This window comes from Lathyrus oleraceus, chromosome 4, assembly GCF_024323335.1.
Source record: "Lathyrus oleraceus cultivar Zhongwan6 chromosome 4, CAAS_Psat_ZW6_1.0, whole genome shotgun sequence".
Taxonomy (NCBI): domain Eukaryota; kingdom Viridiplantae; phylum Streptophyta; class Magnoliopsida; order Fabales; family Fabaceae; genus Lathyrus; species Lathyrus oleraceus.
Window position 1 is genome coordinate 131,290,573 of NC_066582.1, and position 72,089 is coordinate 131,362,661.

The window sequence follows — 72,089 nt, forward strand, 5'->3', positions numbered from 1 at the left end:
TATGTTGAAAGGAAAACATTTATCCCAAGAATTATGGGGAGAAGTTGTGTCGACAACAACATATATTTTGAACAAATGTCCGACGAATAAGCTAGAAGGAATTACGTTAAAAGAATGTTAGTCTGGTGTCAAGCATATCTTAAGTCATCTGAAGGTATTTGGATCTATAGCACATAGACGTGCGCCAGATCAGTTGAGAAGAAAACTTGACGAAAAGTCGAGTTAGATGATCCTAATAGGATATCATTCGATTGGAGGTTACAAGTTGTTCGACCCAGTGAAGAAGCAAGTATTGATCAACAGAGACGTGATCATAGATGAGCTTAAGGAATGGGATTGGAGTGAAAATGTAAAGAAGAATTCAGTTAGAATCTTATGTGAAGAACCGATAATTGAAGTCGAAAGAGAAGTTTGACAGGAAGAAGTCAGAGGTCAAACAAGCACAAACAAATCTCAAAGAACAAGACACATGCCTGCAAGGTTGCAAGAATGTGTGATTACATTAGATGATATGGTCGATGATGAAGGTGAGCTGGTACACTATGATTTATATGCAGATGTCGAACCACTTAATGCAGCTGAGTCATTAAAGGATTCAAAGTAGGTGAAAGCAATAAATGAGGATCTGGAGTCCATTGAAGTCAACAACACCTGGTCACTTGTCGAATTGCCTCAAGGCAAGAAGGTAGTCAATGTGAAGTGGGTATACAAGGTGAAGTTGAATCCAAAAAGTGAAGTAACTCGACACAAGGCAAGACTTGTGGCGAAAGGATTTCTTCAGAAGGAAGGAATCAACTTCGATTAAGTTTTTGCACCTGTTGCTAGGATCGAAATAATCAGGTTGGTTGTTGGTATATAAAACATGAACAATTGGCACACATGTAAGATGGGTGTGAGATGTGCATTCCTGAATGGCTCCTTAGATGAAGAATTTTATGTTGCACAACCAGTTGGGTTTGTGAACACAAGGTGAAGAAAGAAAGGTATACATGCTGCATAAAGCCTTGTATGGACTTAATCAAGCTCTAAGAGCTTGGAATAAGAATATAGATAGCTTTCTAAGGGAAAAAGAATTTGTGAAGTGCATAACTGAGCATGGAGTATATGTAAGAAGAAGCAATAGTAAATTGCTTATACTATGTCTATATGTCGATGACCTATTGATAACGAGAAATTACAAGGATGAGATCGAAGATTTTAAACATGACCTAAGTGAGGAGTTTGAAATGCCAGACTTTGGAAATCTCTCATATTTCATTGGTATTGAATTCAAAAAGAGTGGTAGATGTTTGATGATGAACCAAAGAAGATATGCAAGAGGAATGCTCAAGAAATTTAAGATGCAAGATTGCAACCCAACTTCGACTCCAGTTGATCCCAAATTGCAACTGTCGAAAGAAATGGATGAAGATGATGTCGATCCAATGCAGTACAGAAAACTCATTGGATCACTTCGATATATTTGTCACACAAGGCATGATCTAGCATACATTGTGGGTATGGTGAGCAGATTCATGCAGAAGCCAAAGGTATCACACCTAGCAGCGGTGGAGAGGATACTAAGGTATCTGAAAGAAACTCTCTACTATGGAATTTTATTTCATATAGTTGATGAAGGAAAATAATACAAGCTAGTGGGATACATCGACTAAAGTTGGTATAGTGATGATGATGATAGAAAATCCACAGCTGGCTATATGTTTATGCTAGATGGTGCACCGGTTTCTTAGAGTTCAAGAATGGAAACAGTGGTAGCACTATCGTCATGTGAAGAAGAGTACATATATGCTTTTATCTATGCATGTCAAACAACGTGGATGGTGAATCTGATCGAAGATATTACAGGGAAGAATCATGGAGCAATTACCATGAAGACCGAAGACATGTCCACTATCAATCTAGCGAAGAATTCGATAGCACATGGACGAAGCAAGCACATCAAAATAAGGTTCCACTATCTTCAATAACGGGTAGCAGAAGCGAAACTGAACTTGGAACACTGCAGAACTGAGAATCAGATTGTAGATATCATGATGAATGGAGTGCAGGTCGAAGTGTTTAAGAAGTTAAGATTTTTGATGAATGTAGATAGCTTAGATATAATGAATTAGGTGGTGTTTTGAATTATAATTCCTTGTGTCGAAGCAGGTAGTGATCAATAGAAACAAGGATGTGTCGAAACATGTAGTATGCGTCGAGTTGTATTAGATGTTGAAGTGTCAAAGCAGGTCGCTTGACACAAGATTTCGACTTAGACCAAAATAGGTATTTTAGGCCTTTGTAATTTTTTGTGCTTTAGATCAGGGAGTAAGCTAGCTCAATTATAAATAGAGGGAGTAACACATATTTTCATAGCAATCTTGTAATCATTTGCAGTTGCAAAATTAACGAGATTTTCTACAGACTGTGGGCAGAGAGACTTTGCATAAATCATCTTCTTCCCCAATTTCCGCCAAACCCTAATCTTCTTTCTTATTCAATTTTCTTTCTTGTTTTCATCACCATTGTGCAGGGATACAATCTTGCAACTAAGGTTGGTTGATTCACTCGAGTGAAAATTGATCGGCTGATTGAATCTTGTTCATCAAGATTGACTTAGAATTACTCAAAGTTTTGGGTTTAATTCCAACATTGTTCATAATTATTCCAACATAATAAATACTCCTAGTTTTAGACATAATATCATGAATCTTAAAGCCCCTAAAACATGTCATCCTAGCCGCCATAGACTTAACTACCGACTTGGAATTTGATGAGTTACTATTCAATACCCTAACACACGTGTGAGTACTAAACTATCTCTTCATTCTATATGTGTGCTTATTCTCAACTTTACTTACAAGTGCCAAAAACTCACAATTTCCCTTGCAAATTACCCTTACTCTAATTTTGTCATCTCTCTCTCTCTCTCTCTCTCTCTCTCTCTCTTTCTCTCTCTCTCCCATTCCAAACTTACCATTCAATAATTGCTTCTTTAAATTTATCAAGTTATGCAAACTCCAATCCCACTTTAAACTTATAATTCTTGTCCAGCTCATTCACCCTAAACTTATCATACTTTCGTCCTTTCTCATTATCTGAAGCATCAGGGTTACTGCTACCAAGCTCATCACTAGCATAGTTAATATCCATCTTATTATATATACAACTAGATGAACCTAGATTATCAACAACATTCACAAATTTCTTTGGAGTGTGTTTGCGCTTCACACATTTTACCTTATCTTTTTTTCCATTGTCATCAACTTATTTATCATTTATGCCAAATCCATCATCCCACCCAAGAGCCCTCTTTTTCTCATTATCACCAAATGTTATACCACTAGCTTCATAATCACTATCATCACTTTGTTCACCTTCTTCCATATTAATTTCACAATCACATTGTTCATCTTTTTTCACATTAACTACACCATCATCTTATTCATCTTTTTCAACATTAACCATCGCCATCTTGTTCATATTCTTCAACATTAATTCCACAATCACCTTGTTCATCTTCTTCAATATTAATTCCACCATCACCTTGTTCGTCTTCTTCCACATTATTTATACTATCACCTTGTTCGTCTTCTTCAACATTTATTCCAACTATGCCTTTAACAGAATGATCAACATATTAGTGCACTACATATTTCATTTCAACGGCATATTCATAAACCTCATCAACATCTTTATCATTGACCATTCTCTTGTATTTATCTTCATCATTTTTATACCACCATAACCTATATTTTGAATGATCAAGATCACTAATCTCTTTCAATAGAAACTCCACTTATCAGGATCAATGTCATTTACTGCATGTTCATGTCCCCCTTTGTAATAAAATGCACAATCCCTAACAATTCTACCCCCATAATGAAAATTCAAACTAAAACTCATCCTTGGAAATTTCATATGTGATTTTCAAGAACAAACAAGGAACCAATTTTATCCAATCACAAGCTCCTTTCGTCTACCACTATCGAATGAATGTCGCGCGTTAGTAATTGATGAAGTATGTGATCCTTTCGTCTTCCTCAATCGAATGACGCCTTATTCTACATCGATCACAAACTCCATTTATTTAGGTTCTTCAGGGAAATTTGAGAATTTTTTAAAGGAACAATAGAATAAAGATACATCAGCAATTAAAAAAAATAAAGTTTCATGGACATCATTTCACGTCTTTTTTAAAGATTTACATCGGAAACGAAAACTAAATATATAAACATTTAAAAGTTATATTAAAAAAATTATGAACCAAAAACAAAAAGAAGAAATGATCATATACATATGCCTTAAATAATTTACAATTGAGTAAGTAATTACAATTTTTAAACTAAATTAAAGAAGAAAACAAAAAGTATTAAGCTTCAGCCATCCGGAAATTCATCACTTCTTTGTTTCCAAATCTGCAGCGGATGAAGAAAGTCACAGCAATTGCGTCCATTTTCCTCTTCTCAATACTTCGTCTTCAACAATTCCTACACGTTTCTTCATCGCCTCTCTTATACGAAAACCAGGTATCGCCTTGTATAATGATTATTCATTTTGGGAAAACATATCATGATTTTTTAGATTTCTAATTGAAGTTTTAGATTATAAATTTAGGTTTTTTGATTAAAAAAATTATTAACATTTGAGTTTGATTTCTATTGCCAAAAGAATTTACCAAGTTAATTTTTGCTTTCTTCCATCTTTCTTATGAAATGTTTGCTCCAGGTTCACAACGAATCTTCTGGTGAAAGGTATTGAAATCGATTCACAATTTCTTCATTTTTTTTATTATAATCAACACTTTAGATTATTTATAATCAATTTTAGTCGAGAATGTTCAAATATGTCAAAATCAATTTTAAGCTGCTGAAATCAATTTCGAATCCTTCAAAATGAAACCAACATACACTTAGCTTTTAAGCTAGTTTACTGTTTTTGCTTCCGGTGTGATCTTATCCTTTATTAGTGCTTCACATGATTCAGTCTCATGTCTTACTTGGCTCTCTTTTTTATAGTAGAAATTTTGAACAGGAGCAGGAGGATGCTCCTGAAGTGCGCTGCTCCAGAGATAGAAGTAGGGCTGCGTGGAAAGTTATAGACCAGGTATGGGAAATTCCTTTTACAATCGTTATCGTAGCTTTATGACATTTGGGTATGGTGTAAAATTTGAATCACATTGAAAACTGATTATTTTAGTGTCTTGAATTGGGATAAATCATAAATGTCTAGGTTTAATATATCATGTAGCTATATTAATTAGGAATTATTCAATATTGAGTTTGGGCTGTATTCTGAAAGGAATGATTTTCATCATACGCTGCTACTTCTACTACCTGTCTCTCTGAACTGGTACGTTTCCTGCATATGTTTTTGTAGTATTTAACACCGTTTGTGGAGAAAGAAAACTATCAGCTTTCGAAAAAGTGCAGACTTCTCCCTGAGAATGATATGTTTAGGGATCAAGAAGAGCATAAAATTTACTTAGACAGAAATGAATGGCGGTGTGGATATTGCAAGAAAAGCTTCCGCGAAGAAAAGTTTATTGATCAGCATTTTGATAAGAGGCACTACAATCTTCTGGATCTAGTATGTGAATTTTCATTTACTCAGTATCCCTATTCTTATTTTTCTTTTGGCTAGCATGCTCGATATTACTTCATGGGTATTACTGTTTTCCATGTCAAATCTGGATATGATGACGCCTATTATTTTTCATTTCTGTTGTATCAGAATGTGATTCTATACTCTTAAGATTTAAGTAAGCGCATCTTTTTCTTGTTATATTTGATACCCTGTTTCTATTAACTTAAAGCTGATTAGGCCAATATCCAAAATATAGACTGCCAAAAGCATGTGAAGCTATCTGATTTTGCATAGTTCACTATGTTTCCTGACTCTTTTGATGGTTTAGAGAAGTAGGACTGGTACCGAGAATCCCCCACCCTAAAATGTTTCTTCTAAATTTTCTTGCAACATAGATATAATTTTATATTTGACTTCTCATAAAATGTGCAACTCTTCTTTCCTTACGTCATTACGTGGGAACAAGCAATTGGTTTTATTGAATATTTCTTACTGCAATCATCATTTTGGTAATTATAACATTGGATGTGGAATTAATAAACTCAAAACAGACTTGTTGGCAGTTTGAGTTGAGTTTGACTTTTAGCTTGGGGGGTTATTTTAAATGCAGGGTCATGGAAAATATTTTTTAATTTAATCAGAAAATACTTTTTCCACAATTCCTTACCTCGGGGGGTTAATTTAAATACTACAGACTCATGGAAAATGCTTGGCTGATTTATGTGGGGCATTACACTGTGATGCTGCGATGAATTCCAAGTCCTCTAGAAGCAAGTGTAATCCAGAAGCTGCTGCAAGAAATCGTCACCTATGTGAGGTTGCTTTCATTTTTTTTTCATTTACTTTTATGTTCATCGTAGATAAAATTTTCTACCTAATCCATATGCATTATTTATCAGAGTCTTGCTGACAGTTGTTTTCCTATAAGCGAGGGTCCATCAGCAAGCCGCCTTCATGGTATACTTATACTTTTTTTTTTTTTAACTCTAATCTTCCTCCATGATGTCACTGGTCACTCCTTTATTTCTTTCTTCCAACGTCTTCGGAGTTTTTATATCCGACTCTTTGAGGATTAATTTCTTATGTTGATTTTCTGGTGCATTGGTAGAGTTGTTTCTGCACCAGTTTTGTGAAGCTCACTCCTGCTCGGGGAAACATAAACCCTTCTCTAGAGGAGGCAAGGTAAGGCCTGATTATCTCACCACGGAATATTTTTTTATCATTATCCCTTTTATTACATATCAAATATGGGATTGCTAACTCCAGTAATACAAGGATATTTGATATTTATACTTCCACTCGTAGAGTATCTGTGTTGAGAGGTTTAAGGCCCTGTGCTATTCACAAAGTCAATAATAAAAAGCTTATTGACATGAATGGTTGCCTTTTGGCAAGCTTAAATCATCATCTGAGGCCAAAGATGCTCTCACGGGGGCTTTCCTTTTCTATCAGAAAGCTTTTCTATTAGGCTTTAGAATATTGTCTTTTCAATAATCAATACATTATGCGGTGCCACAGCTCTGAAGATTTTGGGTTCTCTGTAACTAATCTATTCTCAAAGTGAACACATATCAGTAAGCTATTTATCAATCATGATACCTTGCTTCTTCAGGATCAAGGAAGTTTCTTTCGCCTGGCTGTTGGAGCATTGGTCTTGGTGCTACTTCCTGTGTTCTATCTCTTTCTGTATTTGATACAAAGGTGTCATTTAAATTTTTTTTAATTCTCTTTAACCAACCAAGATTTTTCACCAGTATTTCATAATTCTAATGGGCAAGTTGCAGTGATATGAAGGGTCGGACTCAAGAGCTTCGTCGCATCTCTAAATCCGGATGGAAAGCAAAGTCAGCATGATTGCTGATTGGTAATGTTTATCATTCATCAATACTTAGTTCTACTGAAACTCTTTCCTTTCTCTCCTCTCAGAAGTCCTAATCCCTTCTCTCTCAAAATTATGCTGCAACTAATGACTTTTTTTCCACTCAAGCAAAACCTCTTATCATGTGGAACTCTTTTACTGCTGCAGGTTAGACTGTAGCAGTCATTGACTATGATGAATGAGTCAACCAAAATGGGAAATATAATGTGTACTTTTGATTTTGGCATTTCCCCCAAGTAGACTCTTTTTGCATGTCTGTGTCAATGAAAGGAATTGAGGAGAATTATTAAGAGTGCGTGAAGAAAATCAAACTTTGCATTAATCCAAAGTCTAAAGCTCACATTCCCTGAGGCCGTGAAGGGTAGGAAAACATTGTTTCAGGATCATATATCTTTTGTCCGTTGAGCCAAGAAAAAGGTTATTTAGCTGAGCAATTTTGCTAATCCATTTTTTATGTTTTGCTCAAAGTTTGTGTAATCACTCACCTTCTATACTCTTAAAAATCTCAATAGACTGAGCAGATGATAAAGCCAGAGAAAGGATTATTACTATATTAGGTGTATCACTGAGTTTGGTTAAAAAATAGCTAAAAATATGTTTGCACCATTAAACACACTTACAGTAGCTGGTGTTATTTGTTTGGCCTTTCTTTAGAAATTCCATGCACACGCATTCATACAAATTAGAATTACATTGGTTTATGTATGCTGTACTTGCCAATATTCAAGTTTAATGTGAGCCATAATATCCATATTAAAGACTCATTTAATTTGCAATATCACTCTTCCAGGGGAAAAAAAGCTATATCAAATGTTTTAACAAGTTTTTTTTTATGTATGTACTGTAGTTTTTTAAGGGTGTATGTATACAAAAGATGTGAAAATTACATTTTATGTTAGAGCGATTCATTAAATTTGAGATATGATTACCTCACATGACACAATATCTTATATTAGGTTCAAGTGTTTGTCTATTTTATAAAAAATTTATGGAGCCTCTCTAAAAAAGGTTCTATCAAGCTTTAACAATTGTTATTTATATCATAGAAACAATTGTATTTGAAATATCATGTCAATTGTATTTGAAATATCATGTCACATCACGCGTACCAGGTGCCTAAGTATAATTGGTGCACTATTTGAGATATTTTCACTGGATTTTTTAATGCATTCCATATATTTCTTATGCATCATAAGAAATTTTAAAAATGTCTTCAAATTTCGAAGATGCATATCGGGAAACACTAAAAGGTCAGTTAATGCATCTCCGAAACATTTTGGAGGTTAAGTCGCGTTAGACTCTTTTTCTATCTCATTTTACATTACTCAACTCAACTTCAACCTTTCTTAAATTTCTTCTCTATACCAAGTCAAATTTCATTAAACAAGACTCAAGAGAACTTAAGGAAACATCAATTTTCATCTATAACATCATCCATCTTCATCAAAAACATCAATTTTTTGTATGTTTTTCGAGTTTTTGATAAATATTTGAGTTTTTGTGTAAATGAGTAGAAATCAATGATTAAGGTTAGAAATGAGTAGAAATCACATTTAAGATAGTTTAGGCATAGTGTATTAGTTATTTGTTGGCTGAAATTGATGATCAAAATAATTTTTTTTGAGCTTACGATGTGTACATTACGGCATTGACGCGACCTCTGAGTTGCAGAAAATTTCGGAGATGCATCTCTGGAATTTTTCAGCGGTTTAGTTTCCCATTAATCAGAGATGCATCTCCGGAAATTTCTTAGTCTTTTTATTTTATTTTCTTATTTGTGTTGTTTTCCGCACTAATGGTTTGTCTTACTTTAACTTACATGCATAATGACTGATAGACATGATAGATTGAGGCATGGCAGGATTGCTCAGCATGCATCCGTTCGGCTGGAGAATAGTTAGTAGGTTTCGAAGGCTCCTGGTCCCTCTGGTCAGACAGAGCTGTCTACTTCTAGGGCTCGTGCTTCTCCTCATGCCACTTCATTTTCTTCTTCCCGTAGGAGAAGAGATTCACCATCTGACGCATCACTCCCTCCATCCTCCCGCAGGCGTCAGGTTTCACCAGTGTCACTTCCTACCAATGATGTCGTTGATCCAGTCCCATCTCCTACTGATGATGTTGTTGATCTAGTGCTACCTCCGGAGGGTGAGGCTACTGCGGATCCTGAGCCAAAGGCTTTTGGAGGTGGTCCAGTTGGTTTTCCTTACTGCTTCTGTATCCAGACTATATTGTTAGACATATCTAGGACGGAGAGGTAACATTAGTTGGATTCTTTATTTATTTTTACATTAATTTTAATTTTTGACATTGATTATTTCTGACAAATTTCAAGAGCGTGATCCGCAAAAGTTTCTTAACCATGTGAGAAAGATTGTTGCATTGCCTCAGCCGAATGAGGAATGGTTTCGGTCGATTTTGTCCTTATTTTGCCTGAAGGACTTGTGCATGACTGGTTATACTACGATTAACCAAGATATGCTTAATGCATTCGTGGAGAGATGACGGAGACCTCGTTGTTTCATCTCCCGCACGGTGAGATGTCTATCACATTCAATGATGTCTCGTGTTTGCTACATCTTCCGATCAAGGGGAGATTCCTAGATCATGGGAGGATGACCAAAGACGAGACACTAGAGATAATGGTAGAGTATCTAGGGGCTGATCCGGGGGAGGCGATGGATGAGCTGGATAAGATCAGGGGTGCTCATGTTATATTTGTATACTTGAAGAAGGTATATAAGAATGCACTAATGAGTGCACAACAGACTGAAAGTGATGATGAGCAGGTGGAACTCCACATATCGTATGATTGAGAGCATACCTGCTTTATTTGGTTGGCACTACGATTTTTGTGGACAAGAGTTCCACCTATACAAACATCGTCTACCTACGTTACTTCGTCGATTTCGAATGGATCCATGAGTATAACTAGAGGTGGCTTGTTTGGTCTACTTGTATTCGAAGTTGAGATATGACTATATGCGGAAGACGAAGCAGGTCACACTACTGACTGTAATAATTATTGGTCTTTGAATGTTTCTTTGTCATTTTAATTTAATCTTTACAAAGTCATTACAAATGATTTGTGTGTTTCAAACTTTTCATTTCAGGGTTGGATCCTCCAGCATTTCACACACATCTCTGGTTGGGCGAGTGTACCTAATTACACTGAGGATATGTCACATGCTACTGCTTTTATCCGGCTCAAAGGGAACCAAGCGACCGAGCCTTATAGAATCTATCTTAACTGTTTAGTTGCCGGGGACATGGATTTCAACAACTATGTTGATCACCGCGAGACGCGGCCATTTGACGAGATAATGTTATACTCTGAATGGTTGGCATGCAGATTGCGTCTCATTGCTCCTCATCTGCCCGAGCGCGTCATACGGCAGTTCAGCTACACTCAGACCATTTCCAGACACCGTGTTGTCTTTGCTCCTCCTGCCTTGATACATATACAAATAGAGGACATGTTTGATGATTATGAGAGACACATGTTACCATAGCTGAGAGCGACTAGAGTTATTTTTAAGGGTACATCATATGGTTCTTCAGGGTGTCACATTCGTACATGGTGCAAGTTGCTCCAAGAGACCCGATGAGACCAGCTCATCAGGAGATACTAGAGGAGAAACAGGCACAGTTAGATCATGTTGAGGATGTCTTGCCTATGTGTCATCGCATAATAGAGATTGCGCAAACAGATATTGATAGAGGTATACTCCCTGATGGGTCTGATGTGAGGCGAGTCATAGATGCCATCATGACGTAGGCACGGGGGTATTGATGTACCGGAGACAGCGTCAGAGGACGAATGAGATCGATAGTTGAGGAGGCAGAGGAGGTAGAGGAGAGGTAGTGAGACATACACAATAATGTCTTAGTATATAGTAGTAGTATTATGGTATATTTTATTTTAACAAACTTGCTACTTTATTGGTCTCGGTTGTATGGAATTTTGACATTTATTAGTATTTTATTTATGTATGGCATTTTTTGACCATCTAGAATTATGTACGTAACTTTTTATTTTTCGATCGTACGATATGGTTTAAATCTTCATTTGAATATAGATAAACAAAATATAACATTAAAGACTAAGTTCTGAGATGTTACAGAGATGTATCTCCAGAATATATACGGAGATGCATCTCTAGTACAATTCAAATGTAAATGATTTCTGAATGAGATGTATTGAATGTTTTAAATTTTTCCAGAGATGCATCTTCGGAATATTTCAATGTTTATTCATAAATTGATGCGTCCAAAGATGCATCTCCGAAAACTATGGGCATTTAAATAATTTCGTGTGGTGGCTAAGAAGTATTAAAGGTGCGTTAAGAAATCACCTTTTTACTACTCAATAACTTGTCTTATGGGTTTGTCAATATTATGCTTTCCCAAATATAATTGATGCGCATTTTGAGATATTTTTACTAAACAATTCAAAGGAAATTGTTCTTACTCACGGTGAAATTTCTAAAATTTTGAAAGTGGAATTTAAATGCACCTTAACCGCGCCTACAAGCAACAAATATGTCTAGATTATGGATATTGAAATTCAGATTAATCCTTTGCTATCATGTAGATAGAACACACAATAAATAAGAAATTTGGTTTTGGATTTGACTAGATATTAAAATTTAGATTCATCTTATTATTATATACACGAAACAAACAAATAATTTGGTCTAGGAGTTTGTTCAAATACTGAAATCTAGATCCACCCATGTTACCACAAAACACGACAAAAATAAGCAATTTTCTCGAAGAATTTGTTCGAATATTGAAATCCAGGTTCACATATGTTATTACAAACAAAGAACACACCAGCAATGTCAGACTGAGAATATAAAATAACATAACTTAACATAAATCTTTATTATCAAATACATAAAATACATGACATAACATAGATATTTGTTAACCTAAATCTAACCAGACATTTCCTTATTGTTCTGGGTCGGCCAAAGGGCTAAATAACTAAGACTCAATTCCCCTCAAATACACTTCACTCGGCCCAAGGCATAAAGTTAGTACTCACAAGAAATAATGTACATTTTCTGATCTCCACTTTTCACAATACTCATCTTAAACCTTAAATTGACTTGGTCGTTGAAGTGCTAACCATGCAAGTACACCATGTACCACCGTAACAGAGATCAACACCACTGGTTCAAGAGGTTCAGTTCACTAACTACAACCATTTATGATTCCTCAACGGAACAGAGACATTGTCTGTGGGAATAATTCTGATTCTTGTGATTTCCGTGATTTTAGATTCAATCATCGATTTACCAATTTGTAACCTCCTCAAATCACTGAATCAAGAGAGTTCAGAATCAAACACGAAGATTCTTCGCAATCAAAACAGCCAGTTATTGTTTTAACGATGATCCATCAGATATCCAGATCTCTGATTTCCCTTGGGAACTCCGCGGCAAAGAAGAAGAAGAAGAAATGATCCTAGATCCAAATCAAAATTCACACTAGAAGCGCCGAAAAGTGAGGAAATTTTCTTGGAGATCGTGTTGAGGGTTCATTATCCATTTTTCGATTTAACAACACCTTTATCTCTCGTAGCCGACACGGTACTCCCCGATGCAACGGAGAAGATACAAAGTGTTCATAGTTAATGGTCGATGCAAATCTGATACTAAAGTATTCTTTATAGGTACTAAAGGATCTTCGACCGATGGGCAGGGCCTCCTCAGACCGGATTCAGTAGGTCATGATGGAGCATGCTGATCCTGCTGCATTTTTTCCTTATCTCTTGGTCCAATCCTTAATATTATAGCAGGGAGTTCCAGTGTTGATCTTATGGTAAACTACCTCTTCCATACGACCCCGACCATTGCATCAAGAAATAGAGTCGGTCGAAGAACAAGAAAGCTGAACAAACTATAGCATCGAGTTTCTCGACAAGTGCAACAATTTCCACCAAATCCGGACCCCATATGAGATAGCTCGAAAATGACCCTCAGACTAAGGTAGCAGAGAACCCAAGTCTCCTCCAAAGGTAACTCAGGTCAGTAATTATTTGTGGTCCTCTATCAGGCATCGCCAACCCTCAGAAAGGTGACTAAATGAAGAGAGCGGGTTGAAATACTTTTGCAAAGACCGAAGGAAGGACCTCTCAAAGAGCTTCACTTACTACCAACCATACTCTAAGTCCCGAGAGAACAATACGACCATAAGTCTAGAGCTAAGCTAAAGCGGTGTATAATTGAAGAGTGTTGAAGGCATCAAAGATAAAGATTACACAAACTTATGTGTCTCTAATATAGACTAAACACATTATTGCGTATCTGATATGGCTTTAACGCATTTCTCGCATCTCTGCGTGTTTGATATAGAATAAACGCATTTTTGTATATCTAATACAACTTAAACGCACTTCTCACTTGACTGTATATCCAATACATACTACACATATTTATGCGTATCTAATACAACTTAAACACATTTGTGCATACCTGGCTCACCCCCTTCTGATTTAGCCAATCCAATGGTGTATGTGGTGGAGTCCTAAGATTCCCACCTTGATTCGAGAAAAGCCTCGAGGGAAGGGACGTGGATGCTACCCTTGGTCAGGAAATGATCCTTTGTGACTGGAACGCGATACAAAAAGACAAATGCATATCACTGGCCCTACCAATCATAAGCCCCATCGAGGAAAACACCAGTAACATGTTCAATACAACTCACAAATTGATACGCTACTATAGCAAACACTAAATACAACAGACAAAGGTAGCAAACAAAAAAGGTTGATAAGGACCTTCAATATGTTAAGCAGTAAATCAAGAAAACCGTTTGAGGAAGTGTGAATAACACATCAAGTACCTCGTCGTAACGAGGCATCTCTTTCCCTCTTGAAGGCGAGAAATCAGGGTTCTCACACCCTAAGTATACAATCCTTCGCAGATGCCAAGGCACGAACTTTCAAGTCATTAGTGAACACTGACAAATCCCGACGCTCCATAAATCTTTCATTGTAGGGATACCAAGCGAATCCCGACGTTACACTAACATACTGACAACCAAATTTGCAACGGAGCAATAATAATAAAATGGAGAGAAGTACAAAACTCAGTCAAATAATGCTCAAATTACTAAGGTAAGCATATATGTATAAATATCAATTGTTATATCCGAGGACAATGTTCTAGAAATGTTACAAGGACAAAGAAAATAAAAAGCAAAAGAGAAAAACAAGAAAAAACAGTCAAGTTGAAGCCTCTAGAGCTGAGATACTGGGAAAATCATCTCAAACAACCTCGGGAGCAACTCAAAATATGTTCAACACTTTAATATGATACTCAGTAGTCGGGAAAAATCTCTTCGCCTATTCCACAACCCGGTCGCAGATCCCAAACATGGCTTGCATAGTCTGTTGGAGGGGTTCGTGAAGCGCCGCCTTTAGCCTAACCACATTGTCTTCAAGAGTCTTCAGAGCCTTAACATGAGGCTCGACTTCCTGACCAAGAATCTTTATATCCTCATTTGTATGACGGCTCATCTCAGCAGCTGACTTAGAAGCACCCTGACATCGATTCTCCTTTTCCTTAAGGGGGGCCTCTAGCTCGGTTACCCGATCTGCTAAAGTAACAGAGGAGACGTGGATCTTAGCCTCATCTTGCAAATATCTAGCAAGTTCAACCAACTTCTACAGCTCAGCCAAATCCTTTTAAAGAGAAAAAAAACTTTTACTCCATCGCTTTGCATTTCCCTTTCCTCAATCACTTCTGATCCATGAGACTCACGCCTCCCCTAGTATTGAGGAGGGCGAGGTACACTCCCTGGAAATGTTCCATGAGTCTAGCTGGATGTCTCCCATACTGTACTTACCCGCAAAGGGACAGAATCTCATTAGATGAGGGGGGAGTAAGGAGAATTTGAAAGAAGGCTGATAAATACACCTTTCTCTCGAGAAAACTTTACAAATGGGGGAAAGCGACTCCAATGTTACAATGTCTGGGAGAACACAAAACCGCCATAGTGCTTACCGAAGTCTGCAAAGGAGTTTGTGGTAGCTATGGGTGTTCATGGTGCGGTTTTGACGGTTTTGATGCTAAAAATCATCTGAGTCGCAAGAGAAAAAAGCATGCGGTTTGGTTTGGTTTGATTGACTTTTAGAAATAAAATTGAACCAAACTAAACCAATGTGATTTGGGTTTGTGTTTAGTCATTTATACATTACCAAATAACAACAAAACTCGTCATATTTAGACAAAAACTTCTTATTCAATATACAAAAATACAAATAGACAAAAGTGGAATAAAAAACATAAAATAGTAGTAGAAAACAATATCAAAAATATTATAATAAAAAAGAAAAAATGGAGGAGATGAGAGATTAGAGAAGATGGAAAAGAAAGAAAATAAGAGATGCGAGATTAGAGAAGAAAGGTGCGATAAAAACGTAATTGGAAGAGAAAACAATAACATAAAAATGAGAAGATGAAAAATAAAGAATATAAGAAAGGAGAGATTAAAGTAGAAGAGGTGAGATTTACACGGAAAAGAAGATGAGAAGAATGTGTGATACTATTAGGAGAGATTTGAGAAGGTTGAAACTAAATCCCTAAGTGTGAGTTAAAGAATATTTGTAAGGTTAAGGCATAATAGGTTTGGGTTTTGGGTTGGATGTGGGATGTGGGATAAGCGAAGTTTGGGTTGTAACATAATGCGATTTGGTTTGGTTTATTTCGTTTTCAAAAATACAAACCACAAACCAAACTGAACTATGCGGTTTTGTTAAAAATGGCCCAAACACATCAAAACCAAATGTGGTTTTTGCGGTTTTGATTTGATTTGGTTTGGTTTTGAACACCCCTAGTGGAAACCATATTGACAGAAAAGCTTTCGCCCACAAATTTCTTAGGGCAGGATACTACTAACCTACCCTAATGAAGGATAACATTGCCTTTGTCAATAAGTGTTACTAGTGCTAAAGGCATGTTGACCTTCATCATGCTCCAGTTGAGCTTCTTTAGTCAATGAATTCACCCTGTTTTTTATACCAGTGGGGCATGAACACCTTAGGTTTGTTCCCCCTAGTGCTAGGCGACTGAAATTCTTGATAGTGGGAGTTGATTATTTCACCAAGTGGAAGAAGCGGAAGTTGTTGCTAAGATCATAGCTGAAAGATTTTGTTGTTTCTATTGGCATAAAATTATGTGTTGGTTTGGGCTTCCCGAAGCTATCGTCTCCGACAATGGAACCTGTAACACCCTTCTAAAAACCCCAAATATTTAATTAAAACAACATCATATAAATCAATATCAGAGTAATCATGCACCAAGGGTGTCACATAATACTTCACATAATTCACCGTAAAAATCAGTCATGCTCATTATTTAATTCAACATAAACACTTCTTTAAAAATTCGCAGCGGATAGAAACATTCAACATCTGTAATATCTTAAAATTAACATTTATTCAACAAATAAAACATCCCGTCCCGATGTTACATCTATCAGAGCATGACCCACTAAAACCACTCTAGACTTCAAGCACTAGCTTCTACTCAACTCACTGCTCGTTACCTGAAAAATATAACTGTAAGGGTGAGTTCCTCAATCGATATAACAAATATTATAAATCATCATGTTATGTTAAGTAACTTTACACGTTAATCACCCACATCATATCATGCATTCGGTAGCAGCATATTCAACTCAACATCATATTCAAACACAACGTAAATGCAACTCAAATGAGACTCGACTCTTCATGCATGTGGTACCATTTGGAGTAAAACTCCCAACTTAAAATCATTGCCAGTTTAGTGGGCATCAAGGCATAAGCCTTCAACTTTCAACTTAAAATTTTTTGCCAATCCAGGCCAACGTGGTGTGAGCAAAAGCCCCATAATTTTGCCAATCCAGGCCAACGTGGTGTGAGCAAAAGCCCCATAATTTTGCCAATCCAGGCCAACGTGGTGTGAGCAAAAGCCCCGACTTAATGCATATGAATGTATATGGCATGTACGACTTGAAAATTCAACAACATAATAACAACGACAACATAACAGCTTTTTCAGCAACAACAACTTAAAAATCAACTTTGGCTCATCAGCCTACAACTCAGCATTTTCAACAAAACAACTTGTATTCAACTTTGGCTCATCAGCCTACAACTTAATATTTTCCACAAAAACAACTTATCAACATAATTGCATCAACATTTCACAACATAGACTCCACGAATTTATTTATCACAATTGGATACAATAGGCCAATCACCAATTACACTTACATCATAAAAATCAACCATTTTTACATACTGCAACAGTGTTAGCCGGTTAACGCTATAGGTTAACCGGTTAACGCAGGAAAAATTACACTTCCAGGCAAAACGCAACAGTGTTAACCGGTTAACGCCCTGGGTTAACCGGTTAACGCAGGCAAAACAGCACATTTCCACAAAATATAACAGTGTTAACCGGTTAACACCCTGGGTTAACCGGTTAACGCAGGCAAAACAGCAGTCCCTGCGCTAACATAAGGCAGAATGCAGAGTTCTCCGCATTTTCCGCCGTTAGAGGACTTCCGGACCTCCGATTCAATTTCCGTAAAAAGCTACATTATCGGAAAATCACGACACACACAATTATCGATTCAATTTCAGTTTTCATACAACTTATTCATCACTATTTTCTCAGCATTCTAAATCCCAATTAGGGTCAATTCAACGGTTTATCACTACCCATGACATGTTAATCTATAATACCCATCAAACGACGATAAACCCCCCTTACCTGAGATAATCCGGCAGTTTCTAAGCTTCAAGCTTTTTTTTCCGTTCTTCAACCTTTGCTCTTTCTCCACTTTTCACCTTTCAGCCGTTTCTCTGTTTCACGTGAAAACTCTTTACCAACAATGAACCCTTTTTCTCTTATTCCAACTTATATATTTTCCACTAATTATTATTCCAAATAATAATAATAATAATAATAATAATAATAATCCAATAATTCAATTTATGTAATTAAATTATTAAATATATTATTAACTTAATTAAATAATCCTCTTATTTAATTCGGGGTGTTACAACTCTCCCCTACTAAAAGAGTTTTCGTCCTCGAAAACATACCTCAAGCAAATAACTCTGGATAAGACTCCTTCATCCGACTCTCAAGCTCCCATGTCATGCTTTCGCCCGTAGCTCCCAACCAAACGACTTTAACCAACACAATCTCTTTTCCTCGAAGAGTCTTTGTTTCCCGATCTTCAACTCGTACAGGCTTTGTCTCTACTGTTAAATTATCTCGCACTTGCACATCATCCATACTAACCACATGAGACGAATCTGAGATATACTTCCGAAGCTGCGACACATGGAATACATCATGCAAATTCGAAAGATTAGGTGGTAATGCCATCCGATAAGCAACTCTTCCAACCCGTTCTAAGATTTGATACGGACCAATGAAGCGAGGAGTGAGCTTTTTAGACTTCAAAGCCCTCCCAACTCCGGTCACAGGCGTGACTCTCAAAAACACATGGTCACCAGCTTGAAATTCTAAATCCTTCTTCCGCTTGTCATGATAACTCTTCTGCCTACTCTGAGAAGCTTTCATCTTCTCCCGGATAAACTTCACTTTCTCGGTAGTTTCTCGAACTAACTCTGGTCCAAGTACTACACTCTCGCCAGATTCGTGCCAACACAACGGAGTTCTACATCTACGACCATATAATGCTTCAAAAGGCGCCATTCCGATACTAGAATGGTAACTATTATTGTACGTGAACTCGATCAATGGAAGATAAGTGTCCCACGAACCTCCTTGTTCAAGAACACAAGCCCTCAGTAAATCTTCCAATGACTGAATAGTTCTCTCAGTTTGGCCATCAGTTTGAGGATGATATGCCGAACTCAACCTCAACTTAGATCCCAACGAATCTTGCAGACTTTTCCAAAATCCCGATGTAAACCTCGGATCTCTGTCCGACACAATACACAGAGGAACACCATGCAACTTTACAACTACTCGGATGTAAATCTCTGCCAACTTCGCAATTGGGTAAGTGATGTTAATAGGTATGAAGTGAGCCGACTTCGTGAGCCTATCAACGATCACCCAAATCGAATCATGCCCTCGTAAGGTAGCAGGCAGCCCCGTTACAAAGTCCATAGAAATGCTATCCCATTTCCATTCTGGAACTTCCAACGGTTGCATCAACCCAGCAGGCTTCTGATGCTCAATCTTCGACTTCTGACAAGTTAAGCACGCATACACAAAACGAGCCACATCTTCTTTCATTCCGGGCCACCAAAATAATTTCTTTAAATCCTGATACATTTTAGTAGCTCCTGGATGAATACTCAAGCTGCTTCTATGACCCTCCTCTAGAATACTTCTCTTCAAAATTGCGTCGTCAGGAATACAAATTCTTTCCCCTAATTTCAACACACCTCTCGCATCAACCGTAAAGTCACTTTTCTCTGATTGACCACAACGATTAAGGATATCCACTAATTTCACATCCAATTTCTGTGCCTCTCGGATACTATCCATAAAATCATTATTAATCTTTAGCATTCCTAGCATCACACTCTGCGGTGTCACTTCGCAAACCAAACTCATATCCCGAAATTGCTCAATTAATTCCAACTCCTTAATCATCATTGCTGACACATGCAAGGTCTTTCTACTTAAAGCATCGGCCACAACATTTGCTTTTCCTGGATGATAATTCAAACCGAAATCATAATCCTTAAGCAATTCGAACCACCTACGTTGTCTCATGTTCAGCTCTTTCTGATCAAATAGATACTTCAAACTTTTATGATCGCTGAAAATTTCGAATCTGGAACCATAAAGGTAATGCCTCCAAAGTTTTAGCGCAAACACTACAGCAGCAAGTTCAAGGTCATGCGTAGGATAGTTCTTTTCATGAATTCTCAACTGTCGCGACGCATAAGCAATTACTTTATTATTTTGCATGAGCACACCTCCCAAACCCATCAATGAAGCATCACAGTAAATTATAAACGGTTCCCCCGGATTTGGCAAAGTCAAAACCGGCGCCGACGTCAATCTCCTCTTTAATTCATTAAAACTCTCTTCGCACTGAACATCCCACACGAAAGCTTTACCTTTGCAAGTTAATTTAGTCAACGGAAGTGTTAACTTAGAAAATCCTTCAATAAATCTTCGATAATATCCAGCTAATCCCAAAAAGCTTCTAATCTCGGTAACCGACTTAGGAGTTTCCCATTGCAATACAGCTTCTACCTTGGAAGTATCTACAGCAATACCTTTTCCTGAAATTACATGGCCGAGAAAACTGACTTCTCTTAACCAAAACTCACACTTGGACAACTTCGCATACAATTTCTTATCTTTCAAAACCTCCAATACTAATCTCAAATGTTCCTGGTGCTCTCCTTCGGACTTAGAGTAAATCAAAATATCATCAATAAATACTACCACAAAATGATCCAGATAAGTGTGGAAAATACGATTCATGTATTCCATAAATACTCCCGGCGCGTTAGTCACACCGAAAGGCATCACAGAATACTCATAATGTCCATACCGAGTTCTGAACGCTGTCTTCTGGATGTCTTCATCTTTCACTCTGATCTGATGATAGCCCGATCTCAAATCAATTTTACTGAACACACAAGCACCCACTAATTGGTCCATCAAATCATCTATCCTCGGTAGTGGATACTTATTCTTGATCGTTACTTTATTCAATTGTCTATAATCAATACAAAGCCTCATACTACCCTCTTTCTTCTTTACTAGCAACACTGGAGCTCCCCACGGCGACACACTTGGTCTTATAAACTTCTTCTCAAGTAAGTCTTCCAATTGCTTCTTTAATTCATACAATTCAGATGCCGACATTCTATACGGTGCCATCGAAACAGGCCTAGTACCAGGTACCAGATCAATAGTAAATTCAACTTCCCTCTCTGGCGGCACACTAGGAATTTCATCAGGAAAAACTTCAGGGAATTCTTTCACCACTAACAGTTCCTCTATCTTAGCTTTACTTTCAACCGACAACGTCGCCATCAAAGAAAACATCTGAGCTCCCTCTTTCATCAATTTTCGCAATTCTCTGAAAGGTAATAAGTCAACTCCTTCCTCTTCAGGAGTGGAAAACCTCACCGACTTATGATGACAATTTATATGAACATAATTATACTCTAACCAGTTCATACCAAGAATTACATCCATCCCATCCAACTGCAAACATACTAAATCAACATAGAAATCTTTATCGAAGATCGACAAAGGACATTTTAAACATACCAAAGAAGTAGTTACTGATCCCTTAGCTGGGGTCTCAACAATCAATTCACCCTCCAAAGCGGACAATTTTAAACCCAGTCTTCGAGCACAGTTAGCAGAAATAAAACAGTGTGTAGCACCGGTATCAATAATAGTAATTAAAGGAGTACCATTTATGAAACATGTACCTCGGATAAGTCTGTCCTCACAGGAGGTTTGAGTTCCGGTCAATGCGAACACCTTCCCAGTCTGAGATTTCTTTGGCTTCTGACACTGACTTCCAATATGCCCTTCTTCGCCACAATTAAAACAAATCATTTCCTTGTGCTTGCAATCAGCTATTGCATGACCAGTCTTACCACAACGAAAACATCTCTTTACTTCAGCAGTGCATACATTACTCTTATGACCAGCCTGACCACATTTGAAGCAAACTATACCAGCAGGAGCACCTCCCCTACTAGTCCTCTGAGCCGGAGCAGCTCCTTGTTTCCCTTTTCCCACTGGAGCATCATACGGCTTGCCACGGTTTTGATGCTGCTTTCCCTTGCGGTCACTGACAATCTTGTAATGAGCATTATTGTCCTCTTCAAATATCCTGCAGCTATCAACCAGTTCAGTAAAAATGCGTATCTTCTGATACCCAACAGCCTTCTTAATTTCAGAGCGCAATCCGTTCTCAAACTTGATGCACTTTGAAAATTCAGCACCAGCACCAGTGTAATGAGGATAAAATTTGGACAGCTCCACAAATTTCGCAGCATAATCAGTGACAGACATGCTTCCTTGCTTCAGCTCAAGGAACTCAATTTCCTTCTTACCACGGACATCTTCCGGATAATACTTTCTCATGAATTCCCTACGGAATACATCCCAAGTAATGGCTTCACCTGCCACGGTCAACCTCTCGTGAGTCTCTAGCCACCAGTCATCAGCTTCGACTGCTAGCATGTGAGTACCATACCGAACCTTCTGAGCTGGAGTGCAATCCATAACACGGAAGATTCTCTCAATCTCTTTCAACCATCCCAAGGCTGCATCTGGATCATGCTTCCCTTTAAACACCGGCGGATTCTCTCTCTGAAAAGTCGCCAAGCTACGTGATCCAGCATCACCACCAGCATTTGGCAAGTTCTGCACAGCTTGGGCCATCGCTTGCATTGCGGCAGCCATTGCAGCGTCATTCCTTCCAGCCATTTCAACTTATCAATACAACACAACTTAAAGTTAGATTAGTAACAATACACAATTGTTAGACAGTAACGACACGACAACTGGCCGGACAGACCGACCTGCTCTGATACCACTAATGTAACACCCTTCTAAAAACCCCAAATATTTAATTAAAACAACAGCATATAAATCAATATCAGAGTAATCATGCACCAAGGGTGTCACATAATACTTCACATAATTCACCGTAAAAATCAGTCATGCTCATTATTTAATTCAACATAAACACTTCTTTAAAAATTCGCAGCGGATAGAAACATTCAACATCTGTAATATCTTAAAATTAACATTTATTCAACAAATAAAACATCCCGTCCCGATGTTACATCTATCAGAGCATGACCCACTAAAACCACTCTAGACTTCAAGCACTAGCTTCTACTCAACTCACTGCTCGTTACCTGAAAAATATAACTGTAAGGGTGAGTTCCTCAATCGATATAACAAATATTATAAATCATCATGTTATGTTAAGTAACTTTACACGTTAATCACCCACATCATATCATGCATTCGGTAGCAGCATATTCAACTCAACATCATATTCAAACACAACGTAAATGCAACTCAAATGAGACTCGACTCTTCATGCATGTGGTACCATTTGGAGTAAAACTCCCAACTTAAAATCATTGCCAGTTTAGTGGGCATCAAGGCATAAGCCTTCAACTTTCAACTTAAAATTTTTGCCAATCCAGGCCAACGTGGTGTGAGCAAAAGCCCCATAATTTTGCCAATCCAGGCCAACGTGGTGTGAGCAAAAGCCCCATAATTTTGCCAATCCAGGCCAACGTGGTGTGAGCAAAAGCCCCGACTTAATGCATATGAATGTATATGGCATGTACGACTTGAAAATTCAACAACATAATAACAACGACAACATAACAGCTTTTTCAGCAACAACAACTTAAAAATCAACTTTGGCTCATCAGCCTACAACTCAGCATTTTCAACAAAACAACTTGTATTCAACTTTGGCTCATCAGCCTACAACTTAATATTTTCCACAAAAACAACTTATCAACATAATTGCATCAACATTTCACAACATAGACTCCACGAATTTATTTATCACAATTGGATACAATAGGCCAATCACCAATTACACTTACATCATAAAAATCAACCATTTTTACATACTGCAACAGTGTTAGCCGGTTAACGCTATAGGTTAACCGGTTAACGCAGGAAAAATTACACTTCCAGGCAAAACGCAACAGTGTTAACCGGTTAACGCCCTGGGTTAACCGGTTAACGCAGGCAAAACAGCACATTTCCACAAAATATAACAGTGTTAATCGGTTAACACCCTGGGTTAACCGGTTAACGCAGGCAAAACAGCAGTCCCTGCGCTAACATAAGGCAGAATGCAGAGTTCTCCGCATTTTCCGCCGTTAGAGGACTTCCGGACCTCCGATTCAATTTCCGTAAAAAGCTACATTATCGGAAAATCACGACACACACAATTATCGATTCAATTTCAGTTTTCATACAACTTATTCATCACTATTTTCTCAGCATTCTAAATCCCAATTAGGGTCAATTCAACGGTTTATCACTACCCATGACATGTTAATCTATAATACCCATCAAACGACGATAAACCCCCCTTACCTGAGATAATCCGGCAGTTTCTAAGCTTCAAGCTTTTTTTTCCGTTCTTCAACCTTTGCTCTTTCTCCACTTTTCACCTTTCAGCCGTTTCTCTGTTTCACGTGAAAACTCTTTACCAACAATGAACCCTTTTTCTCTTATTCCAACTTATATATTTTCCACTAATTATTATTCCAAATAATAATAATAATAATAATAATAATCCAATAATTCAATTTATGTAATTAAATTATTAAATATATTATTAACTTAATTAAATAATCCTCTTATTTAATTCGGGGTGTTTTAGAACCCAATTAGACAGTATTATGGTTAATGACTTTTGTCGAGATTTATGAGTCTAAACGAAGTTTGTTTTCATTGTTCATCTGCGTGCCAAAAGGTAAGCACAATCAGCAAATGAGGTAATTCTGAAGAGGCTCAAAAAGAAGCTCGATGATGCCAAGGTCTTATGGGAAAAACTACTCCATGAAATATTATGGTCATATTACACCATCTTTCACTATACTACTAAAGAAACCATATTCGCCATTGTGTATGGAGCAGACGCCATACTACCAGTAAAAATAGGCATGCCCTAATGACTACATTTTTTCAGTTTAATTAAGATGTAAACAAGACGGGATTGAATTATGTAGCAAATTTGGTCAACAAATTGAGAGAAGTTGCCCACCTCCTAGAATTTCACGCCAAATACATGGCCGCCTGAAGATACAGCTCCATAGTCAAGTCGGGGGATATGCAAGAAGGCGACTTGATTTTGAAGTAGGTGGTTATGCCTGCTCAGTAGGGAAAACTGCAACCCAATTGGCGGGGACCATACCGCATATTTCAAAAGCTTCCCCAAAAAGCGTATAGGTTGCAGGAATTAGACGGATAACTCATACCCCAAAACATGGAACGTCCTTCATCATAAATATTATTACAGTAATATTATTTGTAACCTCCTAAGAGACATCATAATCATGTATTTGTAATCAATTTCTTGAACATTTATGACCAACACGAACATTTTCTCAATATTTTGCATGTTGGACTTCATACCAAAGATCATTTACGCCTCTTAAGGAAATATTTTGTATGTTGGACTTCATAGAGAAGATCTTTTCTGCCTTCTAAGGCAATATTTTGCATGGTGGACTTTATACAGAAGATATTTGTCGCCTTATAAGGCAATGATTTTGTATGTTGGACTTCATAAAGAAGATCATTGGTACCTCTTAAGTCAATATTTTGTATGTTAGACTTTATAGAAAAGATCATTGTCGCCTCATAAGGCAATGGTTTTCAATGCAAAACTTCATATTGAAGATCTTTGCCGCATCTTAAGGCAATATTTTGTATGTTGGACTTCATAGCGAAGATCCTTGTCGCCTCATAAGACAATGTTTTGTATGTTGGACTTCAGAGCAAAGATTCTTGTCGCCTCTTAAGACAATATTTTATGCTAGACTTCATAAGGAAGGTCCTTGTCGCATGTTAAGGAAACATTTTATACTGGACTTCATAATAAAGATCGTTGATGCCTTCCATAGTGATATAGATGATTTATATAACTCATCTCCCGAGTGACTTAGAGTTTCCTCGGGCCGAGTCAAAACATATATATATCTCCCAGGGGGCACCACCTAATTTTAACCTAAGAGACTTAGTCAAAAGTCTTATTTGAGGGCTTGAAATAAGTCTCGCCTGAGAGAATCAACCCTTGTCTGATGGACTTATAGTCTCATAAACCAAGATTAATATAACTTTGTTGGTGGGACTAAGAATTCCCATCGAGCAGGCTATCTAACTCATCACTTGAGAGACTTAGAGTTTCTTTGGGCATGGTCCAAACATATATCTCTCTCCCAGGGGGCATGACTGAATTCTAACCTAAGAGACATAGCCTAAAGTCTTGTTTAAGGGCTTGATAGAAATCCCACCTAAGAGGTCAAATGCCTCGCCTCGGAGACTTATAGTCTCATCAATCATGCTTAATATAAATTTTCCTGTGGTACTAAGAGTTCCTATCCAAAAGGCTAACTAAATCATCGGTTGAGGTACTTAGAGTTTCCTCGGGCGGGGTACAAACATATATATCTCGCTTAAGGGGAACGACCGAAGTCTAGCCTATGCGACTTAGTCTAAATTCGTGTCTGAGGGCTTGATAGAAGTGTAGCTTGAGAGGTTGCATACCTTGCCTGAGGGACTTATAGTCTCATCAGCCAAGCTTAATATAATTTCGCATGTGGGACTAAGAGTTCCCATCGAGCTGGCTATCTAACTCCCCGCCTAAGGGACTTAGAGTTTCTTTAGATGAGGTTCAAACATATATATCTCTTCTAGGAGGAGCGACTGAAATCTAGCCTTAGAGACTTAGTCTAAAGTATCTTTTGAGGGCTTGATAGAAGTCCCACCCGAGAGGTCCAACGCCTCGTCTGATGGATTTATAGTCTCATCAACTAAGTTTAATATAACTTCGCATGTTAGACTAAGAGTTCCCATCAAGCAATCTATCTAACTCTTCGCATTGAGGTACTTAGAGTTTCCTTGGGAGGGGTCCAAACATATATATCTTTCTCATGGGTTGCAACAAAAGTCTAGCCTAAGAGACTTAGTTTGCAGTCTTGTCTGAGAGCTTGATAGAAGTCTTGCCCTAGAGGTCTAACGCCTCACCTAAGGGACTTATAATCTCATCGGCCAAGATTAATATAACGTCTCTTATGGGACTAAGAGTTCGCATCAAGCATGCTATCTAACTCCTCGCCTGAGGGACTTAGAATTTTTTCGGACAAGGTCCAAACATATATATCTCGCCCAGGGGGCACGATCGAATTCTAACCTAAGAGACGTAGTCTAAAGTCTTGTTTGAGGGCTTATAGAAGTCCTGTCAAAGATGTTCAATGCCTCTCTAAAGGGGCTTATAGTCTCATCAACCAGGCTTAATATAACTTTGCATGTGGGAATAAAAGTTCCCATCGAGCAGGCTATCTCAGTCCTCACCTGAGAGACTTAAAGTTTCCTCGGGCGAGGTCCAAACATGTATATCTCACCCAAGGGGTACGACCAAAGTTTATCCTAAGATGCTTAGTTTATATTCTTATTTGAGGGCTTGATAGAAGTCCCTCCCGAGAGGTCCAACGCCATAGCCTAAGGGGCTTATGGTCTCATCACTCAGGCTTAACGTAACTCAGCCTAAGGATCTAAAAACCTAGTCGGTCTGATTCTCCACACATATCACCAAAAAACATAGAAAATTAGGGTTTTAGGATACTCTAACGCCCTACGACTTACAAAACATTTCTCCCTTTGTAAAAATTCTTCGTGCTTAAGGGACTGTGTAGTGTTATAGTTATAAAGTTCCCAATAAGGGATGAAGCTTGACAACCCCTAAGAGAGGCGTAAACCATGTGTCGCTCTCCAAGAGGTATTGCTTACCTCAAGCTTCCTCCACTCGCCCAATTATTGAAAAATGTGGGAAAGGACGTCTCTTGGTCAGAGGGAAGTTAGGGTTAATAGTTGGACCACTTCTCCCCTAGGAAATAGGGATTTAATGGTCCACCATGGACTTTGTAAGTGGTGATCCTTCCAAATAAACTATAGACCCAAAGACCTCTATAAATACTTCTTCCCCAACGGGAGAAGAACATATCATAACTTACACACTTAACACCCAAAGCTACACATTTGCATACAAAGCCTCTCACCACCGTGAGCAAGCCCTTCGTACAGTGCTTCTCACCACTGTGAGCAAGCCCTGGCCATCCCTAAATTATTATAAACCTACTAAGGCCTTTGAGTACCATTGCCCTTGTAGGGGTATCATGCACACCTATATTTTTGACATGTACAAATGACTTTCAAAATCACAATATTTTGTTCAAGTTTATTTTAAAATAGGGTTTTATGTACCCAAAAAAATCCCCTGAGTGGACATCTCATTTCACAAAAAAAAGTTGAAACTTGGTCAAATACTTTTTTGGATAGGATGGAAGAGTTTTCCAAGTTTAGCGATATTGAAAAAGAATCAAATCAGGAAAAATCAAAGGTGGAATCACTCATAGATTTATGTTGTGACACGTTTTTGATGCATTTTAGCTTTTACGTTACAATAAATTTAGGTGGTGACACATTTTTTAGATTTAATGTTAGTTATTTATTTACATAAATGTAATCGAGATACATTTTGATGTGTTTTAATGTATACTTAAAATTACTTGTATAAATATTAGAATTTACGTTTTAATGTGTTTGTATGTCATAAAACAAGTATTGTCAACTGGTTTGGTGTGATGCTAACATGGAAGAATCCAGATTCTAATATTCGGGCAAACCCTATATTCTATGTATATGTGATGCTAACAAGCGTGAATCTGAATTTCAATAATCGGAGACAACCCATGTGTATTCTTCGTACATGATAAAAATGGGGTGAATCCGAATTTTAATATCCAGACCAGCCCTGGGGGAAAATTACATTTGTATGGCCCATAATGATCTAAAACTTCCATAAATATGTCTCATATGCTGTTAACACAACCACTCCAAAATAAATCAATATTGGTATGTTACATTTGTTTATTTCAACGACATGAAACCTTCTTTTGAATATATGGTCACAGAGAACACCTCTTTTGTAGATCTAAAATCCAAAGTGGATAATCTCTTACATTACACCGACAATCGAATAGTGGTTAAGATCGAATATTGTTCATCAACGATTGATAATAAAGGGAAGATTAAGTTCAGTAAGTTTGAGCTTAAGACATACGTATTTGGTGTGATTAAGTGCGTTTGGATTTCAATTTTTAAATTTTAAGGATAATTTAGAAGTTTCGTCAAGATGTGTGAGTAGGCCATAGTTTGTATTTAACCAATTTCTTGTTATTTTCAAAATTAAAAAAAAAAATTTAACTTGCACTATAAAATGAGTATTTACCTTGTCACCCCTTCTTGAACCTGACACCACCCCTAATTTCATAATCCCAAAATTGCCCTTGAAAAAATTTGAAACAAATTTTCTTACTAAATTTCAAATAGGCCTATAAGAATTTCCGATACACACTAAATTTCCAATAGTATATTTATAATTTTTGAAATTTACGTGAAATTAAAAATATTATCGAAAATTCTAAATATTTTATTTTATAACAAAAATTTCAATTAAAATAAGATTTTCGATAACTCATTAAAATAATAAAAATTTCAAAAATTTCGATAAAATTTTTTATACTATACTAAAAATTTCAAAAATTTTGATAGAATAAAAAAAAATCAAAATTTTAGATTTTTTTTTAAATTCCCGTATTCTTTTTTTTTTCAAAAATATTTATTTTTTATCAAAATTTTAGAATTTGCGATAAAAAAAATTAATACATACTAGAAATTTATGATAAAAAGGGGATTTTTTTTTTTAAATCTAACTTTTATAAAGAAAAATATAATAGTAAAAATGATGTAAATGAGTAGTGTGAGAGTGTCAAAGTTAAATTAAATACTCGATACAAAATCAGAGAAAAGACACCGACCCTACCGCATAACATTCTCTCCCAGTCCCACACAGATCAATCATTCAGGGCATACTACAAACCGTAAAATGGCCGTTTTGTCTCTTCTCCCTACAACAACACGCCCACTCTCACTCTCCCTACCACCATCTTCATCTTCAACCAGACGCGATAATAACAGCAATATTTGCCAAGTTTCATTTTCACCCATCGCGTACCCTAAACTCTTCCGTTCAAATTCAACCGCATTACTTCCTCTCAAATCGTCTATCTACAACGTAGAAATCCTAGTCGAAGAAGACGAGCCCGAAGATAAACTCCTCAGTCGTTTCAGGAAAGAGGTTATAATTGCTGGAGTTTTTCAGGAGTGCAGACGCAGAAAATTCTTCGAGAATCCAATTGATAAGATCAAAAGGAAACGCCGAGAAGCTGCTAAAAGAAATCGTAGACGGTGGTATGTATATTCTTTCCAGATTCTCAATGTATCGTTAAATATTTATTTAGAACGATGATCGCAGAAATCTTGTTGTTGAAATTATGTATTAATGTTATTTGTGATTGATTTTATATATACTAATCCAATTAATGTTCTTTTGATTTTTTTAGTTTTTTTTTTCATGTACTCAGTGTACATGGGGTTTAATTTTAAATCTGCAAATTGTTTTTTAGGAATGAAACTGATATTTTGTGTTAAATCAAAATTGTTGTGTGTTTCTTGGTGGCAAGCATGGTCGGTTATTAATTTCCTCTCATGGATTTCAGGAGATATTTTAGAACTCCTGTACCGGATAAATGTGATACTCCAAATAAGGAAAAGGTTGATGATGGTGAAGAAGAGGATAATTAGGACCTATCATATATAGATCTTCCTGATACTTGAAATTCATATGCGAAACCCCTTCTCCATCTGAAACCGGTGCTTTCACTACCCATTTCTTGCTCAATGCATGCTGCAAATGAAAGTAGAAAAAACCAAGTCCCTTTTATTTGCGGTTTCTAATACTGACTGAAACTATTACAGAGCCAAATTCTTTATTCTTGAATAGCCTCACCATTGCTTTCCTTAAATCCATGTCTTCAAGAAGGCTGAGAAAATGGGAACGCAAGACAATAATTGGTTTAGCTTGTTTCACGTTTATTTCTTTGTGGAACGGGACCACTACGATCATCCTCCTTTACAAAACATGTTTAGTACCTTAGTTAATCAATTTTGATGAATTTATAATATAATAATAATAATAATAATAATAATAATAATAATAATAATAATAATAATAATAATAATAATTCCTTAATATTTTCAAAGCATCTAACCGTGTAGGGTTTGTAAGTTTTGTGTCATCCTAGCATTTCCCTAATAATAACCGTATAATTTTGGTCATTTAAGGTTTCCTTTCGCAAACTATATTTGGTGTTTTTGGCATTCAGTTATCCATCCAATTTTTAAGATCACAATTGTATCATTCAGGTTATTTGGTAGATTCTATTAAATAACATTATCTTGAAGCAATTTATTTAATTTTTACTTAAACTTTAAAGAATTCATAACATATTAATATTTTATTATATTCAATCTTATTATACTTTGGAATATTAATTAATATGTTTTAATTAATATTAATTATGAGTGAGAATAAGTTAAACCAACTGACAAAATTGTATGGTCTGGCCTATAGAGATCTAGAGATCTAGGTTAGATTAATTTTTTAAATAGAAAATATTTAGAGTTTTTTATAAGTTTTTATTCAATTAAAAGTTAAACTATATTGCCATAAAAGATATTTTTCAAGTTTATCAAATTGTTTAAATAAATATGAATAATTTTTTATTATTTTATTGTATTTTATATAATAAACACCCCAAATAAAGTAGTGTCTAGAATTACAGTATTCGAAATGCTGATTATTGATACTGATACATATAATCAGGTCTAAAAGACATGCAATATAAAAAAAAGTCAATAATGCATACATATACAACATATGTCTCATACAATACAAAATAAGTATCACTACAACGGAAACATAAGAAATCAAATGGAGATCTTCAATGTTCTTTATGATATCTTGCCTTTCCTTTGCTTTGCATCTGGTTATTTGAAAAATATAATAACAACAAGGAATGACATAGTACTATCTCAGGGGAGCTCCTACTAAATAAACAAGTCCACTCACTAATCAAATTCTATTAGAACTACGCTTGTGTATAGATAACTAAAATAAAAAGGGTATGGGATTATTCGGTCTTAAATGATATATGAATGTTGATACATTTATTCTACAAGTCATATAGAACTCAGGAGATGGTTAACATCACAAGCATTCATTGTCAACTAGTATTCCTTATTTTGAGTCTAGTTTTAAGGAATTAGGGATGAAGTACTAATTCTTCCCACTAATGTTGGTTTTACGGTATGATCTACCAACTTTATATGAGTTATCCTTCTAAAAACGAACTACATTCATGACTTGTTCTAGGAGTCTCAACGTTCATTATACGTGTTACACTTGATTCCTTTCGAAATCAACATTATTGACACTTAGCAAATTTGAATACAACTTATCCAAGGAGCCTTACTAGTGTACCACTAACTCCACCTTAGAGTTCCTTACATTTATAATTATTCCTCTTTAAGTCAATAATTAAGCATTTCATAATTTACCTAGTTCTTTCATTCACTAATATTATTGCTTAACATAGATAAATCACATGTTATTCCAATCTAATTGACCACACTACATCACCTATAAGCATAGCAAGAGCACCCAAGCATGGTAAGAAGTATACATAATTAATCTCTTGAATTAGACTTAGATGGGAAACAAGGAAATGAGAAGTCAGGGATGGGCTATGGTTGCCTGTAGCAGGTGCTATGACTCGTAATCCAACCCAAGTCCCTTCCTCATACAATTCCTAAGGGTCGGTTACGGTCACCCATAGTGGGTGTTACGGCCCCTAGTCGTGCCTAGAAAATTCCCATTTTCTCACTTTTGGGTCCTTCAACCTGCATTTCACTCAGGAATTTAACCACAACCCAAAATAACCATGTATAGTCACGAGAAAACACCAAATACCGGATTTAAGCATGTCATGCATTCAAGCTACACAAGAAGATTCTTGATCAACACTAGAAAAAAATTGGATTCTTGCGTTTTCCACGATCTAACGTTCGTTCTTCAATTCATCAGTTCAAAATCTTTTCACTTCATCAGATCAAGAGCTCTCGAAATCGAACACAAAAATCCACCGCATTCGATCCAATCAAGTAGCATATTAACTTTGATTTCTTGAATTTCCAAAAAAAATACTTTCACGCCTCTTGGTAATGGCTAGATCCAAAGCTACACATTTTGTCGCTGTTGCTGCTCAAGCGACGATCAATCAGCCTCATTCACCTCCTCCGCAAGTTGTTGTAAATCCAATAGCAGAAACACTTCTATAGTCAGATCCACTCCAAGCTCCTCAGATCGTTGGATTTATTCTAGTGCCTCCAATTGGACTTTCAATTTTGCCACCAGGCTCACAACCTGAAGACGTATTTGTTGTTCTAAACCGACCAAAGGCTCAAATGACCAATGTCAAATCAATCTCAAATCTACTCCACTTGTTCCGAGGTGTAAAATCAATTCACATGCTAAGAGTAAAGTACAATCTCGGATCTCTAATTTTCACTATACTCGTTTTAAATTTTGAACTGACTTGGGCGTTGGAATGCTAACCATGGAGGTCCACCCTGGGCCACCGTAAAGGAGATCGAAGCCACCGTTCAAGATCTCCAATTTTTTAACTACATCCATTTTTGTTTCCTGTTTTAAATAGTGGCGATGTTTGTGGGAGTCAACATCTGATTCCCGGTAAATCTCATATTCATGTTAATCTTGATCTAAAATCATATATGTAACCGCAACAGAAGAAGTGGATGTGGTAACTCCGGTAATTATGTCTAAAATCTTCAATACATCCCTTGAATCAATTATTCACTAGGTATCACCAATTAAAAAATTTCATGATATTGCATAATCTAGCACTGATCCTTCATTGAATCATTTTACACTTGTAACTGACGAAGACATTCAATGAAGAAAATATTGATTGGAATTAGGATTTCTAGATTGCGATAAGATCAATGGAATTCCAAATGTTGGTCTTCATCTCATTACTTCAGTCACCATAGATCTTCGCAATCTAACCGGATTCCTTGTAGATGACGGAAGTTCGTGTAACGTCCTTTACTCATATACATGGATCTTATAAGTATCAAACAAACATATCTGAATATGTATGGAAGAGGAGATCTATTAACATTCAATGACTCGATCACTCGTCCTTAAGAAGTTGCGGATTATACAATGATTATTGAAGAAGGAGCTTGCGAAAGAAAAGTAATTTTAATTTTATGATAACCAGTAACAAACTCGTGCCTACGCACGAGATACGTTTATTGATGGGATATGGTTTTAGACGCACATTTGTTTGCAAACTATCATAAAAATATAAAGTTTAAAAAAGAAAAAAAAAACTTAAAAATAATATTAAATTTAAGTTGAAATAGTAATAAATGTAGAAGATGAAAGGTAAACAACAATATCAAGAATGATATGATTAAAAATGAAAACTATTAAACTTGTATTAGATAAATTATCGTCTTAGTTTTTTCACAAATAAGACAATTATTTTATAAGAGATAATACAATTTTTAAATATCTACTTAATCTTTCTTAATAAATTCATGTTATCATTTTAACATATTTGAAAAAAATAGTCAATAAATTTCTACAGCATTGGATCCTAATGATGTTGATTCATTCTCATTTGCCAAATTTTCTAGTGGTTGCGAAACATCATATGTTATTTCATGCAAGTCTTTTGTTGGTACTGATTTTCCAACTTTAAAGCCTGCAGAGTTCCATTTTGCAGAATGCTTGTTTGCATATTTGAGGGAGACATGTAATTGTCTTGTCAGAAGTTGTAGAATAATACATTTCACAAGCAATGTTATTCACACCTGTTGATTATTCACATCTCTTTCACGCAGATGTGTGTTAAAGCAAACAACACCTTCAGTTTTATGTTCGATGGAGCTTTAACACATCCAAGTTTCTACAACAGTTTGAGAAATGCATTTATCCACGGGAACAATCTCCCCCTCCATTTTTGGGATGGTGGAATATACATGACAGGCCAATTTTATAGGTTTCGGTTTTAAATAATACTGCTCATAAGAAAGCCACAATTAGTATAAAATTTATTAAATAGTAAATATAAGAAGTTTTTGAATTATATAACAACTTAGTAATAATATTATCATTTAAGGACATCTGAAATTGTAGTTGTAAAGACATTTGATATACTAAGGTGTGGTTCGCACTCATAATTCCCTACATGTCAGCACTTAGCGTGTGAATTTTTTGCAGCTAAGCTCTTTCGAACCAGTGTTCTCAATAGAAGATGACGGTCCATGGCGAAAAGCCAAAATCTAGCCATACCAACCAACTTGTGATGTCGCTATAGCAGATTATGGCGAAAAAATCAGCAATATAGGCTGATATTAACGATTACAAATAGCAAAAAAATCGCCATGTATATCCACCACTGCACCACCATGATGGTTCCACCATGGCAGATATTTGATAACACTACGAACATAAAAAAAAACTATACCTGACACGGAGGTCCCTAAGTCGTTTCGGGTTGTCCCCTATAGTTCTAACAACAGTAATAACCTAAATAATATTTGACTCAGTTGATTCAATTAAATCTTTTAGCATGTATAAAACTATTACTTCAAATGGGATATGACATTCTTTTAATCCTTTTTTTCCTTAAAGGTTTATGCATGAACCTTTCAATGAAACTCAATGGTAACACAAATCATTAAGAAACATATATATATATATATATATATATATATATATATATATATATATATATATATATATATATATATATATATATAAAACTAACATCCACAACTAAAAACAAACTTCATCAAAACACTTTCATGTAATTCCAACATGATGCAGATATCTCAAAGCACTTCGACTGATAATTGTATAGAGAAATAACATGGTCAGAGAATGTTCCCTCCTTGCTTGTGCAATATTCTAGAGCTTATGCAATATGCATAATAACTCTGAGTCGCATCGCCCATTCCATTGGTTGTATGTCCCCTAATATAGACATACATACAACGTTAAAAGATATTATGAACAAATATAACTAATTACTTAAATCTGCAAAATTGTTTAGTATTTAAATTTTCACGATACTTTCCAAAGCGAGACCTTACGTTGAACATTAAAGTGCCAGCACATGAGTAATGATGAATACCTGCACTGAAAAACACAAGGAAGGGACTACCCATGATTGGCTTGCCATTACATTCAACATTAACCATATAATTCACTCTCTTAGGCACCACATAAGTAACAATATATATCTCATCCCCCATATCCTTCACAATCCCTTATTGATCAGACTCTCAAACACCCAAACCCGGTGTCACGTTCATCTTAATGTGAGCACCACCCGTCGAAACCTTCCTCTTCTCAGAATCTTTGGTCACCACATCGAACAAAGAGGCAGCACATGTCATCCTTCCAGCAATTCCAGCACCAACAGCAATGCAATTTACAATCCTTTTAGCAAAGAATAGATACAACTGCCTTTGCATATGTATTGAGAAGAAGACTAAGTGTGACTGGAGCAAGAACAACCTGTCAAATTTTTACAAATTAAATTGTCATTAACTTAAATTCAGGTTAGTATGGTAAATTGCAATTTTTAGAAAGCAATGGTTTGTTCAAATTTCACTAAGCTACGATGTTATTGCGACAACACTTTTCACCACGTATTGGGCAATAAATCCAATGGAAAGTGTCATTGTTGTTAATAACAATTTTCCGAGTAATATTATGAGTATTTAGGTTTTACCCAAATAATGGTGTCTCAGTATAATTCTACTTTAAGATAGCATGGAAAACATGGCGTTGGGATGCGAGAATGACTGGAGCTAGATAACCTTTTCTATATAGTAAAGCAGTTTGGGCACACGAAACATATATAAAAACACCACACTCATGAGGAAAAAACAATGTCAGGAAACTTTCCGAAATAAACATAAAGTTGAAATATGTACTAAGAATGAATCAAACTTCACCTCAGGAAAGTTAGCAAGTTTAGTTGGGTTTGGTTTTACCATAACCAAAGTATAGGCATTTTTTCTCGTCGGTAATTAACTCCATCGTCTGATTAATTACATGCAGATAACCAGCTGCATCAAAATCCAGTATGATTAATTAACCTCATTTGTGTTGCAAACAAACAATAAAATAAATTATTTACTGATGTATTGTAATAGGCTAGAGAGATCATTTACACATTTATTACTTATCATGAATCAATTATTTGAGATACATTAGACATTAGCTATTAAGTTTTCTTTTATAGCCAAATGGTTTCTAATATCTCTAACACGGCACGGGGAAAGATCCCTTAGATTTGAAGCATGGATAATTGTGTTAAAATTAACATTTAATTATAAAAATGGAGGAAACAACCATTAAACTGTAAAGTACTTAACCAACCATAAAGGCTTTGCTATCGTGTCTCAATAGAATAAAAAATAACATACATATAGATCTAGGATTTGGGGTCCAGATTTTGTGTAAAAATAAAATGCTAAACATTTTCAGTACCCAATAACCCCAATTGCATAAAAATATAACCTTTTTAGGGTTTCGGTATCTACAAACAAAAAACCTAAATAATCATACCATGAAATGCCGTAAAATATAAATAAACATGAAGAAGAAATAAAACATAACCAATATTTCCTAAGGAGATTTGAAAACATCATGAAGTTGTACCACAAAATCTTCTTCAAAACGGAAAACAAAATAAAAGTTAACAAAAACAGGATGAAGACGAAGAACAAAAATGACGGAAGCAAATATGGGTGAAGGTAGAAGAAGCAACCTTGAAGTTGCTCATAATGTGAAGGAGATGAAGAAGAATAGCATATGAAAAAACGGAAGCAAATATGGGTGAAGGTTAGAGTCGGAGAGAGAAAGCAAATGAAAAACTGAACTTGAAGGATTTGGTGAAGTACAAAAGGCATTGGTAGAAGAGAAAAAATTGGAATCAATAGTTTGTTTTCAACCAGTCAATGTTAACCTGTTGACAACATATCAAAAAGTGGCCGAAAATAGAATAAGTAGTAACCATGTTGGTTCAATAGTACAATTTGGTTGAAAAAAGTAAATTTTGGACACAAATTGCCCTCATTTTGATGATATGTCATTTTCAAAGGGAAGGGCATGTAAGATATTTCCACAACATTGAAATTTCTTATATTATAGATATCGTGTCGAATTGCCTTCATATGTATCCTAGGGATATCCTTCCTAGTGAGATTAAATGTAATGACATCTTTGGTACATTTAAATGTGACTTATCATGACGCGAAAGGAAGGTCAGTCCCAGTAACCGATGAAGTAGATAAAGTGAAAGTGATTAAGGAAATCATCCAAAAGGATATTTTGGTATCGACCACGACCTCGGGATCAGAAGTAGAAGGAAAGTCGAGGGATCTTGGCGCGTTTGACCTAGATGCTCGTGAAGACAAGGTTCTACCGGTGCAGGATGGTGATTTAGATTTCATCCAACTTGGGGAAGACCCGAACATGTCAGTTAAAGTAGGCACCAAACTTCCTTTAGAAGTAAGAGTGACGCTAATAAAATGCCTCCAAGATAACTCCGACCTTTTTTCCATAACCCCACATGAGATGCCCGATATTGATCCTAGCATAGTGAGCCACCAGTTGAATATGGATGCCAACGCCCGTTACGTCTCCCATCATAAGAGAAGACAATCTCTAAAAAAAATTGAAGGCACTTATAGCAAGGTTAAAGGCTTATTGGACACCCATTTTATTTCCAAAGATGTGTATACATAATGGTTATTTAATGTGGTGTTAGTAAGGAAGGCCTTGGACAAATGGAGGATATGCATTAGTTACAGATCTTAACAAGGTATGCCATAAGATTTTTAACCTCTCCTAAACATTGATAAACTAGTAGATAATTCAACATGATATTAATTACTTTCATCTATGGATGCCTATTCATGGTATAAACATATACCAATGTACGGACTTGATCGGATAAATACAACCTTTATGACCCAACAGAATAATTATCAATACAATATAATATGACATTCAGATTAAAGAATTTTGGTGCAACCTACCTAATAATGATGAACACAATCTCCGTAATAATGGTCCACCCCTATCTGCCAGCTAGCCACTATAGAGGTCACAGTGGGTTAGCCACACGTCGACCTCAGGTTGATTTTTCACTTGGGGAGGGGAATGAGAACCCATCTTTGATCGGGAATGTCCATAGATACGTCCAATAAACTTTAAGGAAAGACCTTGTAAGTACTCACAAAATATGGAGCAACATGCCTCAACACAGGAAAAATCACATTTTCCTTCTCTCTTTGAAGACGTTGACAAAGGTCTTTGAATACTGTAAAAGTTTATGATTTTTCTCTGATAAAATTCACCCAAGTAAACCTTGAAAAATAATCAACAACCACATAGACATACCTTTTTCCACCAATACTTTCAACTCCATAGGCCCCATTAAGTCTATATGAAAAAGTTCTAAAACTTTGGAAGTAGTTTGATGTTGCAACTTCGAGTGTGACATCTTAGTTTGCTTCCCAATTTGACACTCACCACAAACTTTACCCTCCTTAATTTAGAGCTTTGGTATATCTCTAGTAGCTTATTCAGACATAATTTTCTTTATACCTTTGAGATTTAAATGTCTAAGCTTCTGGTGCCACAACTTGACTTCATCTTCCTTGGACATTAAGCATGTGGAAGAACAAGTAGATTCTTGTGGTATCCATAAATAGAAATTGTCTTTAGACCTAACTCCTCTCATCAGAACATAATTCTTCTCATTTATAATCAAACATTCTGACTTGGTGAAATTGACTTTTAAACCTTTATCACATAACTGACTAATACTGATGAGATTTGCAGTCAGTCCTTTCACAAGCAGAACATCATCTAGTCTAGGAAGACCAATGCAACCTACCTTTCATATACCCTTGATTTCAACTTTAGCTCCATCATAAAACGTGACAAAACTAGAGGAATAAGATTTAATGTCCACTCAATACTTCTTAACCCCTGTCATGTGTCTTGAACAACCATTATCAAAGTACCTGTCTTCTCTAGATGAAGCTCTAAGAGATGTATGAGCTATAAGACTAGAGACAACTAACTTAGGTTTCCACTCCTTTCTAGTTTTAATCATCATATGATTAGCCCTAGGATATGTTGGATTTTTTGGATACTCATACAGTTTATAGCACAAAGGGTTTATATGTCCATATTTACCATAATAATGACATTTCCAAGGAAAAAACGTCACTTTAGTTTGAGTTTCCTGATGTCTGGAAGGATGTTATAACATTTAGTCGAACATCATGGGCTCATACTTCCTTTCTGGAGGAATAAATTTTGTTACATGGGTTTTTCCTTTTAGAGATTGGTAATGAAAACCCATACCTTTTAATTTTCCACCCCCTTTTCCAACTTGAAGAATTTCATCTAACATATCAGACCCGTTGTTCAACCTTCTTACTGATTTGGTCATGTTTTCAAGTTTAGAATTCAATAGGGTTACCTCATCTTGAAGACCAGAGATAGTAGATAAAAGATTCACTTTTTAAGCCTGCAATTGAGCTATGATTCTCTTCTAATTTTCTCTTATCTTACACACCTTTTCACTTCTGATACAAAGCTCTCTGTATGAAATAGTTAATTCTTCATAAGAAACATCCTCATCACATGAAGGCTATAACATGCTTAGCAGTTTCATCATCTTCAGAATCATCATCATCATACCAAGAAATAAACAAGCCCTTCTTTTGTTTCTTGAGGTACGTGGGACATTATGATCTAATGTGACCAAAACCCTCACATCCATGACATTGAATACCTTTTCCTTGATTTGACTTCTCCTTTGTTCTTTCTTTTCTCTGAAAGTTGACTTCTCCTTTGTTCTTTCTTTTCTCTGAAAGTCATTGTTCTTACTGATGTCGTATGACATGTTCTTGACATTTAGTTTTTGCTTCCTATCCATTCCTCTTAGCACTTTATTGAATTGCCTCCCTAGAAGCACAATAGCATTAGAAATCCATTCATCAGTCTCCATGTCACATTGAACTTCTTCATCATCAGTGTTGGAGATAAAAGTTATGCTCTTTTCCTTATTTTTAGATCTATCACTGAAAGTCAATTCAAAAGTTTAAAGTGACCCAATAAGCTCATTCACTTTCATGTTGCAGATGCCTTGTGATTCTTCAATAGCTGTGATCTTCATGTCAAACTTCTTAGGCAAAGACTTGAGGATTTTTCTGACGAGTTTTTCCTCTGACATCTCCTCTCCCAGGGCACTAGAGGAATTGGAAATATCAAGAATATTCATGTGAAAATCATGAATACACTCATCATCTTTCATCATGAGATTCTCATATTTGGTGGTGAGAAGTTGAAGTCTTAACATTTTTACTTTTGACATGCCTTCATGAATGGTTTTGAGGATTTCCCATGCATCTTTGCCCATAATACAAGTATTTATTAACCTGAATATATTTTTGTCAACTCCATTGAACAAGGCATTCATAGATTTGGAGTTTCCAAGAGAAAGTTCATCTTCTTCCTTTGACCAGTCCTCTTCAGGATTCAAATTAGTTATGTCCTTCCCATATTTGTCCTGCACCACAAGATGTTCCCAACCTTTGATAACTGCTTTCCAGGTTCTGCTATCCATAGATTTTAGAAAAGCCATCGTACGCGTCTTTCAGTAATCATAGTTAGTGTCATCCAGAATAGGTGGTCTGTTGACAAATCCTCCTTCCTTGTCCATAGTACCTGAAAATATTTCCCTGAAGCTCACCCAAAACAGAACAGGGTGCCTGCTCTAATGCCAATTGAAATTCTGGTACACAAATAACAGATGTCGTATACGATGTCATGACACCATGATCAAGACATTGTTACACTAGAAACAATTACAATGTTAAAGTAAATAGCAGGAAGTAAATAACATAAGTCAATTGTTAACCTAGTTTGGTGCAGCGTCACCTACATCTGGGGGGCATCCAAGCCAGAAAGGAAATCCACTATAATAGTGTAATACCTCAAAATTTGCCCCCCTCATTCATGCATTCATTTTTAGGTCATTTAACATCTCATATTGCATTTCATCATGTCAATCGAAATTAGATCCAAGAAGCTTGAATATCATCCAAGACACTTCGTGGGTCCTATCTGGGTGATCAGTCAACACAAGGGAATGACTTGAGATACTTCCAACATGTTCAAATGGGGTCTATTCATCAGTCAAAACGTTAATCTTGAAGGAGCAAAAGTTTGTTCATGAGCTGTCATGCTCGCTAGGCGAGCAGAATGGGTCGCCTAGCGAGTCCCAAGAAAAGCCACCAGAATCACCTACGCTCAGAGGAATTTCTTGAACTGTCATGCTCGCTAGGCGAAGCCCACGCATTTTGAAAATAAATAAATAAAATAAATAAATAAATATATATAACAGAAAAATCTTGGACTTGGACCTCTCTCATTTGAGCCCACAAAGCCACGAAAATCAGGTTATAAATTCTATAAAAAAATCAGTGGAAAAACCCTGGAGAGATTCTAACTAATTCAGAGCAACCTCCAGAGACTGAAGAGAACTCATCTGCAAAGAACCAATTCCCTCTCATATAAACCCTAAGATTGTTCTGCAAAGCCAACAGTGCAATTCAATTTCAATCGATCCTCCCCAATCAGGTATGCCCTATTTCCACTACTTTATACTTTCAACCTGAAATTTCTGAATGTATGAGGTATTATGGGTGAATTTGGAAGAGTGGGTATCGTTAGGTTTTGCATGTGGGCACATGTTTTAGTATGTATGTCATGCCTTGATGTGTGGATCCTTGCCCCCTGAATTTGAATTTTGATACCCTTTTGATGCATGTGTTTGACAAGAGGTTTAAGCCTCCTACACTTGGTTGCTTTTTGTGAGCTCTTTTTATGAATTTTAATGGCATGATTCATGTGGTTACATTTTGATTTGGGGCAACTCTTGATTGCACCCCATCTTGTCACTCTAACCTGTTTGTTGAGTTTTTTGTGAGGGCTCACATGACTCCTGAAAGGATAGCTTGCTTGGCATTCCACTTTATTTGTGGGATACCATTTGGAGATTTATTCCGATTACCTGTATTGACTTGCTTTCTTTGATGGTGCCAGCTCGAGAGATCTCTGGGTTTCTTATTTCTTTAGCTGTTATTACTTCGGATCTTTATCCGTGTGGTAGACCTCTTGATCCCTTTATCTTTCCCGTATTTTACCGCTTTCTTAGTTGGAAGACCTCGATAGGAGGCAATGTTTTCTTTTGTTTGTTTGCTTTTGTGCCCAAAGACCTCCAAAAGGAGGCACCAGTGCTAAAGACCTCCACGAAGAGGCAATTGACGGATAAAAGGGATTAGTAATCAATCCCCCGTTATTCAGTGTGTCGTTCTTTATGCTCGCACTACGTGCTGATGCTTTAGAACAAAATCCCAAGATCTTTTGTCCGGTCAGTCAGTGGAGAGGGTTCCACCTTTCTGAATCCCCACTTTTTGTCATTAGCTCACCCTGTCCAGGGTTAAGAGCTATGAGGTCTTATCCTCATTACCCTTTTGATCTACTCACCCTGACGTTCAATGTCAGTGGTTAAGAGCCCATTTGATTACATATTCCATGGCTTGTTTGTCGAGGTTGATATGACCCCTCTTGACTAAAGCCATACCCATGTAGGTTTGAGCCCCCTTGGTGGCATTTTACTTTATGCATGTTTGTTTTGTATGGTGTGATCGTCTCTCCATAGGATTGCTAGGCTTCGTATAGTCTCTCGTTTGCATGTCAATTAAGGTAGCATTGTTCCTTCGTCTAGGACTTCCTTTTTTGCATGAGCATTCCTAAAACCCAAACAAACTCATTGATTTTTCTTCTTCTAAGAACACATTAACTCCTTCTACTACAGGCGAGTAAGTCTCCAAAGGTCGAGCATCCGGTAGATTGCGTAGTAACGTCGTTCATCTAAAAAACACAACCCTTAATCCGTAGTTAGTCGAACTACGGTTTGCTCTAATTCTCATTCCAGATGAGATACGCAGGCATAAGACGCGATGTCTTAGCGAGCACACTCCTCTTTAGCCCATAGGCAGCCGAGCTACGAAGACTCTGATTCTCATATTCAGATGAGATACGTATGTAGTGGATGCGACATCCGTGCGAGTCATTTTCTTTTAACCCCTCTTTTAGTAAATAGTACATTAGATAAACCCACACCCTTTAGACAAGAACCACAAGAGTGGATCCCGTAGAGTACTACGGATGCGTAGGGGTGCTAATACCTTTCCTTCGCATAATCGACTCCCGAACCCAAGATTTGGTTGCGAGACCTTGTCTTTTCCTTTCCTTTTTCCAGGTTTACTTCGAGCGTTTCCTTTCCCTTTTTTGGGATAAATAACGCGCGGTGGCGACTCTTTTGTCATTTCTTTCTCGTCGGTTGTTTTTCGCATCTCCTTTTTTAGGCTGCTACAACTGGCGACTCTGCTGGGGACCTGGTTTCCCTAAGCGAGTCCCTCCTAGCTTTTGTAGGTTGTTTGTTTATTGGGTGTTCATTCTTTTGTACAGTTATTTATTTTTCAGCATTTACCTGCTTCATTGCATTGTGTACGTATCATTGTTGTGTCTGTTGGCTCTGCTGTTGGTTTGTTTATTTGTTGGGATGGGGTGTTCTATGAGAGATAAGCCCATTACCCAGGCTTGAGTGTACACATAGGTTTTAGAGTGGTTAGTCATGAGGCTTGCATGGCGTGTTGCTATGTTAAGTCGTTCATGAAGACCCACATCCAGACGAGGTTTCTTTTGGATATATTTTGTCCTATGGGTGTTCCATAACGGCAAATGTTCCTCTAGAAATCGTCGACTTTGGTGACCATTTCCCGAGAACTCAGTCGAGGTCTCTCCTCCGAGATGTGATTATGTTAGCTCTGGTGGGCGCATTCTCGCTGATCAATCCGAGGACCCCGAGACTGGGAACTTGCTATTAGGATGTCCTGTTGAGGGGAGTCAGTGGAGGTCTTTTTATCCCGTAATAATGTCAAACCTTCAGTGGTAAACGTATTATTCTCGATCGAAGGGCCGAAGTTGACAAACTTCTGTTCTTAGAACCTACCAGTGAGGGGCGGGCTAAATTCAAGAAACCTTAACCTCCAACCAACCCGGTTTTCTGGAGCAGAGCTTTAATCTTGTATTATATTCTTCAGTGGGTTTCTCTTCAGACAGTGCAACCCGATAGATGTTCAAGCAGATACAGCAATCATGATTCCCATGTCACATCATTGCATCACATCATTTTGCATTCATATCATTCAACACATGTTTATCTATTCCCGGGGGTTTATATCTTCTTCTTGATTCTAGTCAGGGTTTTCTGGTACTTTTAAAAAGGTATATTTTATCAAATGTGAGACTGGAATCAAGGGGGTAGAATGCCCTTTGGAATTGATAAATAAGTCATTGCATTTGCATATCCATCAGCATGTCTTGCATAACAGGTATTGCCGCAGTGTTCTCAGTTGTTTGGTGTTCCACTAGCAAGATAGCTGACTCAGGCATTCACCGGTACGGTACCCGCAGAAACCACCAGAGAGCAATGGAAAGCCTACAAGCAGAACTCGCCGAGATGAAGATTCGCATGAATCAGTTTGTGGATGTGGTTCAAGGGGTGGCTCAGGGACAACAAGAGCTCAGGAAGATGATGCAGAGGAATCCCGCCACTACTCAACCAGAGACGTTGACTGATCCTTCAGCTAGAGAGGTTAACGGACCCAGTGGACCGGGGCCTACCCCAATCCTACTTGTCAGCTCCGGTCAACAACCCGTCCATGATGACCAGGAAGATCAGTTCCCCTTGCTTCAGGAAGACTTTGGTATGGGTCATGGTATGGACCCTATGTTTCGAAGACTGGAAGAGAGGTTGAAGGCAGTGGAAGGACAAAGTCCTCTGGGAGTAGACGTTGCTGACTTGGGATTGGTCCCAGGCGTGAGGGTGCCACCGAAATTCAAGGTCTCGATATTCGACAAATACAACGGCAACTCTTGCCCGAAGACCCATGTGCAAGCCTACTTCCGTAAAATGGTTGCATACTCTGACGATGAAAAGTTGCTTATGTACTTTTTCCAGGATAGCCTAGCTGGGGCATCCCTAGAATGCTATATGAGGCTGGACAGAGCCCACATCCGCTGCTGGAGGGATTTGGCTGAGACTTTCGTGAAGCAGTATCAGTATAATGCAGACATGGCTCCGGAAAGAACTCAACTTCATAATCTGTCTCTTAAAGGCAATGAGTGCTCCACGGAATACGCTCAACGCTGGAGGGAGACAGCTTCCCGTGTTCAACCTCCTATGTTGGAGAAGGAAAGGGCTAACATGTTCATGAACACTCTCCCCGAACCTTATTTGGAGCGCCTGGTGGGTTGCAATGCCTCCAACTTTGCTGATGTAGTCTCTACCGGAGAGAGGGTGGAGAATTACCTGAAGACATACAAGACCTAGAGTGGAGGTGGATCTTCATCAGGGGTGAAGAAGTCGTTCATTCAGGGACAGAAGAGGAGAGAAGGGGATGCAAGTGCCATATCTTCTTATCAGAACAGGGATAACCGGAGGAATAACTTTCAGAACTATCATCAGCAACCGTATGTTGCGACTGTGACCATTCCAGCTGCAACACCACTACAACAACAACCATAACGTCAGCAGACTCAGTACCAGCAATAACAACCGGGTAACAGACCCGCTTATCAACAGAGGCAAAGGATGATGGACCGGTGTTTCGACACTCTTCCAATGTCGTACGCTCAGTTGCTTTCTAGTCTTCAACAACTACAACTTGTGCAGTTACGCACTCTGGCTCCTCCTGTTGGTAGGCTTCCGGTGGGTTACGACGCCAACGCTAGGTGTAGCTTCCACTCTGGGGCACCTGGCCACAATATTGAGAACTGCAGAGTTTTTAAGCATGTAGTTCAGGACCTCATAGATTCAAAGGCCATCGACCTTGCACCGGCTCCGAATGTCGTCAACAATCCCATGCCCCAGCATGGTGGTGCAAATGTTAATATGATGGAAGGGGAAGCCAGATCCGTCAAAGATACGTTGAAGCTGAAGACTCCGTTGTCGGATATCAAGGGATACTTGTTGAAGGCCGATGTTTTCCCCGGTTGTGGGAAGGGTTGTTTGGATTGTGCTACTCAGAGTGGAGGTTATTTGAAGCTACAGCAGGGTATCCAGGTCTTGCTCGACAAAGGTATCCTCCAGGTTGAAGATTTGTCTGTCCAAGAGTCTGCGGAAGGGGTTGAGGAAGAAGTGTTTGAAGATGCCACTGATGAATTCGCAGATGTTGTTCCTACTGATTATGTGATCCATGATGATGTTGTCGCTGATATTCCAAACATGGCGTTTGATTCTGATGTACTTGCTGAACTTGATTCTGATGTTTCGGATGTGTGTACTTCAACGCCTCAAACTCGTCAGGGGCCGATTACTGTCTCCAGTGCTGGTATCATCCAATATGGCCAGGTCTCTGCGGTCAACGATGAAGATGGGGATAGTGATTGCTGTAACACCCTTCTAGAATACCCCAATAATTAATTAAATCAACCAAACATAAATCAGAGTATATATGCAATTTAAGGGTGTCACACTTGACACTTCACACCATGTTCCAATTTAACTCGTCATGCTCATTTATTCATCAAAATAAACATTTGCATAATTCGCAGCGGATAGAAATTAACAATAACATGCAAAACATGTAACACATTACATGTAAGGTTATTCAACAACCAAACCGAAAACAAGGCAAAACATCCCGTCCCGATGTTACATCTACCAGAGCATGACTCACTAAGGAACTACACTAGACTCCAAGGACTAGCTTCTACTCAATCACTGCACGTTACCTGAAACATAGTTGTAAGGGTGAGTTCCTCAATCGATATAATAAGCATTATAAAATATCATGTAATGCTAAGTAAATTAACACATTCATCACCCTAATCATATCACACATTCAGCAACGGCAACATCAACTCATAATCATACTCAACACAACACAACACAAAACACACGTATAATATTGGAATGCATCCATTCATATTATACGCCACACAATACATTATGCAATGAGACTCCATGCATGCGGTACCGACTATTCGTGAACATATAGTTCAACCTCACCGATCAAATCCAGATACGGCTACCAAGCTCACTAGTCCCACTCATTTGAGACCTAGTGACTCACATCACTAATTCCTCACCATGGGAATTAGCTACCACCCCAAGGGCTATGCTATGCACGCTAAATCACCTAGCATGCAAACATCAACAACAATCCACAATAATTCACTCACTAATTCCTCACCATGGGAATTAGCTACCACCATAAAGGCCATATTATGCACACTAAATCACTTAGTCATGCAAACATCAACAATCATCCACAATGGACATATGCTCACACTCTAAGCCATAAACAGTCCATTCACAATTGCATACAGAATAGATACATCCACAGCATTATGCATACAATCATACATCATCCACATATTTATTACATAATCATATCATGCCACATAATCAATCACAGTATTAGCATGCTCTACTAATACCCCTACCGCTCAAAACAACGGGAAATGATCCCTATTATATCATACGCCAATATAGGCCAAACATCAAACATGCACACCACATTTAAATATAAATTTTTCACTTTCCACACAGTGTTAACCGGTTAACGCCCTGGGTTAACCGGTTAACGCAACACAGAACACGCTTCCTAGCAATTCAAAACAGTGTTAACCGGTTAACGCCCTGGGTTAACCGGTTAACGCAAGACAGACAGCAATTTCTCATAATTCATAACAGTGTTAACCGGTTAACACCCTGGGTTAACCGGTTAACGCAGAACAGAAATAAATTCTTTTAATTATCATAACAGTGTTAACCGGTTAACACCCTGGGTTAACCGGTTAACGCAAGACAGAAAGTTGTTCCTGCGCTAACACGAAGCAGAATGCAGAATTCTCCGCATTTTCCGCCGTTGGAGGACTTCCGGACCTCCGATTCCAATTCCGTAAAAAGCTACACTTTCGGAAAATCAAGACTCATCAAATTACAGATTCAATTACAACTTTAACATAACTTATTCATCTCAATTTTCAGCATTCAACATCCCAATTAGGGTCAAATCAATGGCTTATCACTACCCATTACATGTTAACCCATAATACCCATTAAACGACGATAAACCCCCCTTACCTGAGTTAATCCGGCAATCCTTTAGCTTCAAGCTTTTCCTTTCTTCAACCCTTGCTCTCTTGCTCTTCCTCTTTGCCCTTTTCCACTTTCTGTCGCTTCTCTGGTTTTCACGTAAAAACCCTTTTTACCAAATGGGACCTTATATATATATTCCAACTTTATTATTCCAATAATAATAAAAATTCCAATAATAATAATTCTAAATAATATTCCAATAATAATCTAATTATTTAATTAAATTAATAAATATAATATTAACTTAATTTAAATAATTATCATATTTTATCGGGGTGTTACAACTCTCCCCCACTAAAAGAGTTTTCGTCCTCGAAAACATACCTCAAGCGAATAACTCCGGATAAGACTCCTTCATCTGACTCTCAAGTTCCCAAGTCACATTGCCACCTGCTGGTCCTCCCAAAGCTACCTTTACCAAAGCAATCTCTTTACCCCGCAACTGCTTCAACTCTCGATCCTCGATCCTCATAGGTGATGTTTCAACAGTCAGGTTATCTCTCACCTGTACATCATCTACTTGGACAACATGCGACGGATCAGGAATGTACCTCCTCAACTGAGACACATGAAAAACCTCATGCAAATTCGCAAGTGACGGCGGTAAAGCGATACGATAGGCTACCTCCCCTATCCTCTCCAAAATCTGATAAGGACCAATAAATCGAGGTGTCAACTTCTTCGACTTCAAAGCTCGACCAACCCCAGTTATCGGAGTAACACGAAGAAACACATGATCTCCCTCTTGAAACTCAAGTGACTTCCTCCTCTTGTCGTGATAACTCTTCTGACGACTCTGAGCAATCCTCATCTTCTCCTGAATCATATTAATCTTTTCCGTAGTTTGTTGAACAATCTCCGGTCCAACCACATCACTCTCACCGGACTCATACCAACATAAAGGTGTCCGACATCTCCTACCATACAAAGCTTCAAACGGTGCCATACCAATGCTCGAATGAAAACTATTGTTGTAGGTAAACTCAATCAAAGGTAAATAACAATCCCAAGCACCTCCCTTTTCCAAAACACAAGCCCTCAAAAGATCCTCCAGTGACTGAATCGTCCTCTCAGTCTGACCATCAGTCTGCGGATGATATGCAGAACTTAATCTCAGCTTAGTTCCCAAAGCCCTCTGCAAACCTTCCCAGAACTTCGATGTAAATCTAGGATCTCTGTCCGAAACAATACTCGACGGAATACCATGCAAACTTACAATTTTCTCAATATACAACTCGGCTAATCTCTCTAACGGATAATCCATTCTGATCGGAATGAAATGAGCCGATTTTGTCAATCTATCAACAATCACCCAAATAGCTTCAAAATTCTTAATTGTCCTCGGTAAACCAGAAACAAAATCCATACTGATACTATCCCACTTCCACTCTGGAATAGCCAACGGTTGCATTAGCCCAGACGACTTCTGATGCTCAATCTTTGACTTCTGACAAGTCAAACAAGAATAAACAAAACTCGCAATTTCTCTTTTCATTCCCGGCCACCAAAATAACTTTTTCAAATCATGATACATCTTCGTAGCCCCAGGATGAATACTCAGGCCACTACGATGTCCTTCCTCAAGAATACTCTTCTTAAGTTCGGTAACATCCGGAATACACACCCGATTACCAAATTTCAAAACACCATTCTCATCAACTCTGAATTCACCACCTTGACCTTGATTCACTAGAGTCAACTTATCAACCAAAAGCACAACGGATTTCTGACCCTCTCTAATCTCATCCAGAATACCACTCGTTAACTTCAACATTCCCAATTTAACACTATTATGAGTACTCTCACACACCAAACTCAAGTCTCTAAACTGCTCAATTAAATCCAATTCCTTAACCATTAACATAGACATATGCAATGATTTCCGACTCAATGCATCAGCCACTACGTTTGCTTTACCCGGATGGTAATTCAAACCAAAGTCATAATCCTTCAGAAACTCTAACCATCTTCTCTGTCTCATATTCAGCTCTTTCTGATCAAACAAATACTTTAAACTTTTATGGTCACTGAAGACCTCAAATCTTGACCCGTACAAGTAATGCCTCCATAACTTCAGAACAAATACCACGGCTGCCAACTCTAAATCGTGTGTCGGATAGTTCCTCTCATGAACCTTCAGTTGTCTCGAAGCATAAGCTACAACCTGCTTATTCTGCATCAAAACACCACCCAAACCCAACAATGAAGCATCACAGTAAACCTCAAATGGTTCCGATGGACTTGGTAATATCAGAATAGGAGCAGTAATTAACCTTCTCTTTAACTCTTGGAAACCTTCTTCACACTTTGAGTCCCAAACAAACGCTTGCCCCTTTCTAGTCAACCTCGTCAACGGTAACGCCAACTTAGAAAATCCCTCAATGAATTTCCTATAATAACCAGCAAGTCCAAGAAAACTCCTTATCTCAGAAACTGACTTCGGAGTTTCCCACTTAGATACCGCTTCTATCTTAGAAGGATCAACAGCAACACCACCTCTTGAAACCACATGACCAAGAAAACTAACCTCTTCTAACCAAAATTCACACTTAGACAGTTTAGCAAATAACTTCTTTTCTCGAAGAACTCCTAAAACCACTCTCAAATGTTCAGCATGCTCTTCTTCAGATTTCGAATACACCAAAATATCGTCAATAAACACCACAACAAACTTGTCTAGATACGGATGGAAAATCCTATTCATGTACTCCATAAATACTCCAGGCGCATTAGTCACACCAAAAGGCATTACAGAATACTCATAATGTCCATACCTTATTCTGAAAGCAGTCTTCTGAATATCCTCAGTTTTCACACGTATCTGATGATAACCCAATCTCAAATCTATTTTGCTGAACACACTCGCACCAACCAACTGATCCATCAAATCATCAATCCTCGGCAAAGGATACCGATTCTTGATCGTCACTTTATTCAGTTGCCTGTAGTCCACACACAACCTCATAGTACCTTCTTTCTTCTTAACCAATAACACTGGTGCACCCCACGGTGACACACTCGGACGAATAAATTTCTTATCCAACAGATCTTCCAGCTGACTCTTCAATTCAGTTAACTCAACAGCAGACATACGGTACGGAGCCATCGACATCGGCCTAGTACCCGGTACCAAATCAATCGAGAACTCAACTTCACGCTCTGGCGGTAATTCATTCACTTCTTCAGGAAACACATCAGGAAAATCACACACCACGGCTAGATCGCAAATCGCCAGTTTATCTTTAGCCTCCAAAGTCGCTAACAGCATAAACAACTCTGCCCCATCTTCTACTGCCTCATTCACCTGCCTTGCTGATAGAAACAAACTCTTTCCTTCCTCAATCTCAGGAAAGATCACAGTCTTATCAAAACAGTTGATATAAACTCGGTTAAACACCAACCAGTTCATACCCAAGATAACATCAATCTGCACTAGTGGAAGACACACGAGGTCCATCCCAAAGTCTCTACCAAAAATACTCAAAGGGCAATTTAAACAAACTGAAGTAGTAGTCACTGAACCCTTCGCAGGAGTATCAATCACCATACTCCCATGCATATCAGATATCTCTAATTTAAGTTTCACAGCACAATCCAAAGATATAAAGGAATGAGTCGCACCTGTGTCAATAATAGCTACAAGAGGAAAGCCATTAATATAACATGTACCTCGGATCAAACGATCATCTGCAGAAGTCTCAGAACCCGATAAAGCAAAGACCTTGCCTCCCGACTGGTTCTCTTTCTTCGGCTTAGGACATTGTGGGCTAATATGACCCACCTCTCCACAGTTGAAACAAGTCATAGTCTTCAACCGGCACTCTGCGGCCAAGTGACCACCCTTGCCACACTTGAAACACTTCTTCTCAGCACTGGTACACTCATGGAAGCGATGTCCAGCCTGACCACATCTGTAGCACTTAGCAGGGGCACTGGAGTCTCCCCCACTAGGTCTCTTCATCCCACTCTGTCTCTGGAAACCTTTGCCAGCTGCATACGGCTTCCCACGATCATTCTGATTCTTGCCTTTCCTATCAACCCTCTGCTGATAGCTCTCCGCTCTGGCCTTGGTATCCTGTTCAAAAATCCTGCAACAGTCGACCAAGTCAGAAAACACTCTAATCCGCTGATACCCAATAGCCTGCTTGATCTCGGGACGTAACCCGTTCTCAAACTTCACACATTTTGAAAATTCCCCAGTAGCCTCATCATAGGGAGTGTAATACTTCGACAGCTCTGTGAACTTAGCAGCATACTCAGTAACAGACCGGTTGCCCTGCTTCAATTCTAAGAACTCTATCTCTTTCTTTCCTCTGACATCCTCTAGAAAGTACTTCCTCAGGAATCTCTCTCTAAACACCGCCCAAGTGATCTCAGCATTCCCATCAGCTTCCAACTCAGTGCGGGCAGCAACCCACCAATCATCTGCTTCCTCTGACAGCATATGCGTACCGAACCTGACCTTCTGGTTATCGGCACACTCAGTCACTCGGAAGATCCTCTCGATCTCCTTCAACCACTTCTGAGCACCATCTGGATCGTATGCTCCCTTGAACATTGGAGGATTGTTCTTCTGGAACTCACTCAGTTGACGAGCAGCTCCCATTCCCACAACATTCAGATTTCCTCCAAGTACTCCAGCTAGCATACCCAGAGCCTCAGCAATCGCAGCATCATCTCTACCTCTTCCAGCCATCTCTATTCTGAAAACCCAACAAGCTAAAACAATAAGTACTGATAGGGTTACACAACACCTATCACGTACAGGGAAACAGAATAATCATGACTCGACTCGACCGACTATGCTCTGATACCACTAATGTAACACCCTTCTAGAATACCCCAATAATTAATTAAATCAACCAAAGGTATCCTCCAGGTTGAAGATTTGTCTGTCCAAGAGTCTGCGGAAGGGGTTGAGGAAGAAGTGTTTGAAGATGCCACTGATGAATTCGCAGATGTTGTTCCTACTGATTATGTGATCCATGATGATGTTGTCGCTGATATTCCAAACATGGCGTTTGATTCTGATGTACTTGCTGAACTTGATTCTGATGTTTCGGATGTGTGTACTTCAACGCCTCAAACTCGTCAGGGGCCGATTACTGTCTCCAGTGCTGGTATCATCCAATATGGCCAGGTCTCTGCGGTCAACGATGAAGATGGGGATAGTGATTGCTGTAACACCCTTCTAGAATACCCCAATAATTAATTAAATCAACCAAACATAAATCAGAGTATATATGCAATTTAAGGGTGTCACACTTGACACTTCACACCATGTTCCAATTTAACTCGTCATGCTCATTTATTCATCAAAATAAACATTTGCATAATTCGCAGCGGATAGAAATTAACAATAACATGCAAAACATGTAACACATTACATGTAAGGTTATTCAACAACCAAACCGAAAACAAGGCAAAACATCCCGTCCCGATGTTACATCTACCAGAGCATGACTCACTAAGGAACTACACTAGACTCCAAGGACTAGCTTCTACTCAATCACTGCACGTTACCTGAAACATAGTTGTAAGGGTGAGTTCCTCAATCGATATAATAAGCATTATAAAATATCATGTAATGCTAAGTAAATTAACACATTCATCACCCTAATCATATCACACATTCAGCAACGGCAACATCAACTCATAATCATACTCAACACAACACAACACAAAACACACGTATAATATTGGAATGCATCCATTCATATTATACGCCACACAATACATTATGCAATGAGACTCCATGCATGTGGTACCGACTATTCGTGAACATATAGTTCAACCTCACCGATCAAATCCAGATACGGCTACCAAGCTCACTAGTCCCACTCATTTGAGACCTAGTGACTCACATCACTAATTCCTCACCATGGGAATTAGCTACCACCCCAAGGGCTATGCTATGCACGCTAAATCACCTAGCATGCAAACATCAACAACAATCCACAATAATTCACTCACTAATTCCTCACCATGGGAATTAGCTACCACCATAAAGGCCATATTATGCACACTAAATCACTTAGTCATGCAAACATCAACAATCATCCACAATGGACATATGCTCACACTCTAAGCCATAAACAGTCCATTCACAATTGCATACAGAATAGATACATCCACAGCATTATGCATACAATCATACATCATCCACATATTTATTACATAATCATATCATGCCACATAATCAATCACAGTATTAGCACGCTCTACTAATACCCCTACCGCTCAAAACAACGGGAAATGATCCCTATTATATCATACGCCAATATAGGCCAAACATCAAACATGCACACCATATTTAAATATAAATTTTTCACTTTCCACACAGTGTTAACCGGTTAACGCCCTGGGTTAACCGGTTAACGCAACACAGAACATGCTTCCTGGCAATTCAAAACAGTGTTAACCGGTTAACGCCCTGGGTTAACCGGTTAACGCAAGACAGACAACAATTTCTCATAATTCATAACAGTGTTAACCGGTTAACACCCTGGGTTAACCGGTTAACGCAGAACAGAAATAAATTCTTTTAATTATCATAACAGTGTTAACCGGTTAACACCCTGGGTTAACCGGTTAACGCAAGACAGAAAGCTGTTCCTGCGCTAACACGAAGCAGAATGCAGAATTCTCCGCATTTTCCGCCGTTGGAGGACTTCCGGACCTCCGATTCCAATTCCGTAAAAAGCTACACTTTCGAAAAATCAAGACTCATCCAATTACAGATTCAATTACAGCTTTAACATAACTTATTCATCTCAATTTTTCAGCATTCAACATCCCAATTAGGGTCAAATCAATGGCTTATCACTACCCATTACATGTTAACCCATAATACCCATTAAACGACGATAAACCCCCTTACCTGAGTTAATCCGACAATCCTTTAGCTTCAAGCTTTTCCTTTCTTCAACCCTTGCTCTCTTGCTCTTCCTCTTTGCCCTTTTCCACTTTCTGTCGCTTCTCTGGTTTTCACGTAAAAACCCTTTTTACCAAATGGGACCTTATATATATATTCCAACTTTATTATTCCAATAATAATAAAAATTCCAATAATAATAATTCTAAATAATATTCCAATAATAATCTAATTATTTAATTAAATTAATAAATATACTATTAACTTAATTTAAATAATTATCATATTTTATCGGGGTGTTACAATTGCGACATCGATAACTGGGTGCGTCCGAGGATCCCGAATGAAGTCATCAACAATTGGCCTTCTGAGGAGATTGTCCAAGTCACTTTTCTAGAGGAGTAATTTTCTTTGTTTGTTCATGCATATCCAAGTCTTACGTTCCGCCCAAGGCGTAATGACTCATTGTAGGGATCATCTATGTGGATACCTGCATTTTTTATCATAAATAAAGGACGTCTTTTTGCATTCAAATATTTTGTTCACTGTCTTTCTATTTTTGCAGTTTTCAAAAATCAAAAAATATTTGGCAATGTTTTGTTTAGCTTTCATTCTTTGTTCACACTCATAAGCACATACCATCACTCATGCAGATGCACATCACCGGATCCTATTGATAACGGTTCTGCTATGGCTCGCTTCGACTTTGAAAATCCAATCTTTCAAGCTGAAGAAGAGGGTGATGAAGACTGTGAACTCCCTAAAGAACTTGCCAGGTTATTAAAGCAAGAGGAAAGGGTCATTCAACCGCATCAAGAGTTTGTTGAAGTGATTAATCTCGACATCGAGGACGCCAAGAGAGAAATCAAGATAGGGGCTGCTTTGGAAGATAATGTGAAGAAAGGGCTGATTGAATTGCTGCAAGAATATGTTGACATCTTCGCCTAGTCTTATCAGGACATGCCCGGACTTGACACATATATTGTGGTACACCGTTTGCCTCCCAAAGAAGGTTGTCCTTAGGTCAAGCAGAAGCTCAGAAGAACAAGACCAGAGATGGTTGTCAAGATAAAGGAAGAAGTGCAAAAACAGTTGGATGCAGGGTTTCTAGCAGTCACAAATTATCCGCCATGGGTTGCAAATATCGTTCCAGTACCTAAGAAGGATGGAAAGGTACGGATGTGTGTTGACTACCGGGATCTGAACAGAGCTAGTCCTAAAGATGATTTCCCATTACCTCACATCGACGTTTTGGTGGATAACACGACTCAGTTCTCGGTATTCTCCTTCATGGATGGCTTTTCTGGCTATAATCAAATTAAGATGGCACCAGAAGACAGAGAGAAGACAACATTCATAACCCCATGGGGCACCTTCTGTTACAAGGTGATGCCGTTTGGTCTGAAAAATGCCGGAGCAACATATCAACGAGCGATGGTGACTCTTTTCCATGATATGATTCATCATGAAATCGTGGTTTATGTTGATGATATGATTGCCAAATCTCAGACGGAAGAAGAACATTTGGTGAATTTGTAGAAATTGTTTGAGCGTTTGAGAAAATTCAAGCTGAGGCTTAATTCGAACAAGTGTACTTTTGGGGTGAGATCTGGAAAATTATTGGGTTTTATTGTTAGTGAAAAAGGGATTGAGGTGGATCCGACCAAAGTGAAAGCGATACAGGAAATGCCTGAGCCAAGAACAGAGAAACAAGTCTGTGGTTTCTTAGGGAGGTTGAACTACATTGCAAGGTTCATCTCTCACCTAACAGCCACGTGCGAGCCAATATTCAAATTGCTGAGAAAAGATCAGGCTATTAGGTGGAATGATGATTGCCAAAGGGCTTTCGAGAAGATAAAAGAGTATTTGCAGAATCCTCCTATCCTTATGCCTCCGGTCCCAGGGAGACCGCTGATTATGTATTTGACAGTACTAGACAATTCCATGGGTTGTGTTCTCGGTCAACACGACAAGACAGGTAGGAAAGAGCATGCCATCTACTACCTGAGTAAGAAATTCACAGATTGCGAGTCGAGATACTCGATGCTTGAAAAGACATGTTGTGCACTTGCATGGGCTGCTAAGTGACTGAGACAATACATGTTGTCTCACACAACCTTATTGATCTCCAAGATGGATCCAGTCAAGTACATATTCGAGAAGCCAGCTCTCACCGGAAGGGTTGCTCGTTGGCAAATGGTACTGACAGAGTACGATATCCAGTATACATCCCAGAAAGCCATCAAAGGGAGTATTCTGTCAGAATATCTTGCTCAGCAGCCGATTGATGATTATGAGCCGATGAAGTTTGATTTTCTAGATGAAGACATCATGTTCCTCAAGATGAAAGACTGTGAAGAGCCAGTTGTTGAGGAGGGACCTGATCCAGACGAAGAGTGGACTTTGTTGTTTGATGGGGATGTCAATGCCAGAGGAAGTGGAATTGGCGTTGTCATTACTACTCCGAAAGGTGCCCACGTGCCTTTCATCGCTCGTCTGACTTTTGAGTGCACAAATAATGAAGCTGAGTATGAAGCCTGTATCTTGGGTATTGAGCAAGCCATTGATTTAAGAATCAAGACTCTGGACATCTTCGGAGATTCAGCTCTAGTGATCAACCAAGTGAATGGTGATTGGAACACCCTCCAGCCCAATCTGGTCCCTTACAGAGATTACACGAGAAGACTATTGACTTTCTTCACAACAGTAAAGCTGTATCACATACCTCGTGATGAGAACCAGATGGCAGATGCTCTTGCCACATTATCCTCCATGATCAACGTGATTCGGTGGAACCATGCTCCCAGGATCGATGTGATGCGCCTTGATAGGGCCGCGTATATGTTTGCTGCTGAACTGGTAGTTGATGACAAGCCCTGGTATCACGACATCAAGTGCTTTCTGAAGAATCTAGAGTACCCTGCAGGGGCATCCAACAATGATAGAAAGACTTTGAGAAGATTGGCAGGCAGTTTCTTCTTGAACAAAGACGATGTGTTGTATAAGAGGAACTTCAACATGGTTTTGCTTAGATGCGTGGATAGACACGAAGCAGACATGTTAATGCAAGAAGTTCATGAAGGCTCCTTCGGTACTCATGCTGGCGGACATGCAATGGCTAAGAAATTGTTGAGAGCGGGATATTACTGGATGACCATGGAATCTGATTGTTTCAAATATGCTCGGAAGTGTCATAAATGCCAGATTTATGTTGATAAGGTACATGTGCCGCCAAATCCTTTGAATGTGATGTCTTCGCCGTGACCTTTTGCTATGTGGGGCATCAATATGATTGGAAAGATTAAGCCGACCGCCTCCAATGGGCATCGCTTCATCCTTGTTGCCATCGACTATTTCACCAAGTGGGTCGAAGCAGCATCGTTCGCGAATGTCACCAGACATGTGGTTGCCCGTTTCATCAAGAAAGAAATCATTTGTCGCTATGGGATTCCCGAAAGAATCATTACTGATAATGGTTCTAATCTCAATAACAAAATGATGAAGGATTTGTGTCAGAACTTCAACATTCAGCATCATAATTCTTCCCCTTACCGCCCTAAGATGAACGGTGTTGTTGAGGCGGCAAATAAGAACATAAAGAAGATTGTGCAGAAGATGGTCGTCACGTACAGAGATTGGCATGAGATGCTACCCTTCGCCTTGCATGGGTATCGTACATCAGTACGTACATCGACCGGGGCAACCCCTTACTCCCTTGTGTATGGTATGGAAGCAGTCATACCTGTTGAAGTGGAGATTCCTTCTCTAAGAGTCCTGTTGGATGTCAAGTTAGACGAAGCTGAATGGATTCAGACAAGGTTCAATGAGGTGAGTCTTATCGAAGAGAAGCGAGTGGCAGCCATTTGTCATGGGCAGTTGTATCAGAGTCGGATGAAGAGAGCCTTTGATCAGAAAGTGCATCCTCGATACTTCCAGGTCGGAGATTTGGTGTTGAAAAGGATCCTTCCTCCTCGGACAGATCACAGGGGCAAGTGGACTCTTAACTATGATGGACCGTATATTATCACTAAGGTTTTTGATGGTGGGGCCTTAATGCTTGCAACTATGGATGGTGAAAACTTCACTTCCCCTGTGAACTCAGACGCAGTTAAAAAATACTTCGCATAAAATAGACCTGCTGGACAGTAAAAAGAATAGTCCAGGCAAAAATGGGCATCCCGATGAACCAAGAAAATGAAAAGGTTCAGGCAAAAATTAGGGATTAAAAATGAAAAGATCGTACACCCGGTAAGTTGAAAACCTGAAAAGGCAACTTAGGCAAAAATGGGTATCCCGGTGGATTGAAAACCCGAAAAGGGCGATCCAGGCAAAAGTTAGGGATTAAACGAATGACTGCGTTCTGAGTAGTTCTGAATCTCATCTCGTGTCAATGACTGGAAACTTTTGAAGGATAGGAAACAATCCAATCACTCTTTTCAAAAAGCTGATCATCTGGAGGATCTTGAAGACGAGCAAGTCATAGCATAATTGGAACCCAATAGAAATCCATTTCACATTGCCATTAGATTGATTTCTGTTTTTATCTTTTGTGCGATTACCTCTTTCTAGGGATTGCTTCCTGATGTAAATGCCTATTAAGAGGCCATTCAATCAATAAAATCATGTTATTTAGTATATCTCTGTTTTCATTTTCATTTTACTATTTTGTTTGCAAAAATGACGTTCGAATTTTTGATAAACATTGCATCATGAAACATAAGAGCTTTACAGGTACATGCTTAATAAACATTTAAAATTGCTGTAAATGTTAAGCGCTTTAGACCGTCTATTCAGAACAGGTACCCTCGGGGCATTTCCTTAAGGTTCCCAGCCGATGATCGCGAATGTTTTCCCCTAACAGTCGAAGTTGGTATCTTATCCCTGTAGAGCTGATCAGAGCATTGGATTCTTCGATCCCCAGCAGGCTCTCACTGTTGTACCTCCCCCAAGCGGTTGTTTCAGAATATACACTCCCGGTAGAGTTGACAGTGCCAGACTATATATCCCCAGCGGAGTTGACAGTGCCACACTGTATCTTCCCAGTAGAAGCGGCTGCTCCTCAGGGTTCGATGCCAGATCGATGATCTCGACGCCAGATCCATGGTCTCTTTCCTTGAAGTAGAATCTCGGTACCGTATCGGTGTTTGCTTCCCCTGCTAAGTCGTCTCTCTCGTAGATTATGGTTGCCAGAACAACTATCGCTTTCCCCAACAGCAGGTTTTCAGTGTCGTTCTCTCCCCAGTTAGAGTCTCGGTATTTCGTCATTGCTAGAACACCGTGTGGCGGGTCATTTCCCCACAAAGTTCTTTGCGCTGTGCATCTCTAACAGCCTTGCCAGGGTCCAGAAGATGGTGATCATTTCCCCAGCAGATTCGCTTGCCTCGGCTTGGCATTCTACCCAGCATTTCGCATACCTGCATGTAGAATCATATTGCATTGCATCCTCCCAAATCGCATAGCATTTCCATTTTCATGGAGCATTACGCCATTGAAAAATTCAAACATACGCATGTAAGCATAAAACATTCTCGGTATCCCAAGTGATAAGCCAGAAGTTGTTTCCAGTACTCACACTGAAGATTGTTCATGACTCACCTTTATTATCCCCAGCAAGTGTCATTAGCCCATGCGCCGCCTCTATTATATTTCCCTATTTCTGCCGATGCTGACAGGCATGAAGTTTTTCTGGTATTCAGATCGAAGTGGCATTCAGGCCAGTTTCCGGTATTCAGACCGAAGTGGCGTTTATGCCAGTTTACCGATGTTCAGATCGAAGAAGTTTCTGACATTCAGGTCGATGCAACTTGTGGCATTCAGGCCAGTTTCCGGTATTCAGACCGAAGTGGCATTCAGGCCAGCTTCCGGTATTCAGATCGAAGTGGCGTTCAGGTCAGTTTTCCGATGTTCAGATGAAAGAAGTTTCCGACATTCAGGTCGATGCAACTTGTGGCATTCAGGCCAATTTTCCGATATTCAGATCGAAGTGGCATTCAGGCCAATTCTCCGACATTCAGGTCGATGCAACTTGTGGAATTCAGGCCAGTTTTCTGATGTTCAGATCGAAGAAGTTTCCGACATTCAGGTCGACGCAACTTGTGGCATTCAGGCCAGCCTCTCGGTGTTCAGACCGATATTAATAATCTCATATCTTCCGATGTTCAGATCGAAGTCATTTCCAGTATTCAGACTGATGAGCGGCATTCAGGCCATGGTTATTTCTGTGTTACCATTTATTTTGGTATCCAGGTTAACAATCTTTTTCGGTATTCAGACTGACTCTCACTGTACCAGACAGATTCTTCTTTCAAGACCACCTATTTGCCGATTCTGACAGGCATTGTTACTTCACTTCACTTCAGTGCAAATTTTCGGGCTTTTATTGTATTCAATCCCTTGATACCTCGAAAGTGCGAAAGTCCCTACTATCTTCTTTTCGGGTCTCTAGTTGATTGAATAGGGGCAGCTGTAATACCTCAAAATTTACCCCCCTCATTCATGCATTCATTTTTAGGTCATTTAACATTTCATATTGCATTTCATCATGTCAATCGGAATTAGATCCAAGAAGCTTGAATATCATCCAAGACACTTCGTGGGTCCTATCTAGGTGATCAGTCAACACAAGGGAATGGCTTGAGATACTTCCAACATGTTCAAATGGGGTCTATTCATCAGTCAAAACGTTAATCTTGAAGGAGCAAAAGTTTGTTCATGAGCTGTCATGCTCGCTAGGCGAGCAGAATGGGTCGCCTAGCGAGTCCCAAGAAAAGCCACCAGAATCACCTACGCTCAGAGGAATTTCTTGAACTGTCATGCTCGCTAGGCGAAGCCCACGCGTTTTGAAAAAAAAAATAATAAATAAATAAATAAATAAAATATAACAGAAAAATCTTGGACTTGGACCTCTCTCATTTGAGCCCACAAAGCCACGAAAATTAGGTTATAAATTCTTTAAAAAATTCAGTGGAAAAACCCTGGAGAGATTCTAACTAATTCAGAGCAACCTCCAGAGACTGAAGGGAACTCATCTGCAAAGAACCAATTCCCTCTCATATAAACCCTAAGATTGTTCTGCAAAGCCAACAGTGCAATTCAATTTCAATCAATCCTCCCCAATCAGGTATGCCCTATTTCCACTACTTTATACTTTCAACCTGAAATTTCTGAATGTATGAGGTATTATGGGTGAATTTGGAAGAGTGCGTATCGTTAGGTTTTGCATGTGGGCACATGTTTTAGTATGTATGTCATGCCTTGATGTGTGGATCCTTGCCCCCTGACTTTGAATTTTGATACCCTTTTGATGCATGTGTTTGACAAGAGGTTTAGGCCTCCTACACTTGGTTGCTTTTTGTGAGCTCTTTTTGTGAATTTTAATGGCATGATTCATGTGGTTACATTTTGATTTGGGGCAACTCTTGATTGCACCCCATCTTGTCACTCTAACCTGTTTGTTGAGTTTTTTGTGAGGGCTCACATGACTCTTGAAAGGATAGCTTGCTTGGCATTCCACTTTATTTGTGGGATACCATTTGGAGATTTATTCCGATTACCTGTATTGACTTACTTTCTTTGATGGTGCCAGCTCGAGAGATCTCTGGATTTCTTATTTCTTTAGTTGTTATTACTTCGGATCTTTATCCGTGTGGTAGACCTCTTGATCCCTTTATCTTTCCCGCATTTTACCGCTTTCTTAGCTAGAAGACCTCGATAGGAGGCAATGTTTTCTTTTGTTTGTTTACTTTTGTGCCCAAAGACCTCCAAAAGGAGGCACCAGTGCTAAAGACCTCCACAAAGAGGAAATTGACGGATAAAAGGGATTAGTAATCAATCCCCCGTTATTCAGTGTGTCGTTCTTTATGCTCGCACTACATGCTGATGCTTCAGAACAAAAGCCCAAGATCTTTTGTCCGGTCAGTCAGTGGAGAGGGTTCCACCTTTCTGAATCCCCACTTTTTGTCATGAGCTCACCCTGTCCAGGGTTAAGAGCTATGAGGTCTTATCCTCATTACCCTTTTGATCTGCTCACCCTGACGTTCAATGTCAGTGGTTAAGAGCCCATTTGATTACCTATTCCATGGCTTGTTTGTCGAGGTTGATATGACCCCTCTTGACAAAAGCCCTACCCATGTAGGTTTGAGCCCCCTTGGTGGCATTTTACTTTATGCATGTTTGTTTTGTATGATGTGATCGTCTCCCCATAGGATTGCTAGGCTTCATATAGTCTCTCATTTGCATGTCAATTAAGGTAGCACCGTTCCTTCGTCTAGGACTTCCTTTTTTGCATGAGCATTCCTAAAACCCAAACAAACTTATTGATTTTTCTTCTCCTAAGAACACGTTAACTCCTTCTACTACAGGCGAGTAAGTCTCCAAAGGTCGAGCATCCGGTAGATTGCGTAGTAACGTCGTTCATCTAAAAAACACAACCCTTAACCCGTAGTTAGCCGAACTACGGTTTTTTCTGATTCTCGTTCCAGATGAGATACGTAGGCATAAGACGCGATGTCTTAGCGAGCACACTCATCTTTAGCCCATAGGCAGCCGAGCTACGAAGACTTTGATTCTCATATTCAGATGAGATACATATGCAGTGGATGCGACATCCGTGCGAGTCATTTTCTTTTAACCCTTCTTTTATTAAATAGTACATTAGATAAACCCACACCCTTTAGACAAGAACCACAAGAGTGGATCCCGTAGAGTACTACGGATGCGTAGGGGTGCTAATACCTTTCCTTCGCATAATCGACTCCTGAATCCAAGATTTGGTTGCGAGACCTTGTCTTTTCCTTTCCTTTTTCCAGGTTTACTTCGAGCGTTTCCTTTCCCTCCTTTGGGATAAATAACGCGCGGTGGTGACTCTTCTGTCATTTCTTTCTCGCCGGTTGTTTTTTCGCATCTCCTTTTTTAGGCTGCGACAAATAGTATTAGTTTGAAGTTCTAAACAACCTCTAGTTTTACAAACTTCTCACCTAATCACTACCCTTGGAATTTATATCTAAGACTCTCCTAGATATGAGACCCTTCTCACTTCCCTTCAATCACACAACTGTGATATCAACTTCTAACAATAAATAGAAGACATGCTTCAAATAAAACTGAATTCACTCTTTCTTAAAAGCTTATGAGTGATTCACAATATACAACTCAAAAACTCAGTCCAATTCAAGCATCTAAGTGATACAAGAATGTCTCACAAATAAAAATGAACAAACTAAACCCTAACATAGACTATCACATACACAACTTAGTTGTTTTCTTAGGTTTAGAATCATCCTTTAAATAACCCCAACATAGCATGGGCTTTGGGCTAAATAATCAGCAGATCCAAATCAGACTGATGCATAATCTTCTGCATAGTCAAATCAAATCGAATCAAATCAAATCTGATCGAATCAAATCTGATGTCTCCTTAAATGTTTTGACATCCATTTTGTACAATCATTTGCAGAATCAAATCAAATCTGATCTAATATCTCCTTAAATGTTTTGAAAACCATTCTTAGAAAACATTGCACAGTTGGAACCGATCTTTGAGCTTTAAAATAAGCATTTTGAACTGAATAATGCATGAATCAAATCATCAAAGAATCTTCACTAATCACATGTTGAGAAACAAATCTTCCCAGAATGTAAAACCACAACACTCCACGATGTCGTACAAGCATGTCAATACATTTTATCTAACATCTTGCTATCTCACTTGTTTTAACAAAATTCTGTCAATCACAATACAAACAACCTAACAAAATTGATTATCAAAGTGTAAAATTGTTCAAACGTTATTTTGAAAAAAAAACATTGATTTGTTTTCTCATCATTGTAATACGTTTATTTCATTTGGTTACGATTTAATACGCATATCAGATTCTTTCGATAACTGTTTGGGATAGACGAGTGTCGATCCGGAATCGCTTTCGCTTGCATAGAAAATATTTTTAAAAACAAATTTTAATCAAAATTTTATTGGCGATCTATTCACCCCCCATCTAGATCATCACCCTCGTCTAACAAATGGTATCACGAGCACCAGTTTATCTTGTGCTTCAAAATCACTTATTAGATTATGGCTCTTAGACCTAAAGGGTCATATAATAGAGTGATAACACTAAAATTTACGTATTTTCGACTCCGATTTCACATGCATTCTAGTTGTTTTATTGTCATTTTGTTGTGTTATTACTGTGTTTTTCTTTGTTTTCAGGTTTTTACTTTAATCGGAGCCCCGATCGAGAAAAGGAGTGAAAAAGGGCTAAAAACCCTAAAATTCAGCATTTTGTGCTTATGGCCTACCCAGTGGCGGGCGCCACAGACCAAACCATGACGTGTCAAATTCAACTTCCCTCAACTCCCACGATTCCCCACTACATCCACTAAGGCGCCTCACTTTGGCCTTGTGGCGGGCGCCATGGCCTTGTGGCGGGCGCCACAAGAGGAAAAACGGTTCCCTCCTATTTTCAAGTTGAAGGGCATCCAAGTCATTTCCATCTTTTTACTTGCTTATAAATAGAAACGCGAATTCACTTTTACAATCATCCAAACTTAGAGCAGAGGCAAACTCAGAAGCAACTTTGTTTCACTTAGGCATATATTCAGTATTTTATAGTGGTAATCGCTTCGCATTGGAGTGTTACCACAATTGTGTCATCAAGTCTATGATAGAGTCTGTAATCGAGTTTGGAGCACTTTGGAAGGAAGTTAATCCTGCCGCCATTTTCTTTTCCGCATTGCAATTTACTTAGCCCTCCGATTGGAGCAGGTTTTTATTTCTTGTCTTTACTTTATTTATTTCCCGCACTCGCTTTTACTTTATGTCGCATTACGCGAAAAACCGGCGGGAAAAGAAAGAAACAACAGAGCCGCCACCGTGCGTTATTTATCCCAAAAGAGGGAAAGGAAACGCTCGAAGTAAACCTAGGAAAGAACATGGTCTCGCGACCAAAGAGGATGGGTTCGGGAGTCGGTTATGCGAAGGGAAGGTATTAGGCCCCCTACGCATCCGTAGTACTCTACGGGATCCACGCACACTAGAAAGGAAAATTGGTTGCTAAAAACACTGCTCAAACACACACACACTGGCTGAAAGAGACAAAAGAGACTGACTGAAACTGACTCGGCAGGACATCGTATCCTGGGCCTACTGAGTCTATCAGGCATAGACATCAGAGTCGGAGTAGTTCGGACTGGGGAAACGACACATGCTCGCTAGGATGTCGCATCCTATGCATACGTATCTTCTCGGACGAGAGAAGAATCAGAGCATTCGTAGCTCGGCTGACACGCACGCAAACAAAACAAAACACAGGCAAACGTGGAGCCCGACTGCCAATCACTGGACTTATGTCAGCATCCGAACCTAAACACACGCAAAGAGGCAAACGTGGAGCCCAAATGCCAATCACTGGACTTACATTGACATCCGAACCTAAACAACACAACAAATAGATAGGGAATCTGGGACTCAGCCTACAACTGTCAAACACAAACAAACAGACAGACAGCAAATGCTAAGGAGTCAGGGACTCGAGCCTAGCAAAGGTCAGACAACACACATAAAAAGAAAAAGGGCGCCCGGAGAGATCAACTCAATCTCCTGCCTACATACTTCATCTGGTATGAAGATCAGGGCGATGTAGTTCCCCTACGCAGGGATAAAGGATCTAGCCTAACCAGATAACAGAGGGAGACACAACACTAGGGAGACTACGACTCGAGCCTAGATGTTGTCATGCAAAGTCAACCCTAAGTTAAGGTTTCTAGCTAAACGGCACAAGGGCCAACCTATCCTGAACAGACACAGGAGAAAGCAAAGTCTCGATTGCAACTAAGGCAAGAGAAGAGGGATATCTCAATCACAACAGGGGTGAGAGAAAAGAAATAGATGTTAGTGGTTAGTCAAACTCGACAAGACATCGCGTCTCGTGCCTACGTATCTCACCTGAACGTGAGAATCAGAGTTGCCGTAGTTCGGCCAAACAACTCTAAGTATGGCTCACACAAGGGTTAAGCCACACAACCTACCTTGCACAAGGGCAAGCACAAACTAAAGCCTAAAGAGGCAAACAAAACAATCACAAACACATACAGCATAAGATAAACACACCAACAAGGGGGCTCAAACATCAAAGGTTAGGCACTAGGGCCAACTGGAATGGGGTAAGTGTTGCTCTTAACCTTGCCATTGAGAGGCTAAGGTGAAGCAGATGAAAGGAGATGAGGGGTGTGCCTCATTGCTTCTATCCCTAATCAGGGAGAGCATCAAATAATAGAAAGTGGGGGAGTTCAGAAAGATGGAACTCTTTCCCCATTATTGACTCGATTAGATCTTGGGTTTTTATCTCGATGCTTCAACCATGTAATGGGAGCAGAGAGAGGACACACTGAATAGTGGGGGATAGGCTACTTATCCCTACCTTCCACCAATTGCCTCAAATGAGGACTTTTCCTGCTTGGGACAATTTTAAACAACACAGGCATTGCCTCTTAAGGAGGACTTCAGACAGTTTGCCCGGTCAAATAACAGACCGGGTCTCCAGACTACATGAAGAAGAAGTGTTTATACCTCAAAAGCAAATGCTAAATAGCAAAGCAAGCAAGCAAGTTCAAAGAACTTAGGCAACTAAAGTACCTGCGAAAGTCAAACCAATCAGTAAACAGTTCAACAATTAAAACCAAAAGGAATGGATAAACAGTCAACCACAGAAGGTCAACTGTGCAAAGCAAGACTCAAGTTACATGAGTCACCTACAAAACAAAAGGTTAGCACAATATAGACAAACAAACATCAATCAAATTGGTATGATCTTGGAAGCACTATGCTCAACCTGAAACAGATGAACTCAACATAAGTCCAAAGGACCACTAGGACCAGCCTAGGGTCAAACATGAAAGAAAAAGTCAAGGCAGCAAGGAAAAGTCAACTCAAAGTCAAAGTCAACCAATTAGAAAGCAATCAAAGCAATTGGGCCCACAATCAAATCATGCATCATCATCATTTCATGAACATTTGAAGTCAAAACATGGCAAAGGGAAGCACACAAAAGTCAACAGAATGACTTGCATCAAAAGTCAACCCAAACATTTTTAAAAATCATCAAATAAATCACACTCAATCCTAGCATCTAACATGGCAAGCATGTAAAATTTCATGGCATTTGGATGAGAGGAAGGCAGTCAATTAAAATCATGAAGTCATACCAAATTCAAGTAAGCAAGGTGAAAGTCAACAAGCATAGGTCAACTTCAAGAAAATCATATCAAATTGAAAACAGAAGAGAAATGAATGAGATTAACACCAATGCAAAGCTTGACATGTCTAGTTATCACATATGAAATTTCATGATCATGTGATAAAGTATGAGGATTTCACAAAAGTTTTGGCAAGGCATAGCACAAAAAGTCAACAAATGACCAAGTATGGAAGAAAATTCTCAATCAAATGGAAAACAGCAAGATTAATTCCAAGAAAATTCATACACAAACTAGACATGTGATAGATGATTCATGCAAAATTTGGAGTCATTTGGATGTAAGGAAGTGTGTGAACAAAATTTGTGAAAATACATGATCATGATATGACACCAAATGCAACACATAACTTCAGAAAATCATAACTCTCAATCCACAAATGATAAATGCACAAACTTTATATGGAAATGAAGGTCAATGTGTCTAGTTTTACCACAAAAAATTTCAAGCTCATTGGATGCAATATGACAATTTCACAAAAGAAATGGCTCAATGTGTCATTTATGCATGTATGTCAAGAAAATAATTGTCAATTAAAAACCAACCAATGGAAAATTAATTAAAATTCACAATTAAATTCTAGACTCATTTGTGATCATGTGTAAAAAATTTCATAATTTTTTGATGAAAATTGAATGAGAAATAAATTGTGGAAATTGGATGAAATTATGATGCAAACATGAACAAGATGGTATGGCAATTGGTCAACATAAGAGTCAATGATGGCAGTTTGGTAATATTCAGCATCACTAACTAAAACGACACAGCTTTGGCAAGGCAAATAAAATGTTGTGATTGGTTCTCATATCAATAGAACAGTGGCATGCGCATGGAACCAACAACAACAACCAATCAGCTCCAACATTCTGGGAATTATCATGCATTTAGGGTTTGGGAAGCATGGCATTAACATCTTCATGTTCATACAACATTCGACCAGCATAAAACCATCATCATGCAATTAAATTCAAACACTAAACACACAACAGCATAGCATTTGGTAAGCAGCATGAACAACATCAAAATAATCAATGGAAATTCGACATTCTGATTTTTAGAAAACCCTTAGGGATTGTCAGCAGGGCAGCTCAAATGCTCAACCTCAATCAATTATCATGGCCAACAAATCTCAAACAAACTTATGTAGACCAACATGGTAACACAAAATGTGATATTCATACAACATAGAACCATAGCAGCCAACAAGAAAATATGGGAAATGGCTCTAGGGTGTCAACAACAATGTTCAAGCAGTGGCATGTATATGCATCAAGTTCATCATATAACATTTAACCAGCAACAACCAAACATGACAAACACAATTCAATGGATTCTTCTGGGCAATGTTCATGGATTTCCAAAACAGCAGCAAGGCATATGCAAACAGTCAGCATCATGCACAAAAGCATTAACAAATGATCAAGGCCACGACACATTAACTAAATACAAAACAAGCAAAGTCATGAGAAAAATTCTGGATATGGTAAGTTTAACAATAGCAAGGTTTCAACAACATCTTCATGTAATCACCAACACAAATATTCAGCAAACTCAATCAAACATCATGGCATTAGTGTTCCAACAACATCATTCAGCAACATACAACAATCCCAACTTCATGCCAATTCTGGGAATTCCATGCTCATGCAGCTAGAGTTTTAACAATGGCAAGGCATTCATGTAATGTCCATACAGCAAACAAACAACAGCATACCAAATGCAATTCATGAAGGTTTTCTGTGCAGAGTTCATAGGATTTCAAACAGCAGGGCATTAACCTGGCAATGACAGCATGTTCATGCAATCACAGGTAATAACAGCAAACATGACTTTAGAAACAAACTAGGGTTTTAAAAATAACAGCAGCATGTGTTCAACATCATCAATCAGTCATCATCAATTGAAACTTAAATAGCATGGCAAGCAAGCATGACATTGGTACAAGTTTGTTCATGCAACATCATCATCCTACAGCATTAATTGACAGCAGACCAAGCATAAGCAGAGGTTCATGCAACATTTAGGGTTTTAGGAACAAGGCAATTGCAGCCAACACCAACAGCCAACATTAAAACAAAGCATCACACAATAGCATGGTGTTAACATTCTCATAACTAAAGCAAGCAGTGAACCAACACGTTCAAGTAAATTTCTGGAACAAACATCTAGGGTTTATCATGGCAGTATGATCTTCATCATCAACCTACTCATAAAAAAAAAAGAAATGCCCAGAAACATGAATTAACCATACCATTCGAACCTACACACAAAAAGCATGACATAACCATCAAACATGACCACTAAAACACCATAGTTTTCAAGAATCGGGTAAGAACAACTTCATGTACAAAAATACAAATCCGGATTTCTCCCTTATAACATCATCATTTCAGGTAAAACAAATTGTAGTGTACTCAGCATGATAAGACCTACCAAAAACATGATATAGTTTG

General features: G+C 38.4%; 3 protein-coding genes, 1 long non-coding RNA gene and 1 pseudogene across 9 annotated transcripts; 3 read left to right on the forward strand and 2 right to left on the reverse strand.

The window, feature by feature from the left end:
- Positions 1-4,164: 4,164 nt before the first annotated feature.
- On the forward strand, positions 4,165-7,995 carry LOC127074026 (uncharacterized). Of its 3 annotated transcripts, none has more exons than XM_051015282.1 (11): positions 4,165-4,302; positions 4,404-4,508; positions 4,708-4,733; positions 4,998-5,085; positions 5,359-5,568; positions 6,260-6,382; positions 6,465-6,522; positions 6,674-6,747; positions 7,178-7,266; positions 7,350-7,429; positions 7,592-7,995. In XM_051015282.1, the coding sequence occupies exons 2-10, from the start codon at positions 4,407-4,409 to the stop codon at positions 7,417-7,419; spliced, it is 840 nt and encodes a 279-aa protein (XP_050871239.1). In that variant the 5' UTR covers positions 4,165-4,302; positions 4,404-4,406; the 3' UTR covers positions 7,420-7,429; positions 7,592-7,995. The 3 variants fall into 3 exon arrangements, with proteins under 3 accessions (XP_050871239.1, XP_050871241.1, XP_050871240.1); XM_051015284.1 differs by having other exon boundaries at positions 5,001-5,085; XM_051015283.1 differs by having other exon boundaries at positions 4,301-4,508; positions 5,001-5,085.
- A 2,088-nt stretch (positions 7,996-10,083) lies between these two features.
- Positions 10,084-10,953, forward strand: LOC127136367 (uncharacterized). Its single transcript, XM_051062931.1, has 2 exons — positions 10,084-10,230; positions 10,555-10,953. Exons 1-2 carry the CDS (start codon positions 10,084-10,086, stop codon positions 10,951-10,953), a joined length of 546 nt encoding a protein of 181 aa, XP_050918888.1.
- Positions 10,954-30,043: 19,090 nt separating this feature from the next.
- Positions 30,044-35,642, forward strand: LOC127074027 (30S ribosomal protein S21, chloroplastic). 3 transcript variants are annotated; one of them, XM_051015288.1, is made up of 2 exons: positions 30,044-30,495; positions 35,077-35,642. In XM_051015288.1, coding segments are annotated over exons 1-2 (366 nt in total). In that variant the 5' UTR covers positions 30,044-30,130; the 3' UTR covers positions 35,078-35,642. The 3 variants fall into 3 exon arrangements, with proteins under 3 accessions (XP_050871245.1, XP_050871242.1, XP_050871244.1); XM_051015285.1 differs by lacking the exon at positions 35,077-35,642 and adding an exon at positions 30,804-31,225; XM_051015287.1 differs by lacking the exon at positions 35,077-35,642 and adding an exon at positions 30,804-31,225 and having other exon boundaries at positions 30,044-30,492.
- Positions 35,643-36,014: 372 nt separating this feature from the next.
- Positions 36,015-38,229, reverse strand: LOC127074028 (uncharacterized). Of its 2 annotated transcripts, none has more exons than XR_007785916.1 (4): positions 38,019-38,229; positions 37,201-37,314; positions 36,331-36,757; positions 36,015-36,211 (listed from the first exon to the last, which is right to left on the reverse strand). It is a non-coding gene; the product is annotated as an uncharacterized LOC127074028 (long non-coding RNA). The 2 variants fall into 2 exon arrangements; XR_007785915.1 differs by having other exon boundaries at positions 36,372-36,757; positions 38,019-38,228.
- A 2,306-nt stretch (positions 38,230-40,535) lies between these two features.
- On the reverse strand, positions 40,536-41,915 carry LOC127136368 (uncharacterized; annotated as a pseudogene).
- Between the last annotated feature and the right edge of the window lie 30,174 nt (positions 41,916-72,089).

Bases quoted from the DNA above. Each gene is read 5' to 3' on its own strand.
- LOC127074027 (XM_051015285.1), top strand. From the start codon at position 30,131: ATGGCCGTTTTGTCTCTTCTCCCTACAACAACACGCCCACTCTCACTC. The intron at 30,496-30,803 runs GTATGTATATTC...CATGGATTTCAG, and splicing joins AAAAGAAATCGTAGACGGTG to GAGATATTTTAGAACTCCTG.
- LOC127074026 (XM_051015282.1), top strand. From the start codon at position 4,407: ATGAAGAAAGTCACAGCAATTGCGTCCATTTTCCTCTTCTCAATACTT. The intron at 4,509-4,707 runs GTATCGCCTTGT...TGTTTGCTCCAG, and splicing joins CTCTCTTATACGAAAACCAG to GTTCACAACGAATCTTCTGG. The intron at 6,383-6,464 runs GTTGCTTTCATT...ATTATTTATCAG, and splicing joins GAAATCGTCACCTATGTGAG to AGTCTTGCTGACAGTTGTTT.
- LOC127136367 (XM_051062931.1), top strand. From the start codon at position 10,084: ATGGTAGAGTATCTAGGGGCTGATCCGGGGGAGGCGATGGATGAGCTG. The intron at 10,231-10,554 runs GTGGAACTCCAC...TTTTCATTTCAG, and splicing joins CTGAAAGTGATGATGAGCAG to GGTTGGATCCTCCAGCATTT.